The sequence below is a fragment of the Thunnus thynnus genome, chromosome 8, assembly GCF_963924715.1.
Source record: "Thunnus thynnus chromosome 8, fThuThy2.1, whole genome shotgun sequence".
Taxonomy (NCBI): domain Eukaryota; kingdom Metazoa; phylum Chordata; class Actinopteri; order Scombriformes; family Scombridae; genus Thunnus; species Thunnus thynnus.
The window spans coordinates 30343393-30413127 of record NC_089524.1 but is presented as its reverse complement, the minus strand read 5'-3'; the positions used below and the strand labels follow the sequence as shown (position 1 = coordinate 30413127).

General features: G+C 39.3%; 8 protein-coding genes across 10 annotated transcripts in view; 4 read left to right on the top strand and 4 right to left on the bottom strand.

The window, feature by feature from the left end:
- The window catches only part of podn (podocan), an 18742-nt gene extending 8341 nt beyond the window's left edge, over positions 1 to 10401 (bottom strand). Inside the window, exons 1-3 of the mRNA XM_067597927.1 lie at positions 10243 to 10401; positions 1935 to 2228; positions 1730 to 1823 (exon numbers count right to left, since the gene is read on the bottom strand). Of these exons, the coding sequence (XP_067454028.1) occupies positions 1730 to 1823; positions 1935 to 2210 (370 nt within the window). The 5' untranslated portion in view covers positions 2211 to 2228; positions 10243 to 10401. The remainder of the gene's footprint in view (positions 1 to 1729; positions 1824 to 1934; positions 2229 to 10242) is intronic.
- Positions 10402 to 15542: 5141 nt separating this feature from the next.
- scp2b (sterol carrier protein 2b) lies at positions 15543 to 27728 on the bottom strand. Of its 2 annotated transcripts, none has more exons than XM_067597925.1 (5): positions 27581 to 27728; positions 26765 to 26855; positions 23044 to 23173; positions 22347 to 22426; positions 15543 to 16650 (listed from the first exon to the last, which is right to left on the bottom strand). In XM_067597925.1, exons 1-5 carry the CDS (start codon positions 27601 to 27603, stop codon positions 16555 to 16557), a joined length of 420 nt encoding a protein of 139 aa, XP_067454026.1. In that variant the 5' UTR covers positions 27604 to 27728; the 3' UTR covers positions 15543 to 16554. The 2 variants fall into 2 exon arrangements, with proteins under 2 accessions (XP_067454026.1, XP_067454027.1); XM_067597926.1 differs by having other exon boundaries at positions 16567 to 21561.
- A 5085-nt stretch (positions 27729 to 32813) lies between these two features.
- On the top strand, positions 32814 to 37830 carry cpt2 (carnitine palmitoyltransferase 2). Its single transcript, XM_067597918.1, has 5 exons — positions 32814 to 33290; positions 33604 to 33684; positions 33785 to 33891; positions 34479 to 35783; positions 36960 to 37830. Exons 1-5 carry the CDS (start codon positions 33109 to 33111, stop codon positions 37286 to 37288), a joined length of 2004 nt encoding a protein of 667 aa, XP_067454019.1. The 5' UTR covers positions 32814 to 33108; the 3' UTR covers positions 37289 to 37830.
- Positions 37831 to 37978: 148 nt separating this feature from the next.
- Positions 37979 to 40972, bottom strand: magoh (mago homolog, exon junction complex subunit). Its single transcript, XM_067597924.1, has 5 exons — positions 40786 to 40972; positions 40403 to 40461; positions 38921 to 39031; positions 38297 to 38379; positions 37979 to 38202 (listed from the first exon to the last, which is right to left on the bottom strand). Exons 1-5 carry the CDS (start codon positions 40874 to 40876, stop codon positions 38103 to 38105), a joined length of 444 nt encoding a protein of 147 aa, XP_067454025.1. The 5' UTR covers positions 40877 to 40972; the 3' UTR covers positions 37979 to 38102.
- Positions 40973 to 41648: 676 nt separating this feature from the next.
- On the top strand, positions 41649 to 43710 carry aatf (apoptosis antagonizing transcription factor). The gene has a single exon (XM_067597920.1). The coding sequence runs from the start codon at positions 41702 to 41704 to the stop codon at positions 43349 to 43351; it is 1650 nt and encodes a 549-aa protein (XP_067454021.1). The 5' UTR covers positions 41649 to 41701; the 3' UTR covers positions 43352 to 43710.
- A 924-nt stretch (positions 43711 to 44634) lies between these two features.
- Positions 44635 to 53688, bottom strand: uck2a (uridine-cytidine kinase 2a). Of its 2 annotated transcripts, none has more exons than XM_067597922.1 (7): positions 53587 to 53688; positions 51766 to 51925; positions 51435 to 51531; positions 48000 to 48142; positions 47777 to 47874; positions 47617 to 47665; positions 44635 to 46135 (listed from the first exon to the last, which is right to left on the bottom strand). In XM_067597922.1, exons 1-7 carry the CDS (start codon positions 53671 to 53673, stop codon positions 45999 to 46001), a joined length of 771 nt encoding a protein of 256 aa, XP_067454023.1. In that variant the 5' UTR covers positions 53674 to 53688; the 3' UTR covers positions 44635 to 45998. The 2 variants fall into 2 exon arrangements, with proteins under 2 accessions (XP_067454023.1, XP_067454022.1); XM_067597921.1 differs by having other exon boundaries at positions 53510 to 53672.
- Positions 53689 to 54955: 1267 nt separating this feature from the next.
- Positions 54956 to 61263, top strand: tmco1 (transmembrane and coiled-coil domains 1). Its single transcript, XM_067597923.1, has 7 exons — positions 54956 to 55187; positions 56945 to 57022; positions 57133 to 57192; positions 57351 to 57397; positions 57599 to 57666; positions 57934 to 58078; positions 60768 to 61263. Exons 1-7 carry the CDS (start codon positions 55118 to 55120, stop codon positions 60864 to 60866), a joined length of 567 nt encoding a protein of 188 aa, XP_067454024.1. The 5' UTR covers positions 54956 to 55117; the 3' UTR covers positions 60867 to 61263.
- Positions 61264 to 63268: 2005 nt separating this feature from the next.
- On the top strand, positions 63269 to 69404 carry aldh9a1a.1 (aldehyde dehydrogenase 9 family, member A1a, tandem duplicate 1). Its single transcript, XM_067597917.1, has 12 exons — positions 63269 to 63417; positions 63594 to 63746; positions 64079 to 64224; positions 64581 to 64710; positions 64856 to 64990; positions 65144 to 65340; positions 65746 to 65886; positions 65994 to 66182; positions 66402 to 66489; positions 66634 to 66775; positions 68604 to 68716; positions 68882 to 69404. The coding sequence occupies exons 2-12, from the start codon at positions 63605 to 63607 to the stop codon at positions 68974 to 68976; spliced, it is 1518 nt and encodes a 505-aa protein (XP_067454018.1). The 5' UTR covers positions 63269 to 63417; positions 63594 to 63604; the 3' UTR covers positions 68977 to 69404.
- The last annotated feature ends 331 nt before the right edge of the window (positions 69405 to 69735 follow it).

The following is a 69735-nucleotide window of genomic DNA, read 5'->3' as shown; positions in this document are numbered from 1 at the left end:
GATTCACGATTCGGAACGGAGAAGAAATAAACATTAAAATTTTAGTATTTTTTTAAAGGCCACACAAATGTCTCTGAACAGCCCCCATGAACATTTGCCTACATGCAGCCAGTAGAGGCATGTTTCAGCTTTACAGCTAAGGCTTCACTAACCATAGTTCAGACTCAGAGATTCAGGCAAATGTGGGAATCAAAGAAAGCATTTTTCTACCTCTTAAGACATTAGTGAGGAACAAAACATTAACCAGAACTAGAACCATGGCAGGCTCAGAAATCAACCCATATATTGAACAAGAGGAGGCTGAAAAAAGAGGTTTTAGCTGATGAACAGTCAGCTGGACTAGAGCAAGGATTGACAAATTGGACACCTAAGACTGTTCCCAAGAGCAAAAAAATTAGGAAAATGTAAGTGTTAATATTGTTTGACAAGAAAGTTTTTTTCATACATACACTGTAGCTAGATACACTATCTAACTCTTTTCCCATGGGGATTGTGGCCTTATCTTGGTCTGTTAGAGATTCTATTACATAAAATGCTTGATACACTGTGATTTGGGAAACTGCAGTTAGAGATTTAGCAACAAAAACACAAGCAGTTGTCACAGCTGGCCAAGAGGACAATAATCCACTGAGCTATCCGTTCATCTTGGCAGCACCATTAGCCAGAATGGTAAAGACGAACTGGCATACCACACCACTAACAGAAACAATAAAGGAAACAATAATTGTGTCTGTCTGCACAATTAAAGGCTGTGAATTAAGCAGTGTGCTTCAGTCTCCTTTCTTCTCTGGAAGAAACAATAAAGGCTTAGCCAGTGGGTGCAAAAAGTTGTTCCCAGCAGGTTTGATGTGTGCCATTTGATGTTTATTTTGGATTCTGTTTTGAATGGTAATACATAACCATGACTGTGGCTTAAAACCGATGTCTTTAAACATGCAATATGTAATTTCTGCTACTGGGGGTCTCTCAATCAAAACAATAACAAAAGACGGAGTTTGTGAAGTAGCGTCATGGGAGTTGTTCATTGTTAAACAACCAGCTTCTCTTACTTCAGTGTTCATTGTTCAGGATATTTTAAACGGGAGACAAATTATTCGGCAGAGGTCTCCTCCCCTCCAAAACAAACAGACTGGTGATTAAAACAGGTAAAAACACTGAATAAAGCAGTTTCACCCAAAAAATCAATGTTTCTCCGATGCGGTTTGGCAGGCACAGGACATCCAGGAGGGGCTGCTGGCTGAGCTGCTGCTAACATTTGCTCAGCTTGTTTCTCTGATAATTTAAGATCCAGACATCCGATGACTAACTAAAACTTGCCCATCCTGTGAAAATTGATTCAGTTGTCCCTGTAGATTGTCCTCCATTCCCTGGACCTAACTACTGACTGAGAGCAAACACTGGGTGCTGGGAAGAGTTAAACTGGAAACTGCATTTCCGCTGCCACATTTGGATGTACTTGAAAAAATTTTGCTTCCATAAATACAAGTAATAAATAACCATAAAACACCCCGGCAGCAGAATAGCCACTGATCCAACTAACATTGCTCCAAACTGACCCAAAGGTTCAAGGCTCTGACAGAACCAGTCAACAAAGACCCACAGCTGAGCAAAACAAACAGAAATTCAACAGACCCAAACAGAACAACTTTGTATACAACAGGTCTGTAATATGCTCTCCCGCTGTGCGCCAGGTTCCTGCAGGAGATTTCTATTGTGTTGCTGTGTTTACCAGCTGTGGTGAGCCAGTTGTTCTGAAGGTTGAGAGTCTCAAGCTGATGCAGATGAGAAATGTGCCCCACTGTTACCTCCTCGATTTTGTTGTTCTGGCATCAGGACACAAAACACAGACATATATGTATATACATACATACTATACAGAGTTAAAAAAAATGCAGATGTGTATTACAGTCTCTGTGTGTATGTGTGTGCAAGACCTGCAGAGAGAGCTGGCGGATTTTGTCAGACAGATTGTCGGGAAACTCGGTGAGGTCGACCCCGGCACAGTCCACTGCCCCCTCTGTTGTACAGGTGCATTTTGGTGGACATTCGATCTGCTCACTTTTTGTCAGCACCGTTGTGATGTCGGCCTCCTTTACTCGCTCTTCCTCCTCCTCTTCCTCTGGTTCAAGAGGGGCCTGGCAACACACCAACACGCAGGCCAAGAGCAGCACACTCAGAGCCTTCAGGATGGAATGCTTGGGAAAGGCCATGTCCACTGCTGAGCTCTCCTGTTGCACAAGCACATTGACAGTAAAGTTAAAAAGACAGCTCTTGGAGTATTTTGTTCCTGGAAACAGGAACTTGTTAAAGCTGCAATTTGCTACTATTTAAGCAGTTTTGAGCAGGTTTTTGTACTTTGAGATGTTGGATTGTTTGTTGGGTGAGTTAGATGCCCCATGCTCCAAAAATCCCTTTCAAAAAAGTTTGTGTTGTGAGTAACATCATGTTGTCAATCATTATGGATGACCAAGGGTTGTGTTAACTGTTTTTTTATCTTATTAACATTGGGTGGATATTTGGGTTGTACATAGAATTGAGAATTGAGTTTATGGATGACTAGTTGAGAAAGGGGTAGGAATAAATAAGTGTATACTTCTTCCTACTCCTTTTCAGACATGTAATAATTATTTTTTGTCATTTATGACAATTTGTTTATTGAGTTGTTGTATAGGTTTATTCTTGTTTTGTTTTTATCTGTTTTTTTTTTTTATTTTCGCATGTTTGAAATAAAATTGACTGATTATTTTGCACTGCTTCATAGCTCCTAAGGTGTGAGGAGGTGTGCCTACTGCCTGTCAATCACACATGAACAGAAAAATCTAATGGGTCTGATGCTTTGTCTTTAGTTTATCTGCACTCTGTGTTTGCTGGAAGAAAATCATGTGGTCTCTTAAACCCTATTGACACTATACATCAGAGGTTTCATTTAAATTTGCTGATGTTTAAACCTGCAGTTACTTATTTTTTGGTCATTTGGGGACAGCAGAAACAAGCTGCAAACATAAGAGTGACATATTATCACCTTATAAGTAGATATGGTTAGCTTGTTAGCAAAGAGCAGACAAGGGACAGACATTCGCATTTAATGGGCCTCATCCAAGAACATTTTTGTATTTTTATCCTAAAACTCATGATTTTTTCTGTGAAGTTTGCTTGTACAAGTGTTCCAAGTCAGATTCAACAAACTCTCTTAACTGCCTGAACTTGTCATAAATCACTCCTTTCAACCTGATGAATGTCACCTGTTCATGAGTAGGTGCACTTTCATGAGATGTGATCATTAGCATAATTCATGCTCCTAAGGCCCCTACATGTTCCACTCCATTTGTTGGTGAGTTTTATTAAAAAAAAAAAGTTCCCAAAAAGTAAAAACACCGAACAGATTCAAGTCCTGCTTTCAGAAATCAGTAGACAGAAACATAACAAATTTAGGAATGTCAATATTAGAGGACCCAAAACAATAAAAAAAATATAAATCCAGCTGCCAGCAACGAATCATCAGATCAGATCAGCGCTGTACTGTCACAGAAATAAAGAGGGAACACTTTGACATGAAGTTAGATACCAAAAAAAAGCTCTAAAGCAAAGCGCTCTGTGACTAATATGAGAGGCGGTCATGTGACAGACAGAGATATTAGAGGAGAATCCTATAGTCTACAGGTGATGTTATACTGTCATCTGCAATAGAAGCTGATACTGGACAGAGACCTGCAGAGAGAGATACAGCAGCTAACGGAGTGAGAGAAGTTTCCTAGCAACTACTGAAATTAGAAGTTGCTGCCTCAAAATATGCCAATAAAAATGATAAAATCTAGATAACCTTTCAGCAAATTGGCAGCTATGATAACAATAATATGGTAAACATAATATTAATTTTGCATTAAGTTTGTTTCAGTTATATATTTGATTTTTGTTCATTTCAGTATCATATTTAAACTCCAAATTAATTCAGATTAGGACATTATAATTGTAAATGAAACAAGTGTGAACAAAGGCGGAGATGATCTATTACAACACATATGACAGGTCTGAACCACTCGTAAATTTTGTTTGTACCTAAGAGAAAACTGATGAGTGCCACAAATGTTCTTAAATCCCTCATACGTGCATCTTAAGAATGAATCTATTCGTATGAGTGGTTCTTGCATGAGGCCCATTATGTGGTGTAATTGGCCACCTGGCAAATGTAATTCCAATATTTACTATTGGAACAATTCCAATATTAGTTGCTACCTTTGTCTGTCTGATGTTGCTGGGCAGGAAGTGTACAGTGGGTTTGTGAAAACAGCTGCCTGCTGCAGCTAAAAACAACACTGAGAGCCGTGAGAGTCAACCAAAACAATGAAGTTGAGGGGCCTAAAACCAAAACAATGAGCTGAAAGAGGCTAAAACACTCCATAGAATTGAGGGGGATTTGCAGAGGCAGGTGATAATTTCCTGTGGGTTTGTTACTACGAGTGACACCTTTTACATACAGGTTCTCATGTAATCCATTGTCAATATACAGATAATAATAATAGCCACTATAAGGTGGTGAAATTCAGTATGTGTGCAGATTTCTAGAGTTCAGATTATTTTATTGATTTCAAAAAGTTCAAATCTTTTACTGTGTATTATCTCATGAAGGCAACACTCATAAATGAGACAAATGTCACTGTGGACTCTTAAACTGTGGCCAGTTACATGGGGTTCAAAACAATATTGGCATGTCCATTAATTACTGGTTTAACTGATGTATGTCATGTGGGATGAATGATTTTTGTTGATATTTTTCTTTGTACAGGGGACTCTGTACCGCCTCCCAGAAGGCAGGCACTGAAAGTGATGATTCAGGGGATGGCATGACAGGATTTTGTCAGATTTTGTCATTCGTTCAGCTGCTTTGCCTGATATTGCCTTGCCAAGTTTGACTATTCTGGAGAGTTTGGCATTGTTTTTGATGTTGTTGTTCATGCCAGAAGGACTGTTACCAACGAACTGATGAGGTCATTGTATTAAAGGAGACATGTCATGCACATTTCTAGGTCTATATTTATATTCTGGCACTCTACTGGAATATCTTTGCATGATTTACAGTTGAAAAAATTCCTTTAATTTAACTCTACTACTGACTCTTTATGCAGACCCTCACTTCAGCCTCTGTCTGAAACAAGCAGTTTTAGCTCCTTTCTCTTTTAAGGCCCCCCTCTCCTCAAGCTTTGGACCTGTGACCATATTTACCACAGACATCTGAGATCATAACAGTATAAAAATAACAGAAAATCCTAAAAAGCATGATATGTCCCCTCAGGTCCAATGTAGCATGCAGCTGTGTTTACTCCAGCCTGCTAAGTGACTGTCTGGCCGTGACACACAACATAAAACAAACCAAATACAGGACTGGTATAAACTATAAGCTACTTCCATATAATATAAACTATATGAAAGCAAATTATTTCTGTCAAGGCTCTAGAGAGTCAGAGATTCATCATGAGTCAAACCAGTTAGTAACTGAAGTTGTGTCGCTGAAGCTCTGCAACTGCCAAGTTTAAAAACATGATGTTGTTATAGCACCCAGTAGTGCCTCCAAACCACAGAATTTCCTCCCAGCTCACTGTTAATATTTTAAAATGGTTCACAGTTGTGGTTCAGAACATGAAAAAAAGGATATTTTGTGAGCAGAAGAAAAGCATTTTTCAGAACCGAGGTGAAAATATTACTCTTTTATTGTATATTCCTTGTGGTCATCACCTGCTGACTTTATGCATAATAGTTACCTCAGCCGTCAGCTAGAAACTGTTTCAGAGTAGACAGCTTGCCATGATGAGAGGCAAGTGTTTCGGCAGAAGGCAGACTGGTACTAAATGAAGGACTGGAGGGGAAGAAAACAAATCCTGTTTTAAGGTAAACAGTTGTATTTTACAATGTCACAATTCATGTAGACGCTTTTATCCAAAGTGACAAACATCTGAGAGTTGATACAATACAAGAGAGGATCTAGTCAGGAGAGAACAACACAACTAAGTGTCATAAAGCTAAGTTCAAGTTCAATAGGATGCCAAAAGGCAGCGCACAGAGGTAATGCATAGAATGCATAGGAGCAGATTTTTTTTCTCTCTTTGTCCATCAAGTGTGGAGTTGTTCGCGAAAGAGCTGGGTCTTTAGTCTTTTCTCAAAGACTGAGAGGGAGTCTGCAGATCAAACAGAGTTTGGTAACTTGTTCCACCACAGGGGAACTACAGAAGAGAAGAGTCTGGCTAGCGACTTAGGGCCCTGTTGTGGTGGTTGTACCAGGCGCCTTTCATTGGCAAAGCATAGTGAGCGGGAGGGAGCATAGACCTGAATGAGGGAGTTCAGGTAGGTGGGAACTGTTTTGCTTTTTTGTAACTGAGTGTCAGGGTTTTGAATTTGATGCAGGGAGCAACTGGGAGCCAGTTGAGGGATATGAACAGCGGGGTGACTATGCTGTTTTGGGCTGGTTGAAGACCAGCTGTGCCGCCAGTCGTGCTGTATGCTCAGACCGGTAGGGTCAGATCTTCTTGATGTTGTACAAGGCAAATCGACATGACCGACAATCGACATGGCAACTGAGGCCACGTGAACCTTACAGGTTGGTTGGTCGTCAATCATGACACCCAGGTTTCAGGCAGACTTTGCAGGTATGAGTTGGGTTGATTCAAGCTGGATACTGATCTGTTGTTGTATAGAGGGACTGGCTGGGATGACAAAGAGCTCGGTCTTAGAGAGGTTAAGTTGAAGATGGTGTTCTTTCATCCATGCTGATATATCAGCAAGGCATGACAAGATCCGAGCGGAGACTGTGTGGTCTTCTGGTGGGTACAATAGGAAGAGCTGAGTATTGTCAACATAGCAATGGTATGAGAAACAAGGGGAGTGGATGATTTCACCAAGTGAGGTGGTGTATATTGAGAAGAGAGGGGGGCTGAGGACTGACCATTGAGGAACCTCTGTGGATAAGCTGTGCAGTTTGGACACCTCTCCCCTCCAAGATATTCTGAAAGATCTCCCTGAGAGGTAGGACATGAACCAGCAGAGAGCAGATCCTGAGATACCAATCTCAGTCGCTATGGAGAGGAGGATTTGGTGGTTAACCATGTCAAAGGTAGATGACAGATCTAGCTGTAATAGAGCTGAGGACTGACCGGCAGTTCTTGCTGAACGCAGTGATTCCTTTACCAACAGGGGTGCAGTCTCAGTAGAATGCCCCCGCTGTGTGTGCAATTTTTGATAAGAAGGGCAGGAGTGAAACTGGTCTGTAGTTTTCAACCTGGGCTGGGTAGAGTGTAGGTTTTTTTTAGTAGTGGGGTGACTCGAGCTTGCTCAAATGTGGTGGGGAACACACCCGCTGTAAGCGAGGAGTTGATGATGTGTGTGACCGCGGGGTTAAGCGCGGGGGAACTGGTCTGTAGAGGGTTGGATGGTATCGGGTCCAGCAGACAGGTAGTGGAACAAGAGTCCTGCGGAAATTTGGAGACTTCCTCTTCGGTCAGACGGGATAATGAAGGGAGTTCAGCCCTGTTAGCTGGCAGCTGTAGACTGAGTTGGTCAAGCTCAGAGAACTGGTTATGGATGGCAGAGACCTTATCAGTAAAGAGGAGTGAGTTAAAAGCAGAGAACATCTTCCGAGCTTCTGTGGCACCACAGATCTTATTCTATTCTTATGCCATTTTCTCTCTGCTGCTCTGAGCTCCGCCCCTTGCTCTCTGACGACTTCAGTGACTTCAGGCTTGGATGTTAGAGGGCAGAGATTGTTAAGAGAGGAGGCTAGTGAGGACCAGAGCATGTCTGTAGCCTCATTGACAGGAAGTGAAAGGAATTCATTATGAGGAGGCATCGTAGCCAAGACATCATTGGAAAGTTGAGTCGGTGTGAGGGACTGGATGTTTTGGCGGAGGGAGACCAACTGCAGAGGAACATGAGGATGTTCCGGTACAGTGATCATAAATTGAATAAAGAAGTGGTCAGATTGATGTAGGGGGGTGACAGTCAGATTTGCTGTGGAACAGTTCCGAGTCAAAATCAGATCAAGAGTATTGCCCGCTTTGTGTGTGGAGGGGGTGGAGACCTGTTTGAAGTCAAATGAGGACAGAAGTGACAGGAAGTCAGCTGCTTGGGTTTTGCCAGTATGGGTATTCATGTCTCCCATGACAATCAGTGGTGTGATCGTCAGGAATGGCTGAGAGTAACATGTCTAGTTCGACTACAAAGTTCCCTAGTTGACACCCCGGTGGGCAGTATATGACAACCACAAACAGCTTAATAGGAGCAGAAACCCTGATTGCATCGTATTTAAAGAAGTTGATGTTAAAGGAGTTGTAGCTTAGTGGAGAAAGCTTAGTGAATTTCCAGTGTTTGGAAATGAGGAGCCCCGCACCACCTCTGCGCCCAACAGGGCGGGGTGTGTATGAGAAAGTGGAGTCAACAGAGAGTGCGGCCGATGTGGCAGTGTTTACTGGATGGATCCAGGTTTCAGTCAGGGCTAGTACCTGAATGTCTGACAGATTAGCAAGTGCTTGGATAAATTCTGTTTTGTTTACAGCTGAATGGCAATTCCATAGGCCAAGAGAAAAGGAGGAGTGAGTAGAAGAGGCTTTTCTGAGTGAATAGAGGTTCTCAGGGTTGCATTGTCTGCGACAGATGTAATTTTTTTGAAAGCCTTGGATGTCACCAAAGTCTTGTATCACATGGTGAGTGAGGCAGGAAACGTGAATAGATAGTAGAAAAGGAATAACCAGTCAGTGTCCTTGCTCGGAGGACTCGCACAGGTAGACTCACAGCTCTTTACTCAATTCCGTCTTCACACAATAAAGGCTGACACACAAGTTTAACAGAAAAGCTGCCTTATAAACTTCAGACAATGAGTTTGAAAGACATGAGCATTTACTTGGTAAGGAAGATGTAAGGAAAGACACTATTCAGTTGCATTATGGGAATTGAATGCTTCAATTTTGGAGACTGCAGGGAGTAAATGCGCCCACACAAAAACTTTCTTGAACATAAAACCCTGTAAGAGCCCCTGTATAATGTGTTACTTATTGAGATTTAGAGATGCTGGTAGGTGAATTTGTTACCTTTGACTGAGCCAGGCTAGCTGTTTCCCTCATTCTAAATGTTGAACTATTCCTTTAATATAATTTTCTGTTCTTCATGATTTCTTCAATTCATTTCAAATCGATTCAATCCAGTAAATTTGGTCTATTCCTTGAGGCCCATTTGTAACTGCTGTATAAAAAAATAGGTGAGCTTTCAGTATCATACATCTATGAATTCATTTCATTGAGGAATAGTTCACACTGTTTACACACCAGGCCATCAACAAAAGACAGCCGTCTCTCTGCCTCCTCTGTCTATTCTGCTTATCCCGTGTCTGAAGCTTAAATCCTCACCAGCTGCAAGGGCTAATTTGGAAGGAAAAAAGCATAAGCACCACCAAGGAAAGCTTTTTTGCTTTTCATAATCATGCACACACATTCAAAAAATCAACAATTTTGAAGGAGTCAAATTTTCAGCTATAGGTGGTATAAAATAATAAGAATCTAGCCTTTTGCAGCTGGCTGACAGGCTCAAGGACAGCAGTGTTTTGGTAAAGCCAGGAATAAGCCCTCTAATCATCTCCAATGTGGGTAGAAATATACCAAATGGGCACTCAAGGCAAACGTCTAAAAGCCAGCCATCGGAAGTCCCTTTTCTGCCTGTTGCACCACAACAACTACTAGAGGGACAGTGGCACATACACATACACACACACACACAACATACAAAAAGGAAAGCCACACACAAGCATGCATACACCCACAGCAAATGAAAAATAAGAGCCTGTGCACTTGCCTGCAATTATAGCACAATGTTGACCCTGGCTAGAATAAAAACATCACAGCACCCAGGAGTCAGAGAGGAGTTTAAAGCCTTCACTTTCAAGTCAACACTCTCTTGTTACATTATAATTTAGAGGCTTGAAGTGAGAATAATCTTTATTAGCAGCGATCCTGAGCATTTTAAAAGTCATCTTGTTTTCATGCTTTTCTGCTCTTTCTTGGTTGAGTAGAGGTCTTGAAGTGGCTCTACTGCACTGTTAAATAGTCAGGATTGTCTGGGATACACATGCCAGAACTGTCATGCACAGATGAATGACGCTGACACTTTAAGCTAAGTCTAAGGTCCATATAACAAAACAGCCACACATAAAACATGCAGCAGTAAGGTCTGAAAAAAAAACAACAACATTCTGGTCTACTACTTTACCCTTTCCGAACGTTTGCTGAAACGCACTGAAGTCTGACGTCCAGTCCAAACACAGGCTGTCCCATAGCAGGCGAGAAGTCGCACAGCCACACCAGATACCCTCCAGATGTGAGAGAGAGTGGGAGTGGGAGAGGGAAAGTTAAGAAAGGGAAAGGAAGGGAAACAGGCGAGAGTGAAAAGGAAGGGAGTGAGTAAGAGAGACAGCTCTGACCTGAATGAGAGCCAGAAACGCAAATTCTTTCTCTTTTTTCCTCATATTTTTTCCCCTTGCATCAATTTTTTTCCCACAAGGTCGCAGTTTTAGTGTTATAATATAATAAGTTCATCTTGATTTTGTTGAAACTGTAAATTTTTCCTCTGGATTCAACAAAAACTTTCCAATCCCAACTGAGATTATAATCACACAGTTGGGATAAGAACTACTTGGATGCACTCAAAGGCCCGTTCACTTCAAACAGACATCGTGGTTGTATCTTAGATATTCTTTCATTGTGCAATAAAACCAGAGATAGAAACCAAACCCTTTTTGTACGGGAGATTATTGATAAAAGATGTCTAAAAGTGGATTTGTTTCTCTCTAGCTGAAATCTGTGCCTGTATTTGTTTGACAGAAACATGTTCAGAGACAACTTTCATCTGGGGAGGAGACAGATTAGTTGCTCTAAATATCCCAATAATAAATTAAAAAGTGGGAGAGGTGTCTGCCAAAAAGGGGTGGCAGGATATGATCTAATGTCCCACATGTTTCTGGATTAGGCCTCTTTTTCAATAAGCCAACCTCCCGATAGGCACAGTGGGTGAACATCTGCTGCCATTACGACGCATTAGCACAGTTCATTGTTATTTCAGATTCACATGTTGAGTTTTGAGAGTTGATTCATCACCAGGTGTAGTCCAAAAATGCTTCACAAAGTAAATTAATTTGTTTTTTCTGTTTTTTAGTGTTACGCCTCATTTCTTACCTTCTGCTTCACATTAGGAACACTTTCAACAATCTGTGCGTGACTCACTATTAAATTCTTAGGTCTCATCTTCACTTGAGCTGATTTAGTTTTTTTTGTGTGGAAGGTGTTAGAATAAAACAGCTACCAAAATTCAGAGGATGTCCACACTGTTCTTCAAAGCCAAAACATATTACGTCAAAACTGGGTTAAAGGAATCATTAGATTGGAAATACGCTTATTTGCTTTTTACATGAGAGGACTCTAGGAAGTCTCTGTGTCTGACCAATAGATAGTCTCCAACCACAGTTTGTTATTTTTACACTTTGTTTTTTCGTAGGCCTATGAGTTTCTTTACCCCCTGGCTTCAGATTGGCTGATTCCCCCAGTCTTTGTGCTAAGCTAAGCTAACCAGCTGCTGATGGTAGCTTTGCCGTACAGACATGACAGTGGTATCAATGTCCTCAGCTAACTTTCACAAGAAAGCAGATAAGCACATTTCTCAAAATGTTGAACCATATTGCTTTTAGACCAAAGTTTTCAGCTGCTGTTTGTATAAAAATTGCTATGCCATTAAAATGTATAATATCTGTGAAAACAGTGTGTAAAATTTGCAGAAATTAGACAGCTAAAAACTGTGATGTATCAAGTTGACTAGCCTCAGGTAAAGGTTTTCGATTAACTGATATTTTGATAATTCAGATTCCACATCTTTAGCTGAGGCAGATGCTAAGTCAAATCATGATAGAGAGAAAAAAACAGCTAGGCTCCTGCTAAAGCTAACTAGCTCAGTAGAGTAGCAGTAACCACCATCACAGTTTTTCACTGTAGTTGAATTCCTGCGATATGGTGATGTTATGCTATCTTTACACCACATATTTAAATTCATTTAAATTTTAAATGAGTTTATTATATTGATTTCAACATAAGGTAGATGGATAGACACCAAGAAAAAAAGAGATATGATACCTTTCAATCTGATAAACTGACAAAAAAGCTGAAAGAACACATTTCGTTGGTGGATACTTGCATTTTCTACTCACATTCTGTGAAAATCCAAAAGCAAAGTCTAATATCTGCATTTTTAGGTATTATGTAGACTCCATGGATAAAATAATCACCCTCAAAAAGCCTAAAAATGAAAGCATTAAAATCTTTTTATCTTCATCAGCCAGATAAACCTCCATGTATTTTCTGTAAAGTAAAATATCCACATTTGAATTGAGGTAGAAAAATATCTTACAGGTGTCGAATTTTCCCTTTAATTCCCTGGAAAAATAATAATCCTAGACAGCTGCTGGTATTTATTTAAGTGTTAATCTTTATAATGTTTGCAGGAAAGAGGCCACGTAGTTATTTTACAAATTTTAAAGTCAGTTGCCAAAGTGTTTGGATGCTACAGTTGAAAAAAAAGCTGTTGCAAAATGATATTATAGAGAGGGAGGGATTCACTAAGATCACTTCAGGGATGTGTACACAATATATGCTCATTCACAGGTTATTCATGCATTTATCTGTCTAGCTTTAGAAGTCTTGAAACTGCACATTTGAACCTAAAAAAAATGTTATGAGTAAGTGCATCTGGACTTGATCAATACTGCACAAATGCAGTGGTCTCTATAATTCTGCCTAGAATATAAATCTCCCTCTTCAAGCTATTTGTGCTGGAACTGCAGCCACCGAGTGCAGACAGGAATGAAGACAGTGATGAATGCTTGGACTTGTGTGAAAGATACTGGGTCCCTGTGGTTAGTGAGTCTGATGGGGGTTTGGGAGTCTCACTTACTGATCACATGCCTGCTGAGCTGCTGCTTTCAAGCTGAGAGAGAGACACACACACACAGAGAGAGAGACCTCAGTTTGTAGCCTTGAATCCTCCCCTGAAATGGGAGAAAACACACTCTTGTCCATGCTCTTGTTCTTACTCTTCATATTTTTTGGCAGGCTGTTTTCCCCTCAGAGGGGCTTTGGTCACTGCTACATGTTTTTAATACGTTTCCATCATTTCAGGGGAATGTCTTCAGAGCACTTTCTCGAAGCATTAGCCACTCCAACAGATTCATTTTACAACTGTTTTGAACAGGCTGCACGCTCATAGATTTAAAGTCATTCTCCAGGACGCTGCACAGCACAGCAGGGATCATGAGTGCTATTATAAAGATCACTATATAATCTTGTGACCTCTGATCTCTATATTTTTCTATCTTTTCTTTTTGGAGAAAATTGAATCCAAACTTACACTGCTGCCTCTGCTGTGTTGAAGCATGGACACCAACAGTCAAACGGCCCCAGCATGATAATGTTTTGTTTTCACTTTCTATCACTCACAGCTGGGATATTGCCTGCTGTCTTTGCACACAGCTGAAACCCTGCCTGCATTTTTATAAACTAATCCTTTTCATCTTTAACTTTAAGAAAATATTTTCCACTGAGCGCAGCGCTTTAAAGGGCAGCTGCCTCATTGTTTCATGTAAGAGCAGACCAAGAAACAAAGCTTCGACCCACCCAGAGTTTGTTTGCAATGTGAAAAGTGTCTAATAAAGCTTCTCAGCTGCTGCTCTCTTAGTCACCAAGCTTAAACGAACCTTGGTAAATCCCCAAAGTGTGACATTTATTAAATTATGTAGCATTTACATTGTGTTGTCGGATATATTGTAATCCGAGAGGTGTTTTTTCCTGTTTTATTGCATTTTTTTCGAAGATTTTTTTATTGCTACTCCGCTGCTTGTTCCAAACAAGCCCTCACATTTCTGGAAACATACAACACAGCTCATCAGCAGGTAATTATTTCCCAGGATGGCAATGACCTGCATACAAGCTGAATCACTACTGTGTTACATAACTCATAGAAAGCAGACAAACATGTTATTTGGGTCAGGGTTATAGTGACACAGAGCAAGCAGAGACATCATGGAAGATCATTAAAGGCCTTAATGCAAGAGTATCACCGCACATTAAAGCCTACTTTACATCTTAGTGGTCTGAAAGGGGCACTCCACTGATTTATTGCTGATTTATTTCACAAAATGACATGCGAGGAAAACATTAAAAAGAGAAAATTGACACAGATGTGACTGAGACATCCTGGTTTTTAGGCTTTTAGTATGGGTCAAGCTCGGACAACGCTGGATCCTACACGTCCCATACAACGTAATACTGTCGTTTCTTAAACACCTCTTTCCTGTTAATGCCCAAGCTTGTAACTTTTTTTGTTCTAAATAGTTCTTAAGACATCTTCGTCCAGAGCCACAGAAGACATTATGAAACTGTTTTGACACGCTGAGTAGCGTCGTTCCCATATATGAGTAAACTGAACATCATGTGTTAAATCTGTTGAGTGCCCATTTTCGTGGTGGTCACGAAAAAACATCTGTAATTCTAAAATGTATTTCTTTCTTTTATCATCTTTTTTTTTTTTTTTTTTACGTTGGTTTGTTATTCACATGAGGATTAGAACATTTTGACATTATACTGCTCTATTAACCACATTTTAAATAAAGGTCTCTTATTTCTAATTAAAATTTGAATGTCCCATTGCGAAAAAACAGAGGAAAAAAAAATCAAATATTACGCTTGTGAAATCTCACACTAAAAGCAGTCATTGTTGGCCGTTGAAATAACCTGACTGTTACTACGGAGCGGGAACCAGAAGGCTACAAGGGTTGAGCCAAAGCTGCAGTGGAATCTGGGTCAGAGCTAGTTAACAGATTTGTTTTAGCCATGCTCTTCCATTTACAAAGGAAAAACTACAGCGTGGCAGTCTGGAACCAGGTCGCTGCAGTGTTGGAAAAGTGGAAGGGTCCTCCAAAAAGGGGGAACATACACAGGCCCAGCCAACATGACAGTGACATCCAAATACTGTCGCGCCTGAACAGTGGGTAATTATTGTGGAAGGTCGCACTAACTGACTCAGAAAACCTCAAACAAGGCCTCCTAAACTGTGCAGGAGGAGTTATTTTGGCAGACAAGAAAGTTAATATCTTGTGGAGCCACAGATGTGGCAAAGAGAGGGTATATCATGTGAATGTGCACACAGCATTGTTCACACTGAATAAACACTGAAGCTAACGTTAGGACATCTAGCCAATATTTCCATTTGCTCAACATTATCCATAAACTCACCATTACCATTTGGTCATAAAAGTCAGGAGGCCTCAATCTTTAAAAAAAAGTAAGAGCGCCAGCATGTTGTTAAGTCTAGTTTAATGTAGCATTCCACAGATAAATTGCTCTGGGCTTTTTGTTTATGTCAGCAAAATTATTAAAAACATAGAGTCAGTGGCAGACATTCAGACAAAGTTCCTAGATAATCGGGTGTGAGTACTATTACTGGCGAAGAAAAACAGACCTGAGTCAAGATACGCAATGGACCGATTTATTTATTAGAAATCTTTTTTGAGATTCATACCATAATGACAGCACAGCAGAACATTACAACCCTGTCTGTTTAAGGGTCAGTGTGTAAGATTTAGTGGCATCTAGTGGAATGAACTTGGCAGAAAATGGAATATAATATTCATATGCATGTTTTAATTAGTATATAATCACCTGAAAATAAGAATCGTTGTGTTTTCGTTACCTTAGAATGAGCCCTTAATATCTACATAGGGAGCGAGTCCTCTTCCACAGAGCCCCAGATGTTGTACCGCCATGTCTCTACAGTAGCCCAGAATGGACAAACAAAATGCTGGCTCTAGAGAGGGCCTTTCATATTTTTCGCTGCCACTGTAGGTTCTCCTACATGCTTGGAAGGAGACTGTGAGGGGAGGGGTATTCAATTGGTTGCAATCTGCAACCTCACCACTAGATGCCATTAAATTTTACACACTGGTCCTTTAAAACAGCAGGCAGCCACAGTGAAAAACATGTCTATGTTGTTGGCTAAAAACCTTTGAGCAAACTGCGAATCTGAGACAAGGAGGCACTTAGACTATTGTGTCCATGATTGTGGAAATGACGTCAATCTGCTCTATCCAAAACTTTTCTAGCCAAAACACAGTCAAAGAATTAGTTCATTGGTATTGGAAAATTACAGAAAAATGGACTTAAAACTGAATTAGTATCACAAAGTAGGGAGAACCTGTTTCTACTCTAGTGTACTCAGGGTATTATCATGAGAGGTCCTTTATTAGAGAATTAATTATCTACCCATCTATCTTTTTCTCCAGTTAGCTTGGCAGGGCTGCTGACTAATCCCCCGGCCGGTCAGTAGCAGGAAAAGTAGTTCAGTCCAGTGAGAGAAGGTTTAACAGACCTTTAACACTGATCTGAAATCAGACTTGCTGTTAAATTCGTTGTGGTTTTAATCTGCGATACAGAAACTATTCAGTGTTCAGAGGTGTAGTAGTTACAACTAGCTCCAATGTCTCCTCTACAGCTTGGCTTTGCCTGGCTGCAGCTGCAGGTTTTGAAGCTTCATGGCCAGTCCCATGTTCCCTGTGATCTTCAGCTTACCCTGGAAAAACGCCTGTGAATCAGAAAGAGTGATAAACGTCATCCAGACAGTCGTGAATCTGAAGTGCGGCTGAGTGTGTGTTGTGGACGACTACATGCTGCTATTAAGAGTTACCGTGAGAGATTAACCCAGGGAAAGTGGGGCAACAGCAACAACAGCTTATAAAATGTCATGAAACTGCATGGCACACAGGCACAGAGTGGGTAGAGTTGGAGCAATTAATGTTTGTGGACTGGAGTGCAAAAAGGAGGTTGAAAAGGTAAATCAGATGAGAATTTAATAATTTGACCACTCTGAGGGATCAGAAGTTCTTGGAACATTGACTCAGTTCTCAGAAGGAACATAAAAGCTTTTTCATGGGATTGTAAGACACAGAAACGGAAGAAAGAAATGAAATGATCAAGTTTGCCCTTGTATCAATACCATCCAATTACTGGTCCACATTTCCAAATGATTTTGGGGGGTGGGGGGTGGTGGTGGGGGGACTCTTGACCATGTTCTTGCAGCAGTGCGTGGACTACTTTTCTGACTCTGGGTACATGTAATCATTGTAAATGGCTATGGACTGTTGGAAACGAGGTGATTCATAAAATCACTTTTCCAGTACAAACGACCAGGGTGGTCCTCATGATTCACTTCTTTGCCCATACTAATTCAGAGTTGGAAAATATTTCTGCAAATAACATGAAAACAAGAGAGAGCTGAAAGGTGAGATGAAATGATTTGATTCATGCCTCCCTGAAAAATTCTGTATGTGAAATTCCAAACTTTAGATGGCAGCGGTGAAAACAAATGGACTGAGATCATAAGTTCATGATTAAAATTGCACTAATAACAGTGTTCTTGGCCCAGTGAAAACACAGCGACTAATCAACACCTTCCTCTTTCATAATTCATGATCATCATGTTTTCAACAAACTGTGGATGTCTATTTATTGACATTTTTGAGTGCAGCCCATCACTACTATTAAAGTTTTTATGTTGACCCTTGCCATGAGTATATGGGACTCATCTTGCAGGAAATACGTAGTATTATTTTAGATCTTTCTTAGTCAATACAGTAAATCCCATAAAAATACAAAAACTGACAATACGTTAGTCCATCTCTCAGTACTTTCCTCTCAGTCAAACAATACTAAGAGTCTACAGGCATGTTAGCAGTCATGGGCATATGATTAGTTTTGCAGGTATTTGGTCATGAACCAAAGTACTGGTCAAAGTAAAATTTTGTCCTGAGAATGAGGTGCTATATGAAAAGTCAGGGGATGACCAAAGTTATTACAATTCCTCCTGAATGTCTGTAACAAATTTGATGTCACTCCATCCAATAGTTGTCGAGTGAAAGTGAAAAGTCACAAGGGTTCATCCTCTGCATACAATACAACAGTTGTTAAGCTATTTCAGCAAAAGCCAAAAGAGCCAACCTGCTGGTGGTGCTAGAGAAAAAGCTAGGGGATCACCAAAGTCAGTAGGCTGTGTCTTCTCGGGACCTTGAATGACTACAGAATTTAATCGCAATCAGAGAGTATTTACAGCAGCAGGATAGCATATGTGATATTAAATCAAAATAAACTTCAGTGTATGTGTTCATGATGAAAGAACACGTCAACCAGTGTGGCTCATTGATGTGTTTTAATAGTTTTGGGCCAAGAGAGACAATACTTGTTTGTTTGATTGACCCTTTTCATAGGATGTGATGAAAATAAGAAATATATCATCTCATCTTCTGAAGGCCCTGAACATCCACACATCCACACATCCTGGCTGATTAGCATCTGGTCTCTATGCTGGGAATTATGACATATTATGTGATATCACCAAACTCTCTGAACTAAGAATGATCGTGAGGTAAGTTTACCCACCTTAACAGGCACAACTAACAGGAGAGTGAGGGAGATGTCAATCAAGGACAGTGAGTGCACACCCACACAGTCGTGAGCTTAATCGGTGAGTGGAAACAGCTGTGTGAGTGCTGTGTAGGCGCTTTAGGCACGGGTGTTTCTACTGACATGTTAGAGAATAGTGTTAGCAAATACTTACAACTGTCAATGTCAATCCCTCAGTATAACCTTTCTGTCGATGTTTATTATTTGGCTTTGACAATTAGACTGCAAGAGGCTGACACATTTGCCTTTTTTTCCCTTTTTTGCACACAAACCACATTTTGTGTTTCTTAGTCAGGCATGAAACAAATCTCCATTGTTTAATTCTCAGGTCTCTTTCGTAGGCTGAATGCAGGAAATCTGTATCATACTTTCACCCTACACAGCAACAACTTTCTGGCCTCTGGTCTGAGGGCGGGAAATTGGAACAATCAGCCAATAATGACACAGCACAGACTTTCCTCTTAGTTTCACACAAGCACTATCAAAATATCCTGTTGGTGCCACATCCAACTGGCAAGCAAATCTGTTTGGACAGGATACACAGGCTGAGGTGAAATGGAATGAACTGCAGAAAAATGCCAAGAGGATATGCAACTACATAATTCTGTCAGTGCCTGGACTATTATACTGATGCCATATAACAGAATTACCGTACAGTAGAGTACAACAGTGGGTATGTTAGTACAGACATAGGCCTTGTGTACACAATAAAAAACTTAAACCTCTAAATATTTTAAAGTCACTCTGTCTAAATATCAGTAAGTGTCGGAAACAATGACTTTCTATTGCAATATGTTACAATTATGCAATGCATTAAAGCTTTTAAGGTGTAAGGGATACTGTTACTATTAACAGTTAAACCAAACTGTTTTTAAGTGTCTACACAAATATTACACAGGAAAATAAATAATGAAGTCATTTTCAGTGCAACAGATTTTTTTTCCAACTCAACTTTATAGTCCAGGATGAAATTTGTCTTCACATATGGTGAGTACAAAACATTTTTAAAAATCTGTAAAATGTAAAGGTGTCATGACCTTACAAGATATGAACAGCATTCAGGACCATATATAAAAATAAATAATATTCTTTTTATTATTTCAACCAAGTAGACATACAATTATTATTATCATCTCATAATAAAAAAGCTCTTTCTATAATTGTTTTTCTTCCGTCTCCTTAAAATCAGGATTTTTCTGCTCTTTTCTTGTTTTTTTTTGGATGCAACTGTGCATGTAACCTTTTACTAATTAATCAATGCAAAATATCATAAATGAGGCCTCAGATATAAAGTGTAACCCCAGATGTCTACTGGATCCAGCTGCGTTGTGTTCATCATGGTTCTAATGTCCTCTGAAAGGGTTTCAGAAGTGGACTGTCTCTTCTTGAGCGGCTTCCTTTCCAGTACAGTTTCAACTTGTTTTTCACAAGCATATAAACAGCATGTTTGCACTTCATTTAGAAACGATACCAGCTGCCTATCTTGTTAGCAGCAAGTAAACCACTCCCCACCATCGCCAGCACATTGCTCTCCTTTTTTTTCTCTTTTGTTTCTTTTTTAAAGGGGACCTATTATGCTTTTCCTTATTTTCATTCATATATATATAATGTTAGAATGTCGGTTGTTCATATTAAAGTGGCCAAAGTGTCAAATAATGAGGTAAACGTACGTAGAGTTAATCCCTGTGAGAAAAAGAAGCTTTCAAGGTTTCAGACTGCTCTGAACGCTCGGTTTCCAACAGTTTTTTCTACTTTTGGCTCGTGACGGATTTCTTTATATGGTCATCTGCTCCACATACTGCGCACGTTGTTTATCGCTCCGCTACGCTACCATTATGGCATTTTTCCATTGTTCTGGCGGTACTCACGCCGAGCCATGACTCATGTCGAGCTGGCACGCTGCGAGTGTTTTTCCATTGCACAGCACGGCAAAGTAAAATAAATAGTTTCCCTTTTGGAGATGTGATGGTCATCTGTCATTAAACATCATCATCACTGTGGCTGTTTCTGCTTGTATTATTCCTGCCTGCATTATTTCTAACTGATCCGCTGAACAAATAGTTTTTAGGGTTTTTAGCCCCACTAATGAAGCTCTGCTAATTCAGTGAGGAACACGTTTCATTTCCTGTAAATTCTTCACAATAAAAGTCTTCTGTTATTTAGTCTGACTATCCTGCCATTAAAACTTTAAAAGGCACCCATATTACTCTGGGTCATACAAATACTTAGGAATTTACCTTAACAGCAGATTATCATTCAAGATTCATATTTAACATTTGACTCAGAAATGTAATAAAAATCAAACTAGTCTTCCTGTATAGAATCAAAGGATGTCTGTGTTCCTCCAACTGCAAAACTATTGTGCAGCCAACCTTCATGTCTGTCCTTGACTATGGAGATATTCTGTATTGTCATGCTGCCTCATCATCACTTCAGCAGTTAAACCCTGTGTATCATTGTGTGTTACACTTTATCCCAAATGACAAATTTCATACCCATCATTGTTCTCTGTATCACAAGGTTGGATGGATTTCTTCACAGTCGAGAAGAAATAACCATCTCATGTTATTCATCTATAAAGCTGTACTGTTGAAGCTTCCAAACTACCTCATATCTCTTCTCTCGTTTAAATCTAGTAACTACAGCACACGATCCAGTAACTACATAACTAAAGATATCCCTCATGTTCACACTAATGTTGGCAGAACTGGTTTCACGTACTTTGCACCTTTTAAATGCAAACTGCCCTCAAACTTGAGTCTAACATTCCTCTTGGAGATTTTAAAGCTTTATTATATGATGTTTTTATGATTCTTGTAACTGTTTTTTGAGAGACTGAGACTGCCAGACTAAATAAAGATTAAATAAAAAGAATGAAAATGGTGATTTAAAAGGTTTTAATATGAAGCAGTAAAGCAGGAAATGTTGGGTTTTCATCAGTAGTAACTTAGCACGGCAGGCTTCCAGAAAGCTGGCCAATCAGAACAGAGTGGGCTCATTGGGAGGTGGGCCTTAAAGAGACAGGAGCTGAGACTGCCTGTTAGAGACAGAGGCTGAACTGAGGGGCTGCTTAAAAGGACCAGTATAAGATAAGCAAGTTTTTTGAACTGTGAATCATCATAATAATCATAATAGGTCCACTTTAACTTCTATACTCTCTCTGCAAACAAGAAAGTGACTTTTGCTATATATTTGTTTCCTTTCTGTCCTAAAACAACATTTAAAACCCATATGAAGATTGAGATGATTTTTTGGTCGCTGTAATTGTTCTGTCCATCAATCCTTTCTGAACATGATTTCAATGTAAGAGATGGGGGACAAAATCCATAGTCCCCATTCAGTGTAAAATAATACATTCTAAAGTTAAGATGAAGCTTATATGAGGTTTCAGCAGTCTGACTTGAGATAAATCAGGTGGTTATCTTCCACAGCAGTGACCAGGGAAACACAAAGAGGGAATTTCCTACTAAGATGACTGTCACTGTGGAAGGTACCCACTCGATTTTTCGATCAAACTTCTGAAAACTGTGGAAGGAGCCAGAACACATCACAGTCACATCTAGTAGACATTGGAGTAAGACACATATAATTTAAATAGTCCCATACCAACCAAACACAAGCTGTAAGAGTATCTGCACATATCTTAATCCTTTCTGCTGCTGTGGGCTGGGAGGATCAGCATTTCTTTTTTTGTTTTTTTGTGTGTATGCAAATACACAAGAAAATGACAATAAACTAAATCTTAAATCTTAAAATCATCATCAGTAATAAATGCAAATGAGCTGTGAATAGAATCATGGCACATCATGGCTGAATACTCACAGTCTGTGGGTTCATCTTTCCTGTCATCAAGGCCAAAAGGTCTGTATCTGACATGCAGATGGTGCAATCTGCTTTCTTAGCTAAGGGGCAGAGAAACAGGAGCTAAGCTTAACACAAATATACAGACATACAGCTTAGGGATATTTGTTCAATGGCTTGCAGGCAGTTTTACTGTATCGAGAAGATGTCAACAAAATTTAAAATGTTTAAAAGGACCAGTGTGTAAGATTTAGCGGTGAGGTTGCAGATTGCAAACAACTGAATAGCCCTCCTCCCTGTAGGAGAACCTAGAGTCGCCACAAAACTTGTGAAAAAGGTGAAAGGCCCTCTCTAGAGCCAGTGTTTGGTTTGTCCGTTTTGAGCTGCTGTAGAAACATGGTGGTGCAACATGGCAGCCTCCTTGGAAGAGGACCTGCTCCCTATGTAGGTATAAAGGGCTCATTCTAAGGTACCAAAAACACAACAATTCTTAGTTTCATGGGATTATACACTAATTAAACCATACTTATGAATATTATATTCAATTTCTGCCAGGTCAGTTCTGATAGATGCCACTAAATTCTACACACTGGACCTTTATGTAATGTAAAATCACAGAAAGATAAGGCAGAAAAACAGCCTGTGTAGGCCTTGAACTTTAACCTGCATGTCACCGTATAGTTAAATATTAATTTTCACTATATTTGCGTTTCCTCACCTGTGTCATTGTGAACGCAGCCCTTGCCATTCTTCACATCCACCACCCAAGTTGCCTCCTGTCCATTTGGGCCGTCCTTCACTTTGAAGGCAAACACCCCCCCGATCTTTTTCACAAACTGCTCCCCTTCCTGTTCAAAGTACACAGAGAGTTTCCATACTTTAAACCCTTCAAAATCAACCCTGTGCAGGTTTCTTTCCCTTTATTTACAGGCTGACAGCGTACTCACTACATGTATGACATATTTCAGAATGAAAACTCAAGCAGATACTGAAAATTTGTAGCCTATACTTTTTAACACTACTTTTATAACTTTCAAGGCCAAAGAATTACAACTTCAACCAGTTTTACCAAAATTAACAATATAAAAACAACTACAGGATCTTAGTAAAAAGAAAAAAAAGTCCCAGTATTTTATCATATTACTATCAACAGAGCTCAGACAAACACATTCAATATTATTTAATATATTTTTATACTTCAGTGGAAACATTTTATCGTTCCAGACTTTCTATTTCCACTCTGGTTTTAAAACAGAGCCTCTAACAAACAGAGAGATTGTTTACGACACTGAACACATGATGATGATTATAGCTGCATTTTAATTGTTTAAATTTATTTCATCCCCGGAGTGAAGCTGACAGTGTGGAAGGTTTTATTCTCTGATTCCATCACTGCAGCTCAGAATAACATGAGACAACTGTGTGATGATAACTGGAAATAAAAACAAAATATTATCTTTTATTAGAAAAATAATCCACACTGTTAATTGGCTCCCATGATTATAAACGCAACATTTGGGTCAGACAGACCTCATCAGTCATTCACTAATATTCCTCTCTTTGCTTCAGTAGCAGAAACAGTTTTTTATGTGACATATTCAGAATCTTTTCTTCATCATCCAACTAAATAGCAAAAAAATACTCTCTCTATACTTCAGTCATATATAATAATACCTACATGTATTTTAATCCTTAGCTTACTTTTAATATGTGGAAATTATTTCTATTGTTTCTACATCTAATTCTCTTGTATGATTACAGACTATTGTTTATATTTCACGTACTCATACTTGGTATCAATGTTTCATCTCACATCATGAAGTACTTCATTCATCGTTTTGATGATGTCACTCGTAATTAACAACCCCGCCTCTTTCACATCAACATGTTCATAGCTGGTTGGAACCCCAGAGTTGACTGAGCTAGTTAATAGCCAGCTTTGTATTACTGGTTATCTGGACAGCCAGTGTTAGATTCAGTGAAGCCAGCTAATAAAAAGATATCCTGGGTATGTTGAACTTGCTTCATAATACAGGCCCCAGGAGAGCAATGATAGTAGTTGTGAGCTCGGGGATAACAGTCAGGCACTCCTTCTGATGCTGTGCAAGCTCAAAGCACGGTTTTCCTCGCAGGCTACAATATGGCCTGTGCGAGCAGAGATATTCTGCAAGCCAGTGCTATGAAAGCGCTCGCAAAAATAATATGGGTGTGCAGCTGTTTGAGTTGCATGTGCAGCACGTGGATCTCATTTGTGCTCAGGGATTGTGGCAGAGATATACCGTCATAACATGTCTCAGCTGGCCATTCCATATATTCTTATTTTCAGGATAAATTTGACTCCTAAACTTAAATACAATTCCAATTGCCTTTATATCCAAAGGTTTTCAACACATGGCAAAATGCTGTATCTGTATATGAATGGAGAACCATGTTGATGGGACATTCTATGACTAAGTACTGTCAAAAAATTACTAATAGTGTGAAATGATCAACAAAAAGTACATTTTCATGGATTTTGTCACAGTGTTTTTATCCTTCTTTCCTTTTGTGGTGAAAGTATTCTGTTTTGGAATTATAATAATTTCATTGCTGAAATGCAATCATCACTGGTAAGCTATTTACATTCTCTGTCAATGCTGTAGTTTATTGTGCATATGGGCACATATCTACAATGAATAAGATGATCGTTTGACCAAAGGATATATATATATATATATATATATATATATATATATATATATATATATATATATATATATATATATATATATATATATATATATATATATATATATATATTTATATATAATCTTGAAAGGAGTGGGTGTTGCTGCTGCTGTTATGTGAGGTTGTGATTACAGGCTGTAAGCCAATTGATTTTTTAGTGCTTGAGTGTTGTTTAAACATTAGGTTAAACTTCAGCGTGCACAGGGTACCATGCCCTCAATCAGGTGTAATGTTTTTTTTAGTTTATATGCAGTTGTGTGTGTAATTTTACTTAATTAACCAAATACCAGTGATTTCACAAATACAGTAAGAATTGCAAAGTTTTTTTCAAAAACAGTGTTTTTGGCCCACCTAATGACCTGATGATTTCTGGCTACTTTGAGGAATGTAAAATATGAAACATATTTTGGTTTGTTTAATACTTTTTTTGTTTACTATATAAGTCCATATGTGTTATTTCATAGTTTGGATGTCTTTAGTATTGTTCTACAATGTAGAAAATAGTAAAACTAACAAACTAACAAACATTTGAATGAGTAGGTGCCTCCAAACTTTTGACTGGTAGCGTATATGAGGCAACTTTTTAATATGATTTCTAATATGATATTTAGCCACAGTTGTCCACCATTAGAGAAACAAGTTGTGCTGATCTGCATAATTTTGGTGTCAGTTGGGTTCTAAGGGTTAATCTGGATTTGTGTATTACAAACTCGATGAACTGGGTACAATTGAGGCCACAAAATGGTAACTGCTTAAAAACACTGAGTTCTGGAGGAAACCATTTGTTTGATTGAGTCAACATACACTTGAAATTATTTTTATGCTATGAAAATGACAGTTGAAGTGATCCAAACGTCCTACCATGAGGTTAAAGGCCACATGAAGTGGTATGATGCAGACCTAGAAATACCTGTGACTGGATGGAATGACAGAGCCATGAAAGAACATATGTGTACTACTTCTAAAATAAAACCAAAACTAACTAAGTGTCCTTTTAAAAGAGCCACTGGAGGAAGACTCCCAGAGAATAAATGCCAGTAAAAGTGACAATACAATACTAAAGTGGCATTTAAGGACAGGTTCACAATTTTTCAAGTCTGTCTTAAAACAATTGTCAGCTGCACAAATGAACACTGAAACATGTTTTTCTTGCTGTAAACATTTCTCCTGTTCATACAATGGAAGTGATGGAGGACAGAATCCACAGTCCTCCATCTGTGCAAAAATGGATTAAAAAGTTTATCTGAAGCTTCAGTCGTCCAAATGAGTCAAAACAAGTAGATATCTTTCAACATTACAGTCTTTTTGGTGCTAAAGTCCCTCTTTTTGTTACTGTACTTCCACTGCAGCTCAACAGGAAACACAAAGAGAGAATATGATGCTAAGAAGACTGTAAATGTGGCAGATATCCACTTGATATGACTAACTCAGACTGCTGAAGCCTCATATAAGCTTCACATCAACTTTTAATTGCATTTTTGTACAAAATGACTGTGTGGACACACTGTGGATTTTGTCATCCATCACTTACATTGAAAGCACATTTGAAGGACATCTTTTAATAGCCAGTATGAACAGGAGGAATGATAACAGCGAGGAAAACCTCTTTCACTGTTCATATGGACACCTGACTGTTGTTTTAAGACAGGACTTGAAAAATTGTGAACCTGTCCTTTAACAATAATGTCTCCTATAGTGAGAGATGTTATCACCTCCTGAAGCTTTTTGTTGATTTCCTGGAACACAGCATGTGCTTTGAAGCCCTCCAGTCCATCACTGGCATTGGTGTTAACTGCTTGAATCCTGGACATGGTGAAGGAAAAGACAAGGAAATGAGAAAGTTAGCGATCATAACAAAGAGATAAAAACACACAGAGATACAATCTAATTCTTTTATATTGGCCTCAGCAAAGGTGCTCAGTGTGTGTTCACTCTCAGTCAATTTCATAGTATAGCAGGTGGATAGCACCATGCAATCACCAGCATTGAGGTGACACACCACACAAAATCAAATCAGTTGTCACTTCCACAAACTGGATGAGGATCCATCAACTAACACCTTCACTGCTTAATTCGCAGTCTTTGTACTTAAACATCAACACAGCCTCTTCCAGCTGCCACTATCTTTATACCTGTATACAGCTGCCAATCTTTATCTTTATACAGCTGCTACTATCTTTATATCTTTAAACTGCTGCCTGCTGGCTGAGGAGATGCTGCTGCTGTGCAACACAGTGGCAAACACTCCATGCTGCAGGTGTTGAGGGGGGTCATTTTTCAGGTTTACACAAACGGGGCCAACTATATAATTATGTACTAATTAATCAACGGGGGGTAACACCCCGTTGTAAAGGCTTGTAAGCTGGTAAATGTACGAATGAGCTGACTTAAACAAGCGTTAACGTTGCAGTTTGACATTTTGTAGCTAACTTGGTGTCATGTTAACAGGGACAACAAGGCTGACCTCGGTGAATTAATCAACATTCAAACCAAAAACAATGCAAACAAACAAAGTTCAGTATTCATACCTTAATGTCAGTACTTCAGGCATTTTTGCGAGAACGTTAGGTGAACAAACAGCCTCAAGCTCAACGAAGCCGCTGATGTAGCCTGTACTTGCCTGCTTTTGCTAACTGCACTTCCTTGTTTCTTCCTCCTCTCCCGGATCTTCAGACTCGACGTGTCGATGTCAGATAGCCCCGAGTGTAGCCTTTATGTGTTAAAAGATAGTCTTGCCACATTATAGTCCACTTTAGGCTCTACAACAGTAACATACGTTCTCAGTTTATTTTTAAAAAAAAAAATAGGAGTCAGACCAGCGGTTTGCATGTTTTAGCACATCTACTACAACGTAGCCCACATCACTACTAACTCTTCTGCAAACTATGCTGCTATTGAATGTATTGTTTTCTATCTTTTCAGGCAACTATCGACTATCATTCATCTCTGTATGGTCTGAAAATCATTCAGCAGAGTCTTGCTTGAGTTGTGTAAGTCATCTCAGTGAGGTCAAAGCCTGCTTTAACTTTTGTCAGTGACATTATATGCGGTAATACTGTGCACGCTGTTCAAATCAATCCTGCCCATAGTCGTAATGAAAAAAACATTAAAGTTACTCTCCACTAAAAAACATGTTTTTCTTCTTGTTACTTCAGTTGAAATGTTTGAGCTTCACTGTTCAGAATGAAGTATGTGCAGAGTTTGACATGTAAAGGGTGTTTTCACATTCATCTGCTGAAAGTAGAAAGTTCCTCTGTGCTTGTTGAAAATCTAATTTTAAGGGACAGGCCTATGAGGATGATTTGTGACATCACAACTAGTTTCAAAGCCAATACTGGTCCAATATTCAATTTACACAATTGTGATGTGGAAAGTTGACGCCTCCGGTGCACAAACACTGAGAATGGACTTTACAGTAAATCTTGTGTCCAGCAGTTAAACTTCTGAGATCAAATACATTCAAATATTCATAGATTCTGTGTTTTTTTTGATGAGGGAGAAGGAGTAGATATCATTTTAAGGAATTTCATGAGGTTATTATTGTTCCAAGCAGAGTATTTTTATATATCTTAGTACATGTCTGGAGGGGATCTTTAATAGATAAAAATATAGACTTGGATAGTAACATTGATGGATTACACAAGTGCTCATTGATTTTTTCTTGCAAACACACTGGTACCTAAAGAGACTTGAGAGGTACCAACTCCATTTTGGATATTGATTTCTGTGCTCATTTCACAGCCAAAAAGATGAACGTCAAGTTAAATTTTTGGGTAAAATGAAGCATAAAATACTTCCCATGCACACTAGTTTATGAACTGTATTATCCTAGCCTAGAGGACAAGTGGAAACTGGGGGGCGGGTTATTGTGTTGTCTGCCTTTCAGAAATGACATAACATAAGGTTTGCATGGCTATCCTTGCTTCCAAGGTTTTAAAGATATCCTATCACATAAATCTTGCACAACTGGTAAATACCCAATAAGATATACAAGAGAACATTAAATTATTACTATCGCAACCACAGAATCCTCAGTGGTCTTTGTCTGCCTTGGTTGTGGACAGAGGCTTGATGGTGTTTGTACAAGAGGATGTTTATTCCTGTTTCTCCATAATCCCGTTCCAAATACACACAGACAGATTGTCAGACTTCAACACTTAAGGCTTCTTGCCAAAGTCTGTGCAATTGCACCTTTGATTTCAACATGATAGGCGCTGAGAAATATGATGGTGTTATAGAGAGATAAGCTCACAGACAACATGTGCATAACATTTTTGCTTGTAGCCGATCAAAAGCCAAGATATAACATTTCTGATGTCAATTTGATACACAAGTCGAAGATATGGTGACAGGTGTGTTGGTGAGAGTACTTTTTTGATGTCATACAATCAGAGAACATTTCAATGTGCAGGATGCAAGTGTCTATATGCTGTAGGCTATTCAAAGAGGGCAGGTCAGCAAATGACACCGCATTTAATGTACACAGCATGAGAGGAGGCAAACATGAGAAAATCTCATCAGTCTAATGGAAGCGGTGAACTGTCACCCTCAATGCTTTTCTAGAGCAGTGAGGGGGGGTTCATCGGATAGTGGCAGGCAGAAGCTGGTGCGTGGGGGGAGGGCTCAAGACCAAGCACCCAAATCGCCCTCTCACTCATCACTATGATAGGCTGAACGCTTGCCAAGCCACGGGAAAGGCATGCTGTCATGCTATATGATTCAGTCTGGGCTTTTTTTTTTTTTTGTAGTCCATGTGTGGAGTTTGAGCTCACCACACAGCTTGGTGAACTTGACAGCCACTAATCAGGAGCACACTGCACTCTGCTGGCCTGAAAGCTAAATAATAACAGGTTGAAAATACTGTAGATAGTTCACAGTGTGCCATCAGCCAAAGTTCGCCTTTTTTCTACACAATGCATCGCAAAATGTTGGTAAATGTTAAGGTTTGAGCTTGGAAATGTGCTTTTTAAGTGTTATACAGTATGTTTCAGATTTTACATGTGCTATGTTAGCACATAGTCCTATTGGATACTGCCTGAACTTGAAGAATTATATAAAACAGCATTTGCAAAGTTATTGTAAAATAACTGGTGCAATAAATAGTCAGAAGTAACTAACTTAAACCTGACTTGTTAAACTTGAAACCTGTATGTGAAATAAGGTTCATAACAGGTGATTTATATGTAGTTCCGTCCCAGTAAGCCTTGCTTGAGGAGGTTGTGATGTAGTAGGCTAAACAATGACAGAAAGGTGAGTTGAATTATAATAATGGGACAATATTTATGGAGAAATTACCTACTCTTTTAGCTCACATCTGTGCAAAGGGAACCCCCTGCCTCTGTGAAATATTTCACACCTAAGGGGTAATCATGGTTGCATTTTGAATGAAAGTGAGTTATGAGTTAAATCAAGTTGAATTAGGCACCTTTTTACACTGCGATGATACACAAGGCAATGTTTCACATGTGATAAAAGGCATACGTTTCACCCATATAATGATGTTAACACAGATGTCATTTTATTTAGTCTGGGTCATGAATGCTTGAATGTGTGTTGTTTGTACTGTAAAGCCTGACCCATACTGGATTTTTTAGGCTGAATTATTAGATATATTAAAAGATATGTACTGAATGTGACAGTTGTCAGTCAAACTTGTAAGGGCTCTCTGGTGGACAGGCTATGTAATAGTAATACTGTTTATAAACCACCTCAAACATATCTTTGACATTTATGTATTGCAGTATCTTGCTACTTCAACCTACAGTTATGCCGAATCTGATATATCTGGAACAAGTCTATTTATTTTTCAGGTTCTGGTACTAGCTTCATTTCATTTTCGTTTATTTTATTGTGATGTATGTATTTTTTTTATTACAATTGTATATTCATTTTATTGTAGTTCTTTTACTACATTGTAATATTGATCCCTTGTGTCTGTGATATTAAAATGCATATTTTACTGTTAAAGTCTATGTTGTAGTAACATGTTTAAAAATTACAATAAAGATGAAAAACTGTTGTTTTGTCTTATCTCTCAAGACGTAGTTGAAAGACTGTCACCTCAGAGCAGTGCTGTATATAAATATATATTTATATAAATATATATATTGTATATGTATATAGGGGAGACAAGGGACAGTTGTAACACTTTTTGTGATTTTTCCCAATAAATCAAAAACCATTGGAAATGGAACAGTCCATTTGCTATATTATAAACTGCAATGTGTCAACTACTGAAACAATGTATTTAAGTGGTTTATGAAATATGTACAGGTTGCAAAATTGATTTAAATACAGTCACTCCACTGTTACAACTGTCTCTGTACACTGGGGCAGTTGTAACACATGCCAGGGATGGTTGTAACATGTCAAAAATATACATAATTAATCAATCATATACTCAAAATGAAAAAGATTATTTATTATTCATGTTACTGTAACTATTCATTTCTTTTTTTAAAAATTAATGAATACCCTTTTTCACACTACATGACAAAAAAGAGGGGAAGCCATCAAATTATAATGCAAGAAAGTTATTTAATGAGTAGAACACACATCCTCAGAAAGTTTAATCATGAAATCAAAATGGATTAGTTTGAGGACAACATTCAGTATAGGGTCACATGGCAAATGACGTATGATTTGGCCACTGCCCTGAATGATTTGCCCTGTTTAATGCTATCTGAAGCCGTCTCCAGCAAAGGAAGTGGGACTCCCCTGTCTGTCTTCCTCTTTCTGATATTTAGCATGCTGTAAGCAAACACATGTTTCCACTGACTATTAGCATGCAACTGATTATCATTAACATAGCATGTCATTTTATGACATTTTGCATTTAATTTGCTATCTATCTATCTATCTATCTATCTATCTATCTATCTAGTTTATGTAGACCTTTAGGTTTTTAAAATATTAATGAAATCTGATTCAGGGACAGTTGTAACAAGGTGTTACAACCATCCCAGTATCACCAGCCATGTTTTCACCTCATGTGAACTAGCTTGACTGCTACATGTTAGCCATTTTTATTTGTAGCTTACAAAACAGTGATTTTAATAATACTTGTTTGGATTCCTGGACATTTGATCTCAGGACAGTATCCAAAAAAATACATCTGATTGAAAAGTTACATTTTTACCTCAAAAAAACACTTTTGGTGGTAACTTTCTCCAGAAGTTTCAAATGTGGCTCCTTTTTTGCAAGCAAGAAGACAATCTAACTGAGCGTGTGCAGAGTGAGTGTAATCACTGTAGCTTGTTTCTGATTGGAGGAATTCAAGGTGTTACAACCGTCTTATGTTACAACTGTCCCTGGTCTCCCCTATATAGATATACAGTCTGTAGCTGTGGACTGATGCCGCGTTCACGTCTTATGACAGTTATCGTAATTACGAATACTAACTTATAAAAAGCGTTCCTCTCAACATAGAAGTCGTAATTGCGACAAGAAAGCCTCTAAAATTGTCCGAAATGTCCGACTTGTCGCTACATAATACGGAAGTGTTTGGAAATCACGTAAATAGGTACGCCTCACATCGGCAAAAGTCCGTTGTTGAAGGAAATCAAACCCACATTTACTGGATATGTGTTATATTGACCATGCACAGTATTTTTAACCCTCACTCGACCAACTCTGTAATTACAAAGCCTTCTTGAGCTGTGATGTGAACGCTCGCAGTCTGTAAACATCATGGATGTATTATGATGAACACAGGGACCTTCTCCACTTCTCCCATTCACACTATAAAACATGAATGCGGCATGTCACGTGGCCAGTATAGCCGGTTAGACTTCCTGTTGTCAATTCAGTGTATTCAAGTGTGTGTTTTTACTCTAACGGATATCTAACGTAACACTTCATTGTGTTTGCAACAAGTCAGAAGAGGGTTTTCTGTGTGAGTCACCTTTTTATCTCAAGAGAAACAGTTCGGAAACAAACAGGTCAGCTAGAAGGGCAATTTGACACTGACTATTTTTTGCATCACGGTAGCCTTAACTGTCCGGTGTGCTAAACGTCAGTACAGCTCCACCAGGTATCCAGTTTGCTTGCTAGTACCATGTCGAAACTGCTCTCAATGCAATGCGTCGCCTCTCTGAGGAAACCTGGAGCTCTGATTCATTTAAGAGCGACTGCTTTGGGGATCGATAAGCGGAACTACAGCAGCAAAACAGGCTCTTCATCCGAGTATTTGCACCGAAGCGTCGTTCCATCGATGCATTACCAGAAGAGTTTACCCAGGTAAGGAGATCATTCTGAATTTTGTCATGCTCATTTTGTCATGCACATTTTTTCGACATTACTCTAATATGATGTTTGAATTCATAACATTAAAGTGGTCTAATATGAATCTAAATGACATTTGAAGAGTTATATGATGTAGTAAGGTGTTTAATTTGAAGGAAGGTGACCCATCAAGCTTTTAGATGAATCTAGGTGAAAGTGCATTGTTTGTATTAGCTCGATGGCCACTAGGGGGCATCACGTGACTAACGTCATGTACTGGACAGCTGAAATACCTTCTCTCTGATTTTACATTTTGTGAATTGTTTAGGTTACCCGTACCAAAACTGGAGGATACTATCAGGAGGTATTTAGCTGCTCAGAGGCCGCTTTTGGATGATGAGCAGTTCAGGTAGGTTCATGACTAGGACCTTTTGATTTCATTATTTGGTCCTTTGCAACCAGAACTAACAGATTAAATCTTGCAACAATGTTTTTTTGTGTGCCCTCAGAACAACAGAGAAACTTGCAGAGGATTTCCAGAACGGTGTGGGGAAACAGCTGCATGAGGAACTGGTAGCTCAGGACAAAAACAATAAGCACACAAGCTACATCTCAGGTGAGTGTGCCATTATGTTAAAGTCCCCCTCCAGTCAAAAATGTTATTTTCTTCTTGTTCCTACAGTCAGATATTTGAGCTTCACTGTGCAGAATCATGTATGTGCAGTCTGTTTTCACATTCATCTGTTTGAAAGTGGAAAGTTTCTCTGTGCTTGTTAAAAAACCTAGTTTTTAGGGGCGGGTCTTTGAGCATGATTTGTGACATCACCACTAGTTTTGAAGCCAATTATGGTCCAATGTTCAACTTATATAAGTCTGATGTGGAAACATGAAGCCTTCAGTGCACAAAGACTGAGAATGGACCTTACAATGAAGTAGGAGACATCTTGTGTTCAGCAGTTAAACTTTAGATTAACAATATTTACATATTTATAGATTCTGGATTTTTTTAATGAGGGAGAATGAGTGATGTCATTTTAAGGATTTTACTTGGTAATTATACTTTTTTTTCTGTGAGAACCACATCATACACACACGATTGTTTTAATACATGTGAGGAGGGGATCTTTAAATTCTGCATCAACATGAAACTGAGCATCTTGAATGCATGCAGACACAAATGAATCTTGTCTTCTTTGCTTTCAGCGCCATGGTTTGATATGTATCTTTCTGCACGTGACTCTGTGGTGCTGAACTTCAACCCCTTCATGTCCTTCAACCCCGACCCTAAGACCGAGTACAATGACCAGCTTGTGCGGGCGACCAACATGGTGTGTTCAGCAGTGCGTTTCATGAAAACTCTGCGAGCTGGAGTACTGGAGCCAGAGGTTTTCCACCTTAACCCGGCAAAGAGCGACACAGACGGCTTCAAAAATCTCATCCGCTGGGTCCCGTCCTCGCTGTCTTGGTATGGAGCCTACATGGTGAATGCTTACCCCCTGGACATGTCTCAGTACTTTCGCCTCTTCAACTCAACTCGAATTCCCAAGCGCGGGCGAGATGAACTGTTCACCGATGAGAAAGGCCGACATCTCCTGGTTATGAGGAAAGGCAACATGTATGTGTTTGACATAGTGGACAGGGATGGGAATCTGGTGAAGCCTGCAGAGATCCAGTCCCACTTGAAGCACATTTTGTCCGACCCGACGCCAGCGCCTGCCTTCCCTCTCGGGGTGCTGACCAGTGAGAACAGGGATGTGTGGGCCGGGCTGAGGGACAAGCTGTTAGCGGCTGGAAACGCAGAGGATTTACGGATGGTGGACAGTGCACTTTTCTGTCTCTGCCTGGATGATGAGAACATGAAGGACCATATTCACATCTCCCACAACATGCTGCACGGCGACGGCTGCAACCGCTGGTACGACAAGTCCTTCAGCATCATTCTAGCTAAAGACGGACAGGCAGCCATCAATTTTGAGCACTCCTGGGGCGATGGTGTAGCTGTGCTCCGCTTTCAGAACGAGATCTTCAAAGACACAACCGAGCAACCGCTGGTACACCCGGGTTCTGCTCCAGCTGCTGTGGATTCAGCCTCTGCTGTGCGCAGACTGCAGTTCAACCTGGACGGCGAGCTGAAGAATGGCATCACAAAAGCCAAAGAGAACTTTGACTCAGCTATATCAAAACTGACCATTGATGCTATGGAGTTCAAGAAGGGTGGGAAAGAGCAGTTAAAGAAGAACAAGTTGAGTCCAGATGCTATAGTGCAACTGGCTTTTCAAATGGGCTTCCTGAGGCAGTATGGACAGACAGTAGCCACGTACGAGTCGTGTAGCACTGCAGCGTTCAGGCACGGCCGCACAGAGACCATCCGTCCAGCCACCATACACACTAAAGAGTGTTCACACGCCTTCGTCTGCCAGCCAGGGAAACACAGTGTGGAGCAACTGAAGGCCATGCTCCATCAATGCTCGAAATATCACGGGCAGCTCACCAAGGAGGCAGCTATGGGTGGGTATAAGACGTTTCTACATTTGGTTTTTAAAATCCCCTGAAATATTCAAAATACTGTCCAACTGAAAGACAATTGGAGCTTGTTTCTGAAAAGGCTCCATAAAGCCATTTTTCCTCTTGCACTCATTACACTGTAACATATTCCTGATGTCATTTTATGTACAAAGACAAGATGCTTTGGTGATTTATTAACAGGAATGACAGTCCAGGATTAACTATCTAAGTCAGCCATAGCTCCAGCGCCCAAACTAGATTTGTATGGAGTACAAGCTGAACTACTTGAGACATGGAAACCACTAATCATATTACATTTTCATCTTACTATCAATATTTTATAATTAAATCAAATAGTTGTGATTATTTAACATATTTGCACATTTATTCTGCATGTGCAGTGATTCTGGACACAGTTTTTTTTCTTTTCTTTTTGTTTGTGGGAAACTACTACAGCAAGGCTTTGTCTGATACATCAATTTTTGGTACATAAAGTGCCATATTTAAAGCCACTGAAAATTTGGCTTCAACATTGTTAGTATTACTCTATAATATAAAATGTTCATGACTTAATAAGAAAGAAAAAACTTGGGGGTACTGCAACCCTGTCACTCATAATAAACAGCTGATTAGGAAAATAAGTTTTCCATCTTTGATACTTGTACTGACTGCCAGCTGTTGGAAGCTTCACACCAACACTTCCTGGTACCTGCATTGAGCAACCTTTATTTTTGAAATCTAAGAGGTAAAATTGCACCAGTTAAGACATCAGCTGTGTCCCAAATCCATACTACATACTAACTGCACCTAATATACAAGAAATCAATAATCTTTACTGTTTAATATTAACAGGCAACATGCAATATATGCACCATATAAAGTCAATCAAACTGTAACTAGAATGACACTAACAATTAACTCTAAAGGAGAGGAATCAATTTTTTTTTCCCAAAAATGGAGTAGTTTTTTGCTCTGAAGTGTTCCTGGAGCTGTTTCACCACCATCCACTGTCTTTCCCAGCTGTGACAACCTCCTCCACAGTGTGAACCAACTGCACACTGGAAACCTGCTTAAAATTAGTTTGTAGTATGGATCAGGGACACAGCCATGGTCTCAACTCACTCACACACACACCCTTTGATCTGCTGCACTAACCACTTCCTTCATTTCTCTCACCAGGTCAAGGTTTTGACCGTCACCTGTTTGCCATGCGATACCTGGCCAACTCAAAGGGTCAGGCTCTGCACAGCCTGTACGCAGACCCTGCTTATTCTGCCATCAACCACAACATCCTCTCCACTAGCACTCTCACCAGTCCAGCTGTGAACCTTGGTGGCTTTGCCCCGGTGGTGCCAGATGGGTTTGGCGTTGGCTACGGTGTTCACGACGACTGGATCGGCTGTAATGTGTCCACCTACCCAGCTCGCAATGTCCACGAATTCCTGCAGTGTGTCCATAAGTCTTTAGAGGACATTTTTGCTGTCCTGGAAGGAAAACAACTCAGTTAAAAGACAAGCGTTTGTCATCACTGAAGAGAAAATGATAGTTTTACTATTTCATGAAGGTGAATGCAGTCATTCATAATTTAATACTTATGGGAAAAGATGCTTAAAGTGAGATAATATATTTTCTACACTAACACCAATAATGGGAAAATTGTCAGTTTTCATCTTAAACTGATTATATCTACGGACTTTCCAGGACACAAGTCTCTGAAGTTTGACTGAACTTTACAGCAAGTTCATTCTGACAGTGTGCAGTGAGCTGTAGCCTAATGTGAAATGTTAGCTGTCTTTTCAATTTCAGAGTAACAGAAGTTATACAGTGACAGCCCAGATTCAAGGTGCTGTTCACATAATTTATGCAGCTTTTTTCAGACTTAGAACTTTTCTGCAATAGTACGGAGACGGACGCTGTGCCTTATCAGACTGTTGCACGTCACACAGAGCATTTCTTATCATTACTGTAATAACTTTGATGCCATCATTCTCTATCATTAACCGCCTTATTCATGTGGTTGAATGTATTTTGAAATAAAACTTGAATTATATTTGCTACATTTTTCATATGTACCAGAAAATCCTCCCATTAAAATGCATTATTACTAAAACTATTCACTATACTACGTACTATACACTAGAACTACATTAGTCACTGAATGTTACCTGTGATGTCCTTCTTAGAATAGCTTAGACAAAGCATTGTGATTTTTTTTTTCACCCTTTATTTAAAATAAAAACAGTTCAACCAAAAGCAAATGTACAAATGCGGTAGTACAACAGAAACATCAGCTAAAGCACTTAGAATGACAAAATCCACATGTTAGATTGGCTTGATCTTGAAGTGTAGACCAATGAGACTGAAGACGAGACATTTCAGATCTTGCACCAGGTAGTAGAACACACGAAGACCCTCAGGATCCCTAAAACACAGTGCAGTTTTAAAAGTTAGAGTCGTTTTGGCCTTTTGTCAGTGATAAATATCTACTATCCCAAATGCTGGAGACAAGTACTCACTTTGACTGGTTGACGTCAATCAATGAGCCGATTTTGGAAGTTGTGAATGAAATGTGTTCGTCCCCAATGACAATCTCCAGCTCCTGTGAAACAACAGAAAAAGAAAAGTGGTTCCTAAGGCTTGAGTAATACCTTTTTTGGGCATGTTACAAAGTGTTTAACACAAAACAATAAAAACAAAGATACAGGAATAAAATCAAAATTACAGAAACGGTAAAAATGACTTGTGAACAAGTTAAAATGTCTAATAGGCTATAAATAAATAGTAGTTTTTTTAAGAAATTATTTAAATGAAGATGATGATTTAATGTTCTGTGTTTTCCTGGTTTTACACCTGTTAAAAAGACCATAGTAGCAGTGCAGTCATGAGGAAAAAAGGGCAACATCTGCATCTTTAAAATTTAGGTCAGAATAAAAGAAATTCAAAGTTTTCACTACGGGCTTGATGATGTAAGCAATGGCGACAAGATATGGCCTGATTTGTGCATGCAGGATTTCTGCTCCAATAATAAAGCCCTCTGTTACCTTCACAGCTCAGACTGATAGGAAATGACAGAAAGATTAAATGGGTCAACAGGCTAAATGAATCAGGTCAGTGATGCTGAATGGAGTCGGTGAACAAACCTGTCTTCCAACTCTGTCAGGAGGCGGCCACAGTGCATCATCTTCCTTGGTGATCTCGCTGTCATCGATGATCCTCTTCAGCTCCTCCATCACACTCTTGTGTACATAAGCCTGGGTTGGTGATCAGAAAACAAGAACTCAGTGACCTCTAGATGTGTTCAGTGTCACGACACACAGATCAACCAGATTAGAATAAACTAAACTAAAGAGGACCTATTATTTTCAGCTCTATAATTTATTCTGGGACTACAGTAGAATAACTCTGAATGATCACAGTCCAAAAAACTCCTTATTTATCGTACATTGTCCTTTATGCAGCCCATCAGTCCAGCCTCTGTCTCAAATAGGCAGTATTAGCTCCTGTTTCTTTAAGGCCCTCCTCCCAATGAGCCCACTCTGTTCTGATTGCCCAGCTTTATGTGTCAGAGTTGTGTAAATGTACCCCTGATGCAAACCAAACATTTTTTGCTTTACTGTTTCAAATTTAAAAAAGCTTTTAAACGACTAAATAACAGGAGACTTTTATTGTGAAGAATTTACAGGAAGTGAAACATGTTTCTCACTGAATTAGCAGAGCTTTGATAGTGGCGCTAAAAAAAAAAAAGGTCAAAACATATGGAGATATTTGAAGCTCTTTGTTCGGCGGATCAGTTAAAAATAATGCAGGGAGGAATAATGGAGAAATGCGCAGAAACAGCCACAGTAATGATGATGTTTGATGAAGAGCTGCAGATGACCAGCACACCTCCAACAGGTAAACTACTTATTTTACTTTGCTCTGCTGTGTAATGGAGTCATGGCTCGGTGTGACTACCCCCAAAACAATGGCAAGACATTGTAATGTTAATGGAGCAGAGCAGTGAACTTGCACACTGTGCGTGGAGCAGATGACCTTCTAAAGAAATCCGTCACAAATTGACATCAACTTGGGCTGAAAGTAGAAAAACTGTTTGAAACAGAGCATTCAGAGCAGTCTGAAGCCTGTGCTTTTTGCTAATAGGGATTACTTCTATATACGTTTACCTCATTATTTGACACTTTGACCGGATTTAATATGAGCATCCGACATTGTGACATTATTTATATGTCTGAAAACAAGGAAAAGCATAATTGGTCCCCTTTAGCTTATGCAGCTAACATATTTACTGATATATAGAAATCACTGAGAATAGGTGCCCTCTGTAACAGTGGTTATCATATCATTAAGATATATTCAATGTTTTCTCCTGCTTTAAGTGAAGAAGAGAGCCCTCTACTGGCTTAGTTATCCATCATGATGACGATAATGAATGAGCCAACAGTTATGTTTAAAATATAGTCACATTGTTGATATCTAAACATTAAATCAAAAACATTATGTGCTCATGTGGCATTACAGTGACTTTAAACATTAACGTTTGCCAGAAATATGGACTGCCAATGCTACAAAAGTTTGGGAACACAGATCCTCCAGGAAGTTTCGTGGTTGTAACCATATATTACCTCTTTTCTGATCATGACGTCGTTCTTGTAGTTGCTGTTGTTTGCATACCTCAGTTTACCTGCAAGAAAATAAACCGTATGAAGCAGAAACTTAAAAACAATGCATCTTTAACCAAAGACCCCTGAAGTTAGGAGTCCTGCAGGCCACATGGCGCTTATAATCTAATTTAACTGTACGTAAATAAGCACCACATTGAAAGTAAATTAGTTTTACGGACTATATTCAGCTTACATTTAACGTACTATATTTTTCACACAATGTAAACCAGCGAGAGAATTGGGCGGTTATCAACTCACTTTGGTCCGCTGCGGCCTAGTCACAGGCGATGTTAGCTTTCAAACAGGAAAAGCTAAAACATAAATTAACGACAAATTAAACTTACCGTCAGGTCTGAATTCAAATTCCAGGAATTCGTGCCCAAACTTGCCCTTATGCCCGACATAATATCTCAAATAGAAGTCGCTTGTTGACATTTTCAATTTCCAGAGAGTCTTGCCGGGGAAGTCGGCGGACAAAACTCAGCTAAAGAGAGTAGCCTCGCTAAACGTGTACGCATGCGTAGAGGCTCACAAGGAGCAATGAGATTTTGTTGCCCAAATATTTGTCTATCAGGTAGTTCTTACATTGTACTACATTGTAATACCTTTGCGATGAATTTAGATTCATCCAGAATTTTACACCCGAAATTTTCCCTACATGTTCTTTTAGCAAAAATAAATATGATCATTATAGCAACACTGAAATCAACAATTTGATATAAATTAATTTACTTTGGGCAAACATAACAACCTGATTTAGTGTTTTTCCAAATACAACCCTGCTTTGTGTTGAAAAAGCTTTTAAGACATTCTTTAAAAAAACATCGTGGATTGTCAAAGAATTGCTTAAGTTTATAATTTTGTGACTTGAGTCTATTGATTTAAATTTTTCAGTCGTAAAATTATTTACATTTTTTGAATTACATGTACTTAATTTATCATTAACTTACTTTTTAAAATAGTTATAGTTTCTATCTATATTTATTTTTACTGCTTTTTTCTGTTTGTTTTGTCTGTTTTTGCCAATAATCCCTATAAGTGTTTATGGTCTTGTAATGTAATAGTTCCTCTAACAAAGATTTAGTTCAGCAAGTTATTGCAAAAAAACACCAGAATTCATAGCAGCCATAGAAAATATTCTGCCTGGAAGATGTCGCGCAGGGAAAAACCAACAACATTGTCGCATTTTAATAACGTCATCATCTTCCGCACCGAGGATCGGATCAGAGCTCACCACATGTGTGGTTGTTAGAAACGTTTATGATGGCAGGCTCGTTTTCACAGGAGCTTGAGGAGTTGTTGAATCCTTTGCCTAAATTCGCTGATCCAGAGGATGATGGTGACGAGGCGACTAAAGCCAGAGTCACAGAGAGATCCCATGAGGACGACGACGACGATGATGATGATGTCGGCCTCAGTGCCCTGCGAAAGCACAACACAGCTCTGCTCACAGAGACAGACAGAAGGTACATGGGGAAGAAAATCTCTCGTAAACAGCTGCTGATGGATGATGAAGAATCTGGTGCAGAAGAAGAAGATGATGATGATGATGATGATGAGGCGGAGGACGAGGGTAGCATAGAAGAAGATGAGGAGGAGGATTCTATAGGGGATGAAGAGGCAGAAGATGATTTTGAAGATGAAGAGGACACTGATAAACTGGCATCTAAGATGAAGAGCGTTGACATCACGTTTCCTCAGGGAGTGGACTTTCACAAACTGACAGAGGGCATGGACGACCTTGGAGTGAGTGAGGAAGATGACGATGACAGTGGTGAGGAGGATGAAGGCAGCGATGAAGATGAAGGCACTGATGATGATGATGATGATGATGATGAGATGGAAGACGGTGAGGATGAGGGAGCCGTCCGCACGTTTTCTAAAGAGAAAGTGGACGAGGAGGTCGAGAAGGGGAAGGCTGTGAAGAACCAGCTGGCTCTGTGGGACCAACTGCTGGAGGGCCGAATCAGAATCCAGAAAGCTCTGATGACCACCAACCAGCTTCCACAGCCGCAGACGTTCCCTGAGTTCAAGAGGCAGGGTGGAGCTGAGATCACGGGGGCACTCAAGAACACCCACAAGGCTTTAAAGGCTCTGCAGAGATCCCTGCTGGAGCTGCACGATGAGCTGCTTTACCAGAACGCAGACACGAAGGCCATCGCCCTGGGGAAGCCCGAAGGAGCCCAGAGTGAAGACGAGGAGATAAACAGCGATGAGAGCGAAGAGGAGTCTGTGCAAGAGCGAGGACCGGCCAAGCGAAAACTGGAGATGGCTGAATACCCGGACTTCATGGCCAAACGCTCAGCTTCCTTCCAGCCGTACTGCAACGCCACACTGCAGAAGTGGCACGACAAAACCAGACTGACCATGGGCAAGAGCACCAAGGGTTTCGGGGCATTTGATAGGAACATATTAACCCAGGTGGAGCAGGTGCTGATGGACAATGAGAGGCTGGTGCGGCGCACTCAGACCAAACGCACAGAATACAGAGTGCTGGGGAAAAAAGAGGCCTCCGCTCTCACCTCCGAGAGCGTCTCCACAGAGGGCGAGGAGGTCGAGCAGCAGCAGCTGAAGGCAAACGCACATCTGAAAGACCTGGATGAGGACATATTTGACGACGACGATTTCTACCATCAGCTGCTGAGAGAGCTAATCGAGCGCAAGACGAGCGCAGCCGACCCCAATGACCAGGTGGCCATGGGGAAGCAGTGGCTGGCCATCCAGAAACTACGCAGCAAGATCAAGAAGAAGGTCGACACCAAGGCCAGCAAGGGACGCAAAGTCAGATTCCACATCCACAGTAAACTGGTCAATTTCATGGCTCCTGTTGACCACAGCTCAGTGAGCGACGAGGCACGCAGCGAACTGTATCGTGGCCTCTTTGGTCAGAACTCCACAGTCAGGGAGTGACACCAGGGAGGTGTTCATCATGTGGAGCAGATACCGGGATGTAAACTAAGTGCCTTCTTTACATACCTGACTGAGCGGGACAATTATGGTGCTCTGACTTGATGGGAATAAAATGGGTCGGAGGGCAAACACAGTCCTTAATAAATATCTTTTTATACTGAGTAATATTTTCAGTATGTCTTTGCCTACTGACCAATCTGTGGTCAAATGTAATATGTACGTAATTCCACTCAAAACCAAATGTGTACTGAGTGTTCAGTGGACTAGGAGGAAAGCAGTTCATGTATTGTACATTTTATACTGTATTGTTTGTCCTCTGTGACTAAGTCTCATGATTCAAGTAAAGTGTTAACGTTTAATTGTGTGGCCTTTTTTTAAACTGTAGTGGAGTGTCCTAACATTGACTTATGACATTACATATCAACCAGTTTTGATCACACACTTGAGAACAATTTAGAATGTTTTTATTTTTAATATACTGTAATGAAGGTCTAATTATTATTTCCCCACACTGCTTTTATAGTTAGCTGAAAAAAGGTCAAATTTAAATATATACTTTATTGAGTAAATATTGCCATTTTGAAGAGCACAGTTGTTACAGATAACATTAAGTGGTGCCATTCTACTCAAATGTCCCAGTAAGCCACGACAGTGACAGCCATCATTCATTTTATTTATATATATATATATCTATATATATATATATATGCATGCTTTCCACACTGTGACCATGTGCAAGTTTCTTAATTTAGAATATATAAACTCCCTGCAGGTTGCTATCAACCCTCAGTTTCCCAGAAAATATGTGACCTCAGTGTTTTCAAAGGTAGTTCCAGCTCTGGCTGTCACTACATTATTCACAGTATTTAACTTAAGAGACAGACTCAAGTTTTCTAGTCTGTCTTGAAACAACAGTCAGGAGCCCAAATAAACATTGAATCAGGTGTTTCTTGCTGTAATCATTCCTCCTGTTCATACTGACCTTTAGAGGATCTCTTCATAATATCTGAAGCTAATATGAAACTTCAGTGTCCAAATGAGTCAGTTCTAGTAGATATCTTTCAACGTTAGTCTTTTTAGTGCCAAAGTTCCTCTTTTTGTTACTATACTTCCACCGCAGCTCAACAGGGAAACACTGTCTGAGGAAACACAAAGAGGGAATTAGACTGTAAATGTGGCAGATATCCACTTGATATGACTAACTCAGACTGCCGAAGCCTCATATAAGCTTCAGATAAACTTTTGAATGCATTTTTGCACAAAATGACTGTGTGGACACACTGTGGATTTTGTCCCCCATCACTTTAATAGCCAGTATGAACAGGAGGAATGATTACAGTGAGGAAAACCTCTTTCAGTGTTCGTATGGGCACCTGACTGTTGTTTTAAGACATGCTTGAAAAATTGTGAACCTGTCCTTAAAAAGCATGTGAAATGTTTATCCTCTTCTGGGGAACTAGAATAGGACAAAGCAGCATGTGGCACTTTTCTCTTAATATGAAGATGAACAGAACACTTTCCTTAAAAAAACAGAACAGACTTAAACTAAGATGGAGTGGCATGAGATTATGAACACATGTCGTGTGTCAACTCAAAGACAGTACCTGAGAACTTTATAAGAAAATGTATACAAGAAGAAAACTGCTTAACACAGTACATTTACAGAAAACATTTACATTGGCTTTCATGTACTCAATGGCATTTTACAGCTCAATGCATTTAGAAGCAACTGAATTTTCAGCATCTAGGTTTACTGCTTTTGAATCAAACTTGCATATATGTGCATCTGAGGATTCAAGTTTAAGGGAACCAGAAAAAAAAAAAAAACTTTGTGGTAATTCCTTAACAACAGAATTAATTGTTATTTATGTGACCAAGTTGCACATTAGTTACAGTAATGTCAATACTACATTGCAAGAAAAATCATAAAACACAATTAGGCCGAAGACAGTACAGAACATTTTCTTTGGTGATGATGTACATGATGTACATTAAATGATTTGAGGTGGAAGTCGGTTGTTTAATCTGACTAATAACTAATTCACTTTGTTAGATTTACACAACACAAAGCAAGTGCTGCTTTTGAGCAACATGAAACAAAGTGTACAACGCCAGGAATTTCAACCCATCCATACATCATTTCAAAATTTATTTCCATGAGTCAAAATATGCTTTATATGGAGCTTGAAAAAGATGTCAAGTTGCATTGATAAAGGGAGTTAGTCAGGTCACACAGTGAAGCTTTAAGAGTAGTGAGGCCCTGCCATTAAGCAGCATGTTGCTACACTGCATTTAATCCTTTAAAGGCTGTCATGTGTTCGGAAATCTTTTTCAAACACAAAACTACATCTTAAGTTTCTCCATTTCAGTGCTGTGGTAAAGGCAAGCAGCAGTTTTAAATGAAATAAGTTCGTCCCTTTGTATTTCTCCTCCTTCAATCTCATACATCACACAAACTAAAAGAAAAAAAAACAACAAAAGACTGAATACATCTTCTTTAAACCAGCTCCGCAAAGGAATGGTTTCCCTTCTTCTCATATTTCCTCAGTCCAAACAGAATCATATCAAAGGCTGTTAGCCACATGAAGTGCTCAATCGGCACGTAAAGGCGAACCGTCCCTTTCGTCTCTTCGGGGGAGTGCTGTGCTCAGTGGGGCCGACTGCTGGAATCCATGTTTGCCTGCTTCTTCGTCATTCCATAACTGTTAAACCAGCCGTTCAGCCGTTTGGTCAAACCACCATTTAGAATATCCTGGATGTGCTGAACTATGAGATTTATGGCAACTGTATAGGAAAATAAAGAGATTGTGTGGTCAGGGGAGCCCCAGTTTGTACTTCTACATTTGAGTCACAGAGCTTAGTGTCTGATTTTCTGAAAAATACATTTCCTCATGTTCTTGGAGGAAAGAACTTGAAATCATCCAAAAACAAAGTGCAAATGAAACCATACTGTAGATACTCTGAATATGTTGAAGTAGTATACCTGCCCTGGCCAAGCCCCAGTTTACGCCTCTCATGTATTACTATTATATTCGAGACAAAGAGCTAAATATCAGACTTTGCCAAAAATACTGTATATACCTGGCAACTAGGAAGAACCCAGAACATCCTTTAACAAAACTTGCCACTGTTCTTAAAGGACAGGTTCACAATTTTTCAAGTCTGTCTTAAAAACAACAGTCAGGTGCCCACATGAACAGTGAAAGAGGTTTTCTTCACTGTACTCATTCCTCCTGTTCATACTGGCTATTAAAAGATCCCCTTTACATGTGCTTTCAATGTAAGTGATGGAGGCCAAAATCCAGTGTGTCCAGTCATTTTGTGCAAAAATGCATAAAATGCATGCATAAAAGATGATCTAAAGCTTATATGAGGCTTCAGCAGTCTGAGTTAGTCATATCAAGTGGATATCTGCCCCATTTACAGTCTTCTTAGCATCAAATTCCCTCTTTGTGTTTCCTCGGACAGTGTTTCCCTGTTGAGGTGGAAGTATAGTAACAAAAAGAGGAACTTTGGTTCAAAAAAAGACGATAACGTTGAAAGATATCTACTTGATTTGACTCATTAGGACGGCTGAAGATTCATATTAGCTTCAGATAAACTTTTAAATATTCAATCACTTACATTTGTCTCTTTGATGTTTTATATTTTCAAACGAAATAACATTCATATTGAACTTGTGTTACAAAAAGGCAAGAACATATGTAATTTTCAGCTAGTTACAGTTGCACTTGAGAAACATGTCAAAAATTAGAAATCATCCAGATGGTTAGAAGAGTCTTTTAGGATTCTGAAAATACCCTCAAAACAACAGCAAGTGTTGTTAAGCAATCTTCTGGGTTCTTCTAGTTGCCAGGTGTGTACAGTAGTTTGGGGAAATTCTGCTCCTTAGCTCTTTGTCTCGAATGTAACAGTAATACATGAGAGGCACAAACCGGAGCTCGGTCAGGGCAGGTATCCAGCATCAACACATTCAGAGTATCTACAGTATGGTTTCATTTGCAGTTGGTTTTGGATGTTTTCAAGTTCTTTGCTCAAATCAACAGACAAAGCTGTTTTGTCCTCCCAGCAGCAGAGTCTTTTGCTGCTGCTTTGTTTCAAGAGCACAATTCCCAGCTTAGAGGTCAATAATAAACACAGCTGTGTCCTTCATGATAACACTGTTGAGACTAGGGTCTCAAACATTTGGTTTCAATTGAATAACTATGATCCCTAATGTAGTCTACTGGGAGAATCTCCCAGAGTACAAAAACACATATACTCACCGAAGTTATCAGCTCCTCTCGGTATGATCACATCTGCATATTTCTTCGTCTAAATAGCGTCAATAAAAAGGGAAAAAAAAGTTTTGACCATGAGTCCATTTTCAGGGACACAACCATGCAAACTGGGTTAAGTAGTTTTACATGTAGAATATGCACTCACTGGCAGACAGAACTCCTCAAACGCAGGCTTAACAAAAGTAATGTACTGTGCTAGAATGCTTTCCAAGTCTCGACCACGTTCACTCATATCACGTAGCACTGAGGGACAAGGAGACCAGGAAAAAGTTACCTTTCAGAAGTAATAGTTGAGACACTTTGGGCAACATGCATATTAGTTTTCTAGAAATTTAAAGGATTCATTCAGTTGTGCTTGTATGTCTCACCTCTGCGTGATAGCCGCGTGTCTGCGTCAGTGTCCACAAATAGCTTCATTTGGAAAAGGTCTCGGATGTCTTGGGCGTAGAACATCAGGATGCCCTCAAACAGCACCACATCAGCAGGGTAGACTGTCACTGTCTCTTCCTTCCTGCCACACAAAGACATTAAATATAAAAAACACTTAAAGCATACCTGTGTGACATATGGTGAACGTCAGCCACTGTCACAAGTGACAATAATGGTCAATCTTCATACACAGAGCCACAAGTAGTAGGTGCTGGTTAGTGAGGGGCGAAAAAATATAAAAGGGCACCTGATACATTCAATGGGCCCCATCAGCAGAGAATAATTCATGTTTGGTAAAAAGTCTACATAGATTTTCAATGAAGATTAAAATTTTATAGGGTGACTGAATATAGGGAAAACAACTCTGTGTTAAAAATGATTTACTTTTTAAACATCTCTGTAATAAGATACAGGGAAAACATTTTATTTCTCAAACACATCTTTAGGAAAAACATGGAACTATTAACATTTTGAGAATTAGCTGTTTTGAGCATCTTGTCAGTGAAGTGAGAAGCAGGATTGGTGAAATAAAAAGGAGAATTCTTTTGGCCATGAGTTTGTAAATGTTAATGACCTCATTATGGTCAGTTGGGATGTCACTCTCAATGGACAACAGCAGAAGATCTATGATCCTTCCTCTCCACATCTGTTTCTAAACTGCGTCTTGATCACTTTCCGTTTAGAGAATGATTGACTTGACTGATGCAGTTGTCACTGGCAATGCAGCATTTATTTTGAGGAGTTTTGTCAGCTTTGGGAAGACTATGTCCTCATCATTTTCTTTAAGGCACGTAAGCATAGCTTGGATATTGCTGGTACGGAGGGCATAGCAAGAGTAAGTTCTGTAACTCAATACTTTCAACCTTAAGTTCAATACTCTCTTCCTCCAGGTCATAGAATTGGCAAGGATCCTTGAAAGATGGGGTAGCTGTCATTTGTCATGCCTTTCCAGTTCATTGGGATGGTAAGGCATTGACATACAGCGCTAGAACTGCACTAGCCCTCTTGCCTTTGTCATGTATGTTTTTACCCCATACGGAGAAAGTGATGTTTCCACTCCTCTCCATTTGTTTCTCAGTTAGCAGGGTTACTCAAAGGGTTCTCTTCCAGATTTCATTACAGGATACATTTTCAAACTTTTCAACATGCCTAGGCAGAGGTTTAAGGGTCGTTAACGCATTTTGAATAAAGAATACTCTAATGATTTCCTTAAAGACACAAGATTGATTTCCAATTTGTACCAAAAATTTAGTATAGAGATGGCTGAGTATGTATCTAGCTAGCTAGCTACTATCCATCTAGCATATTGTTTAGCATTTCATAGAGCTTTGGACAGACCTACATATAAAACCAACTTAGAAAATACAGTCTACATACATCAGTAATGTATCCTTAATAATATTTAATCCAGACACTTGTTTTAATTGCAGAAAAGCCTTGCTATGTGACCTATGTCAGGATCAGGACTGCACTGACCTAAACAATCTGAAGAGGTGTGACTGAACAAATTAGAGAGTAGCAATGTACCAAAATCAACTGAATGGAATAATGTCATCTAAAACAACTACAACATGTTTTTAAGGGTGCTTTATTTTCCTAATAATCAGCCTACACAAAGGATACATTCATTTCTACCAAAAGTATCTCATGTTCTCCATTGGAAGGGCACTTCACAGGGTTTTTACACCCCATACAGTGCACCTTGTAGGGCATTTTTTTCTCATTAAAAGTGCACCAAATTTTGCACTTCAGTATGTTAGATTTAGGGGAACCCTGAATTGCTTTTTTTGATTCACTAGAAGGGCATCCTTACAGAACCTCCAACTCACCCTATTATGACGGTAGCTCATAGGGCACTGCATTACATCCTCTTCATTTAAAAAGGCACATCATGTTTTCTCGCTTTTGGGGGTTCTTTACAGGGCACTATCACATTTTCTTCCACTGAAAGGGCACGAGTGAGGGCACTACATTCCAGATTGTAACATATCGGGGCCCTCTGTAAGGCATTTCATCCTGATTTACACATAATTAAGACAGTCATTACAGAACTTTGGTATGTTTTCTCCTTTGCACTGGCACTTCAGAAGGCGCTTTATCATACTGTGAAGGCACCTTAGAGGGCATTTTATCATACTGTGAAGGCACCTTAGAAGGCATTTTATCATACTGTGGGGGCACCTTAGAGGGCATTTTATCATACTGTGGGGGCACCTTAGTGGGCATTTTATCACACTGTGGGGGCACCTTAGTGGGCATTTTATCATACTGTGGGGGCACCTTAGTGGGCATTTTATCGCACTGTGGGGGCACCTTAGTGGGCATTTTATCATACTGTGAAGGCACCTTAGAGGGCATTTTATCATACTGTGAAGGCACCTTAGAGGGCATTTTATCATACTGTGGGGGCACCTTAGAGGGCATTTTATCATACTGTGGGGGCACCTTAGTGGGCATTTTATCATACTGTGGGGGCACCTTAGTGGGCATTTTATCGCACTGTGGGGGCACCTTAGTGGGCATTTTATCGCACTGTGGGGGCACCTTAGTGGGCATTTTATCATACTGTGGGGGCACCTTAGTGGGCATTTTATCACACTGTGGGGGCACCTTATTGGGCATTTTATCGCACTGTGAGGGCACCTTAGTGGGCATTTTACCATACTGTGGGGGCACCTAAGAGGGCATTTTATCATACTGTGGGGGCACGTAAGAGGGCATATTATCATACTGTGGGGGCCCCCTAGAGGGAATTTTATCATACTGTGGGGGCACTTTAGAGGGCATTTTTATCATACTGCGGGCCAGTGCAAGTAGTAGAGTAATAAACTCAGCAAGCTGACTCAGTGATGTCAATTATTCAAGAATATTTAACCTGATGTTTGCTAACATTACATAACATTGGCTACCATAAGCTTCTGGTAAGACCAATTAAAGCTGTAGCAGCAAAACCCTAGAGTGTATTGAAATGAGTAATGTTGGGTTTCATTGCTTGTGAATTTAACTTTTCCATTGCATAAGGAAGAATGTGTCATTTCCTCTTTAAAAAGTTATATAATCTCAGTTTAAAGCTACAATGAAAGGCTTTAAAAATTTAATTCTAAGAGAAAAAAAAGAGTTAAAACTGGATTATACCAGAGTTTTTGCATGTTTTATCCTATTTAATAGAATTTACATATATTTTGCATTACTGATGACTATTCTTGATTCATTATGCTATGAAAATCAATTGGTGTAAAAGGTAGATTATTTAACAGTGGACATCATGTCCGCTTTTATTGTTAATGTTGGTGCTGCATTATGATGCATTGGAGACATCGATTATAGGACATGGGTTGAAACATGTAAATACACTCCTTAAAAGACTCATTCACCTGGAATGGGTAACAAAGTCATAAACAGGGATGTGCACTGTTTTGCCCTCCTTGATGTCCCATAGAGTCGCAATTATGAGATCGTTGTCAAATGCATCTGTAGGGAAAGAGCACAAAGCAGCAGGATGAAATATTACTAGACACTGGATGAAACGAAACCTCACACCAAGAACCTGAGTCACATGCAGATTAATTGCTGGAATCATTGTAGGCGACACACAACTATTTCAGGCCAACAGACTTCCATCTTTGATTATCCTGCCACCAGAGGATACATGAATGCAATGAGGTGTGTTGTTGGCAAGATAAATAATACAGAGTGCTGACATACCTGGGTGATCGAAGTTGAACTGGCCCTTGAGGGCTTTAGCCTTCTGTTCTGGGGTGAGGACCCTGTAGAAGCTATCCTGGCTGAGGATGGCCACTTGCCGCTGGTGGTGGTCAATCTCGTTCTGCCCCAGCAGCTCCATGATCTTGCTGCATACCGACGACTGGCCACAAAAGCACAACGAAAACAAGTAGTATGACAAAATACTGGCCCTTGTTATCTGATTTTCCACATCCTTCTGTTTTTGGAACTTGCAGTGGTTATCTGTACAAACCAAACCAAAGTGTAAGCCTTCATTAACACTTTGTTTACTTTACTTGTGTGTTTGTGGAGATATTATATTAGAAACCAATCTAAAGCTGCAAATGTGGATTCGTGATATCATGGCTACATTAGGATGGTGTCTAAAAAGAAGACTCCAAGTCACTTATATCAGTCAGATCCTAACTGGAGTGCCGACCTCTTTTCTCAGTGTTAATTTTGTCTGAACTCAGTAGACAGAGACGCACTCAAAGATAGATTCATACAGAAAACAAAAGACTGCAGTCGACTCCCCACTAAAGTAACGTGCATGGGAGAACAGGTGGTATCATATCAGGAAGTCAAAGCCACAAACAACTGTCTGCTGAGCCACAACTTATCTTTTGTTGATAATCAAGTTACTGTATTATCACAATTTTGGCTTGTTCGTATTTGTCAAGCCAAGGAATAGGTAGAGTGTTGCTGGATAATTCAACTGCCTTTCAAGTTAACACTGCGTGTCCGAAACGTCACACACTGCAGCGTGGAGGACTGCTGGACTGCAACTCTGTTGCTTTACTACATCTCTGGTATCATTCAAATGACCAAATTCGTCACACATTATGAAGACTAATGCATCTTTTCTGATGCAACAGAATAACAATTATTGCCAACACTTCACAGTCTTTGAAATACTGCACAAGGTTGGATACAGGATGGGGAATTATAATGCAGATTTTTAGTCTCTCATGGCACTGAAGAATCGTTGTAATGCCAAATGAGGGGGCCTGCGATGCACAAAATGAAACAGAGGATGCATCAGTATTACAAAAGAAGAAAATTAAGACTTTTCAGGATGAGATCAGCACATCCACCAGAAACAATACAGATGAGGATAGTAAAAATAAACCTTCCTCAGACTACCACATCTTAAACTGGATATGGCCCGCAGACAACATGACACCATGAAATAATAATAATCGGATTGTGCTTAGTTATGCAAAGATTTGGGGTTAATGTGGCTTTCAGGGTCTTTTAATGTTTTTTTTTTTAGTCTCTAATTTCCATGAGCTTACAGGCAGAAGAACCTACACAGCTGATGCTAATTAAGTGAAATCGCACTTTTTATTGTGGCCCTTGCCACCCTTTATATCCCTTGAAGTTGAGAAATGTGAAGATATAATGGCTACATATGAGAGCCCTTAATTTTCATCTATCACACTGCTTTATTAACCATCCCAGCAAAAGGCACATTATAGACAATAGACATGTAGAGTTCTTATCCTAGTTTGACATGCGGCCTACACCCCTGTCAGTACTAATCAGTCTACACAATCAGTTTAATTGATCTAACAGAAACACAATAAATTGCCCAGGATTTTTTACCCCGCAAAAAAAAAAATGTTGCGCGTCATCAATATCCTAAATTATATCAACCCCGCTGTGTCAGCCTGATATAAAACCCTAATAAATACCGAGAAATAAAAAGTGTGAAATAAACGCCAACCTTGCCGCTGGCTGTCCCTCCAGCCACACCAATGAGGAAAGGCTGCCGATTATTGTGCTCATTTTCGGCTTGGTCACCTGGCTTTGTCTCGCTGTCGCCTGCCATGCTTCATCTGCAGCGCTATGCGGCCCTCTGACACACGGGGGTGTCTGCGCTCCTCCCATTTCATGATGCTGCCGGTGATGATAATGATGAGGCTGACGATAATCGGCACGATGATGATGATGATGATGTGCTGGTTATTAAAATGTTGTGGTGAGTAGCTTGTATAGCCTAGTGATGTTGATGATGATGAAATAAGAGTTGGGCAGTTATATTAAAAATGTTGGTCAATTATTATCATGCACTTTAGGCTATACTTTCATTTATAAGATACTTTAAAATTCTATACCACTGAATATTGAGTCAACGGATTGAAATGAATTACAAAAAATAAAATACATTTTCATCGTAGTTGTAGGGTTTTTTCTTAAAAAAAAACAAAGAACAAAAAACAAAAAACAATGTGCTTCTTTTTCATATGGAGAGGAACCGCCTTTGTAAAGGTTTTTTTTTTTTTTTTTTTTTTTGCCATTGTCGTTACTGCGTCAAAAAAGGTGCTGATTAAACCATGACACCTCATTTATAGGCCTAAATGCTAAAAAAAAAAAAAAAATCAATGTAAAGCAATCAAATACAACGCCTTAATATATATATATATATAACACAACTGAGTGGACACTTCTGACTCTGTGTCAACTTTAGTTAAAAATGGGCATTATTTATCACAGAACTGTGTCAAGTGTTTCTCTTCAGTGTAGAAAAGCATGATCAAGTTTTTAAAAGAAACTGATTTAGTTAAAACAATCTAGGGGTTTTCTTATTTGAGAAGATTGAGTAGAGGAAGAACAAGAAGAAGATGTTTCTTTAACTTTATTAACAACACATTAATATTACAATACAATTATTTGTACAGGGAGTATTAGTGACAAAATAAAATAATCACAAAAACACAAGCAGACATACTATTGTACAATGTAAAAAGATACATAATACAGAAATTAAGATAGAAAAATAAATAAATATAACTTATTAACTAACTAACTTATTAACTAACTAAAAAGTGAATAAGCAATATTGCAAACCAACTTCAACCATCTAGCAATGTTGTCCACAATGTTTTTCAAGACATGAGATGTCTTTACAGCTTTTTTGTCTTTAGATAATTTACTGAAAGAATCATAGAATTGAAGAAGAAGAAGAAGAAGAAGAAGAAGAAGAAGAAGAAGAAGAAGAAGATTGTTTTGATGGTAATTACATCCATGGGTAATTCTTTGTTTGGTAGAAATATTAGAGAGGGCATATCTTTATTTCACAATCCAGATCAGTGGGTGGCGGTAATGCATCGGAAAGCTGTTTGCCAACCACCGATGAAAGCAAAAGAAGAAGAAGAAAAGCCGCTGAACCGGACGTACTTTACAAACGTGACCTTTCCGCTAGTGCTGACCCAGCTCTATTAAACTGAAATACACAGATAAGCCTAATGTGCTCAGGGAATATTTTCTAACAAACAAAATACAATATTTGTCAGCGGTCTGATAAACGGGCAGTAAACGGCACACTAGCGCCATGAGTACGATGTTTGCAGACACGATTCTGATCGTTTTCATCTCCGTGTGCACAGCGCTTTTAGCAGAAGGTGAGTGAATGTAGGCAGCTTACTGTCGTCCAAGAAACTCAGGGAAACATGACGTTTTCACATTATTCTGGGTAACACAGATTGACATAAGACTGCCAACGTAATTACTATTGATAAATAGTTATTTTGGGATCTTACAATGTCCTGCAGTTCAGTATTTAGCCAACAAAGCTAATCGCAAATGCCGTGCGTTAGTGTCGAGGCAGACAGCGCAACAAACATAATTTCCGGATCAACTGTCACAGTAACCGTCTGATGACAAGAAAGTCGAGGTGTGAATGATGAAATGACTCCTCTGCTTCCATCCTAATTTATGAGAATAGAAATAAATTAAGAATATACCTTCAAATTAAAATGTGTACTAAAACAAGCACTTAAGTTGTTCTTACAGGTTGATATGACTCTGATAGTGTGCTTTTATTTTCCTGTTCTCACTGAATACTTCCATAAATTGTTTTTTGTCAAAGTGTTTTTGTAAATGTTTTTTTCAACCTCTTCTTTCTTGGCATGGCAAGTGCTGTTGGAAACTACAACATCTTAAATTCAGCTGTCTAATAGCAAATGTTTATTGCTGAAAAATAAAATGTTCACATTATCCCTTTAATGATATTTATATTCTACTCATTGTTTTGTGGGTTTAATTTAATTTGATTTAAAGTACTCAGATCCTTTACGTAAGTAAAAGTACCAATACAGTATAAAAATACTCCATTACAAGTAAAAGTCCTGCATGAAAAATCCTACCTAGTAAAAGTACATAAGTAAGAGACTGTGTCTTCTTGTTAAGTACTTGTTCAGTGACAGTAGAGTTGAATCTAATCTAATAAGTATTATCAGCTTGATGTAGTTAAAGTATTGCAGTAAAAGTAGTGGTTTGGTCCCTCTGACTGATATATTATTATATATGACATCATTAGATTATTAATAGTGAAGCATCAGTGTTAGAGCAGCATGTTACTGTTGTAGCTGCTGGAGGTGGAGCTAGTTTCCACTACTTTATATACAGTTAGCTAGTTAAGTCCAGTGGTTCCCAACCTAGGGGTCGGGCCCCTCCAAAGGGTCACCAGATAAATCTGAGGGGTCGTGAAATGATTAAAGGGAGAGGAAAGAAGAAAAAAGTTCTGATACACAAATCTGTTTTCAGTTTGTGGACTTTTTCTCTTATCTTTGATTTTTGGTGAAATATTGGATCATTTGAACATTTATTGAAATGAAACTATGTGAGAAGTTTAGAGGGAAAAATCACTATTTGGTGGAGCTGTTAACAACTCAGACATGTGAAATGTGACCCCGACTACACACTGCTTTCTGTAAGACATCACAAGCCAAAAATGTTGGAAACCACTAGTTTCATCTTTAACAATGTGTTGTATTTTAAAAGCTTGTTATATTATCCATTGTGTCAAATTCATCTGAAAAGTAACTAAAGCTGTCAAATAAATGTAGTCAAGTAGAAAGTACAATATTTCCCTCTGAAATGTAATGGAGTAGAAGTATAAAGTAGCATCAAATGGAAATACTCAAGTAAAGTACAAGTACAGTATTTGAGTAAATGTTCTTTCCACCACTGTCTGACTCCAACAAATAAATAAAATAAGGCTGCAGAATGTTCTCTGGTTAATAATTGGTGTCAATCAAGTTGATCTGAACTCCTTACTGGCAGGAGTGAAGCCAGACAGGTTCTGTATTTTATATAGTGATATCATCATGAAATAGTACATTTTCACTAACAATTCTCTTATCGATTTTCTTCTCAGGAATTACCTGGGTTTTAGTGTATCGTACCGAAAAGTACAAGAGGCTAAAGGCTGAGGTAGAAAAACAAAGCAAAAAGCGTAAGTGAATCATACTTGTCCCTTATGCAATGCTACTATTAGTATTTATATAATATATTGATTTCCTCTGGACTGTTAATATTTATTCACTGTTGTCTGTTTGGTATTAGTTGAGAAGAAAAAGGAAACCATCACAGAATCTGCAGGACGTCAACAGAAGAAGAAAATTGGTAAGAGTCTTTTAAATGATAAGAAATATGTATGTTTTAGCAGAAATTAATAGATTGAACAGGAAAACCTCAACATATGTTTTTTTTTATGAATAGCCTCTTTCCTCACAGCGATGGTGTTCTAAATAAAAAGATCTATGCTTCTTAATGTATTACAGAAAGACAAGAGGAGAAGCTGAAGAACAACAACAGAGACCTGTCCATGGTGAGAGATAGAGACATACATTGAATATATGATTTTTAGATGTTGAGCTTGTAGATATATTATAATTTCAGTATTGTCTGTGATTTTGACTTCTGGTATGAGAGAACAGTTGTACGTTATCGTTATTAACAATGAATGTGTGTTCTAGTTCAATCCAATCTGCATTCTAAACAACTGTTTGTAATCTTTGTTTGTTTATAGGTGCGCATGAAGTCCATGTTTGCCATCGGCTTCTGCTTCACAGCTTTGATGGGCATGTTCAACTCCATGTAAGTGTTACGCATTGTTACACCAGGTTAAACCACTATTTATTTATATTATTTTAAAAAGAAAATAAGATAAAAGTCAAAATGTTGACAACTGTAAGCTACTGCTTCTCACTGAGTGCACAGGAATATTGTGTTCAAATGACAAAAGTAATAAATAAGTAATTATTATGTTCTGCAAACAGCAAACATGATCTGATTTAAATTCTCTAGACCACCTCTTAAAATGTGCAGTCAAACTCTCACCGCTGTCTGTTCCTGTTTCTTCAGTTTTGATGGAAGAGTAGTGGCCAAATTGCCGTTTGTGCCGCTGTCTTACATCCAGGGACTGTCTCATCGCAACCTGCTGGGCGAGGATTACACTGACTGCTCCTTCATCTTCCTCTACATCCTCTGCACCATGTCCATCAGACAGGTAACTTCTACACTTACAGTGACTGTAGACCCAGGTTGGGGTCAATGCCTTTCACTGTATGTGACTGGGCAAATATGGATTTCATGTTTTGTATCATATTAGAAGAAATCTTACGTTTTTGCAGAGAAAACACTACATTCTCTGAGCAGCAATATTATTATATTCTTTGAGATGTATCATCTAGTTTTCAATGGGAGCCTACATACAGCTGATGTGATTTAGGCAGCAACATGTTCTGTCCTCTGGTGCCACCCTCAGGCCAAGTTTTACACTGTTTGTCCCACAAAGGAATTCAGTTTAGCAAAGTTGTCATCATCAGCGAATTTGTTTTCTGGTGTGTAATGAACACTACAGCCTCAGGAGGCTGCTAGTGCAGCTGTAGACTTCAGCTTTGTTGACATTTTGAAGACCAAACAATTAAGCAGCTGTTTGAACAATATTCAATATTTGTTATAATTGCATGAATGCCCCACCAGTGGAAAGCACAGATTAGAAGGTAACTTTTATAAGATCAGCAGTTGAGACATAATCTTATCAAACTCCCATTAATAAAACCAGTACATTACAGCCATTATCTGCTTTGGGACAGGACTATCATATTTCTAGCATCTTCAATGGGATAAGGCTGGCCTTATTCTATATATTTCTCATTGTCAACAAATCCCATGAAAAACCCCAAACTATCAATGTATTAGTCTGTCTCTTCATACTTTCTGACTGTTGTGGCACTCAGCTCCAAGCCCAGTGGTTCCCACTGAAGATTTACATCTTTGAAAATGGACAACAAAAGCATAAAACATTCTTACATAACTGGGCACTGTAGTTTAAAGCAAAAATTAGAGTATAATACACATTTGGTGTTCTAGTTAGTATTTCTGACAGCAGGACGATGTGTGTGTGTGTTTGTGAGCGACTGAGTCAAAATAAACTACAATGTCCAGTCATCATAAGAAAGGAACATGTTACCCAGTGCAACAGTGTGGCTCACTGATGTGTTTTTGGACAATAATGTAATGCACTACAGCTATTGCTGTATTGCACAGAGTACTATGTCAGGCTTTGAAACACAGACAGTATTTGTTAGTAGGATTAATTCATTGTTGGTTTTGTCTTTTCATGGGATTTGTAGCCTGGGAACCAGATGAATCTGCCGAGCTCATGTTTTATTTGCGTCTGGCCCCCCCCTTCCACTCAGACTGGTTTCCACCAAGTGGCAAACTCTGGGGCTGAAAAATGAAGCCAATGCAGAAGTGCCAAAAACTGCAGTTCCTTGAATGGCCACTTGAGGCCCCAAAAGCGAGTCAATCCTCATAGACCCCCATGTTAAAATGTCCAACTTTACAGCAGAAATAAACATGTTTACAGCCTGGTACAAACAACGCTTTAGGTCTCTATAGCTAATTTCCCCTTTCATGACAACTGTATGGGAGGTGAATTTTTTTATAACTCACTCGTTTCAATTTTAATAAGCCTTGAAGTTATGCATAATGAAGGACATGGCTGCTTTGAGTGACAGGTCTGCCAGCTGCTAGGTGGCTTGTTTCAGCCATTCGACACGCCTCTTTGCCCATTTTTGATTGGCTGGAAGTGAGGCAGAGTCACGCACTGCCAAGATGGCGACGGCCATAAGAATGAAGATTCTGTTACTGCATTGCCTATTTCCCGCCTCTGATGTTTTCAGAAACATATTTTAGTGTACTGTTTAGCTGTAACATAGGAAAGTTTGTGACCAGGCCGCCATTTTTTTCCTTCTTCAAAATGGTCGAAGCGCCACCATGTATGTATAATAAGAGTTAATACGAAACTGAAAATAGTGCCTATTCAGTCAAGTAAGAATTGCTTGGCTGGAACATACACTAACAAAAATTTCCAGCTTTTGTGTTTGCTTCCCTGTTGTGCTGCCCACTGAATATGTGCAGTAGTGTTTCCCCTGCCCTGCCCGCGAGTTCATGCTCAGCCCTTAGACATTACATTGTGATGACATCATGGATTTTTAAATCACTTTTCTAGGCTCGGGCTCGGCTCGAGAAAGGTTTTACAAATATAAAATCTCCATGGATTAAAAATTCATAATAGAAAGAGTCATAATTGACCTTGTTTGCAGTTGGAGGTGTCCTGTCAACAGTACAGACGTCTCTTTTACAATGGTGGTCTATGGGGAAAACGCTTTTTGGGCTGCAGGGGGATCTTTTGCTGCAATACTGCAAGTGACCACTGGGAAAAATTGGCTGCAAGGCTGAGCAGTGGAGCCCTATCCAGATATTATAATACATCCATGAGCACCACCCAACTTGCATGTGTCGCTCAGTGCTAGGTCATATGTTTTGTTGCTCTGATTGGTTGTAGGTCTATCCAGTTGTGTCCAGAGGCATTTTGGTCTGCACCCATTCATAACACCCCTTGGAGATCAAAAATTGATTGAGAGGTTCCACACTAATATGCATTTGCGAATTAGTCAGACAATACTATACAATTTGGGTACAACGGGAAAAACAGAAAACATTGCTTTGCAGTTACACAGTAATGATGCCCTTGCCTAAGGTTAGGGATGGATGAGTGTTTACTCCTCTATTTCGATAGTTTATTGTGCCATATAAACCTTTATCACATGAACCTCAGATAGAAAATCTATTTCCTTGTGTTTTCCTGTTTCTGAAAGAAGTTTTTGTGCACTTTGTCTTTTCTCCAGAACATTCAGAAGATGCTGGGTCTTGCGCCTTCCAGAGCTGCAACAAAACAGGCTGGAGGCTTCCTGGGACCTCCCCCCCAAGCAGCTAAGTTTTCTTAATCATCGGACAGGTTCAAGAGTGCTGTTCCATCACTGCGACTGTGTGCAGTCATGGCTTCCTCATCTGACAACAGACACGACTGTTTCAAGCTGTGCCGGAGCAAACATATTCTCTATTGTAGCTACTGTATCACTACCCTCTGTTTGACTTCTAATACACTTGTTGTTTATTTAACTTTCAGATTGTCTTATGTAGAAATTAGAAAAAAAGTTGTTCTTAATTATATTGATTACCAAAGGATACAAATGTCTACCTTGTATTCTGTGCAACCGTATGTTGTTTTTGGAATTTTAATTATTAATTGGCACAATAAACATCTGATCCATTTGTCAGTATTATTGTATGTCATTGTCTGTCACTTCTTGCAAATTAATAAAGTTTTATAATCATGTTTAAGTAGTGTTTTTTTAATTTCTGATTTTTTTTTTCTGATGATTTCTTTTTTTTCTCTGCCGTCTCGTGTCATTATCAGCTAAAATGTTCACACCCTTGTGAGACCTCCATGACATGGAATTATCCCCCATTTCCACCCTCCATTATTCAAGCATCCTGACCAAACAGTTGGAGTCACTAGTGCAGCAACACAGTTTAGAACTTTAACAGGCTTCCCACTTGCAAACACAGAAAAGCCAGAGGTACCTTAAAGGTGCCCTGTGGAGTTTTTCTGTCAACAAAGTTTCTGTTTACATTCAGTGTTACTCACCAAAACACACTGTGTATCCTTGAGCTTTAACAAATGTGTTCAATGTGTTTCCTTCCTCCAAACATTTTCATTTAGCAATTTGTCTTAAAATTTTGAAACCTGCATTATTTACATCCATGCTCACTAGCTAGCAGTACTCTTCCCTGCCTTTCCTGTTGAATTGCTGCGTTTCTTGGTGTGTTACTGCCACCTGTTGATGAATGTAATAGGGTGGAACCATTGACTGGAAGGAGTGCAGGACAAGAAACAAAACCACAACCCAAATCTAAAAACATTGCTCCAGAGTGCTGCTAGTTGTCAAGAACTCTACAGGTCACCTTTTATTGGGTTTCAAACCCTGGGTTTCATTTCACAACAAACACTTGTGATGGTAGGAAAAACACAGGTGTTACTAATAACATTAACAACAGCTCATTCTATTCTAATAGCCCCAATGAGCCAGTGTGCCAGTGAGCCAGCATGCACAATACCAGCACCCTGAAACTAAAACAGCTAAATGGAATTCAGTCATCACTCATTTTATTATTTATGGAAAAAAGCTTGTTCTCTCTTTAATTATTGTGCTCTTCACAATTTTTCAAGCGTGTCTTAAAACAGGTGTCCATATGAACAGTGAAAGAGGTTTTCTTTGCTGTAATCATTCCTCCTGTTCATACTGGATATTAAAAGATCTCCTTCAAATGTGCTTTCAATGTAAGTGATGGAGGCCACACAATCATTTTGTGTAAAAATGTGTTTAAAAGATGATCTGAAGCTTTTATGAGACTTCAGCATTCTGAGTTAGTCATATCAAGTGGATATCTGCCACATTTACAGTGTTTCCCTGTTGAGCTGTGGTGGAAGTATAGTAACAAAAAGAGGGACTTTGGCACTAAAAAGACTAACGTTGAAAGATATCTACTTGATTTGATTCATTTGGATGACTGAAGCTTCATATTAGCTTCAGATAAACAGGAATGATTACAGCAAACATATTTCAGTGTTCATTTGTCACCTGACTATTGTTTTAAGACAGACTTGAAAATAGTGTCCTTTAAGGCTAATTTCAGTGTTAAATAGAGCAGTCAAGGCCCTCTTCCAGCAGAAACAACTGTCTATCCCGTATGTTTTGTGTATTTTTACTGGAGCCGCTTTATCACTTTGTTGGAAAAATATATGACTCTTACAAAACAGATGATTTGACCAATAATAAAATAAAGAAGTGTAAAACTTTAAATGAAAACATAGATTTTATCATGCCAGTCACTAAGGATTTTTCAAGACAATAGACTGTTTTGTGGAGAACATGCTTTTGAGGTGGCTTTAGAGGATTTGATTTAGTACAACAGGATTTTTTTTAGTGCTATTTCAAATAAATCCTAATAATATAAATAATAAATAAATGAATAGTCTTTTTTTTTTTTTTTTTTTTTACCACTAAAGCAGAAATGATAGCTAATTTCATGGCAAAATTCAATATCCTTGAATATTTTTTCCTTCCTTCCTTTATTTATATTTATTTTATTTTTCTGTATACTATTAACTTACTTATTATAACTTGTCTATGTTGAGACAACTACACATGGGTCCTCTCAACTAACTTGGGAAAGTAAAAAGTAACACGTTCTCTATCGGGACAGGACGAGCTGCAACCCAAGGATAAAATAAACAGAAATGAGACGCACCCAGAGGATACAATAAACAGAAATGAGACGCACCCAGGGGACAAGACAAACAGAAATGAGACTACCCAGAGGCAGTACTCCATGTTGGACGATAGAGGCGTGTACTGTCTGCTGAAGGGGATTAATGTTCATATGTGTACGGGTGTCGAGTGAACGCCTAGTCCGTCTACGGAAGCGCCAACGGTGAGTCTACACCACACTTTCTCTGTGTCACTGTCATTAACGTCTAATTCCTGTTAGCTTAAGTGCTTAGCTGAGCTAACAGTTAGAGCATAAAGATATACAGCGTGAATTTGCATGTTGTCCTAAATATTCTGCACAATATGTGTATGTAAGTAATTTTGCTGTAACTGTTGCAGGTCCTCTCACAATGGCCCAGTCAATCCTTGACATCATGCCCGGAGCCTCGACAGGGACTGTGCAGGTCACTGAGCCTCTGAACTTCTGGGCTGGAAAACGAGTGAAACCCAGACAGGAGAAAAACGCAGAGCCTGTGTTTGAACCTGCGACTGGTAAATACAGCACAATAAAGTCTGGTTTCTCATTTAATGCTGCTTTTAATAAGGCGAAGGATCAATAAAGACATTTGGGGATAAATATATCGTCACTATGAGGACACCCTGTTATATAACTGGTACCCTCCCATTTTCCCTACGGGCAAGAGTGGAGTAACCAACCTAATTCAAAAGGAAAAACTGAATTATGAAGAAAAACTTTTTCCTTTTGCTTTTGTTAAATTGCTCTTAATATCAATATATAAATAAATAAATATTTCACTGAATTCTCTCATTCTTATGTTTGTTTTTTGAGCGTTCCCAGACTGTTACTATGCTTGTTTCTGCAGGCCGGGTCTTGTGTCAGATGGTACCCTGTGGGCAGGAGGAGGTGGACGAGGCCATTAAGAGTGCCCATGCTGCCTACCTGAAATGGAGCAAGATGGCAGGCATGGAGAGAGCTCGGGTGATGCTAGAAGCTGCCCGCATAATCAGGGTGAGACGGTCAAACTGTTGAGTCATTCCCACATGCTGAATGAGAGACTGGCCATTCAGATTTCAGTGTTGCGCAACATAAATTGAGGCTGACTGTTGCCAGCATGCAATAAGACTAGTTATTCATTAAAAACACAAACTTTGCCCCCTCCCTCCTCTACTGGCCTACATTTGTAAAAAATAGACCTTTTGTATGGCTGTGTCACCTCCTTTTTTATGTCATGCTGGTGAGGATTCCAACGCTAATTTGTCATTGCATAATCCTAAAGCTGTACACATGAAATAACACTGCATTTCCACAAGGTGTCATTTCAAATAGTTCAGCCAAAATTCTTTGTTATTCCAAAAAAAAAATAGGAACGAAGGGAAAAGATTGCAAAGCTGGAAGTGATCAACAATGGCAAGACCATCACTGAAGCACTGGTGGACATTGATATTGCCTGGCAGTGCATTGAATACTATGCTGGCATGGCTGGTACACTTGCAGGTGGGTGCACCAACGCTCTAGTTTTTGTCAAATGAGCATGATCCATCTTCACCTAAACTTCATCTGTACCATTAGATCCTTTATACTCTGTTATATTTGCTCCAAAATTGAACTTACTGTTGTGTTGTGTTTGTATTTTCTTCAGGCCAGCACGTCCAGCTTCCCGGTGGATCATTTGCTTACACCAGGAGGGAGGCCCTTGGTGTGTGTGTGGGAATCGGTGCCTGGAATTACCCCTTCCAGATAGCATCATGGAAGTCTGCTCCTGCTCTGGCATGTGGTGAGTTTGTAACAGTGTTTCTAACACATTGTTGTAAGGTTTGAGGCCATTTTTTCTGCTTGAGTGTCCAGCATCATGTGTCTCTTGTGTCTAAGAATCCTGCTGTGTGGACCGTAACCTGCAGTGTTTTAAATGTGTTTTTTGTTTCTTTAGGTAATGCTATGGTATTCAAGCCTTCTCCAATGACTCCTGTGACTGCCGTCATACTGGCTGAGATCTACAAAGAGGCAGGAGTACCTGACGGGCTCTTCTGTGTGGTGCAAGGTGGAGCAGAGACTGGCACCTTGCTCTGCCATCACCCGATGGTCGCCAAAGTCTCGTTCACCGGCAGCGTGCCGACAGGCAAAAAGGTACACTGACAGAATATAACAAATATAACATAGTTCTGTGAAATTTAACAGAAAAGAACAAAGCAGTGTGAACATCATGTCTACTTTTATAAGTAGACAAGTAGTATATTGCCAGAATCCCATTATATTGTGTTAGATGCAAGTTTAGCTTGATTGGGAATGTTTGCACTGTAACAACAAGATAACGTTGATCACAACTGGAACAGATTTAGTGGTCATTATGATTGATTACTTAAAACTTTCAAGACATTTCAGTATCTTTATACCATGGTGAAATGACTTGGATGCCTACAGTCATGAACAAATCATAGTATGAGGAAAATGTGGATCAGCAGTGTAGATTATATGTGCTTTGTCAGAACTCTGTTAAAAAACACTAATACACTTTGTTCTCCTTGTACTCAGGTCATGGAAATGTCTTCAAAGGGGGTGAAGCAGGTGACTCTGGAGCTTGGAGGGAAATCTCCCCTCATCATCTTCAAAGACTGTGACCTGGAGAACGCAGTGAAGGGAGCACTCATGGCAAACTTCCTCACACAGGGACAAGTGAGTTTACAGGGGTTTTTTTATTTTAAGCTGTTGTATCATTTACTTATTCTATTCGATGCACTTCACCCCACAGGTTAAACAAAAATCAATCTGCTTTTGTAAAGGTTTGCTGCAATGGGACCAGAGTGTATGTTCAAAGAGAGATCATGCCGCAGTTCCTGGCAGATGTGGTCAAGAGGACCCAGGCCATCCCTTTGGGTGACCCCTTGCTGGATGGCACTCGGATGGGGGCACTGATCAGTAAGCCACAGCTGGAGAAGGTGCTGGGATTTGTCAGTCAAGCCAAGAAAGAGGTACATAAAAATGATGAAAGCATTATTACTTTGATCATTAGATTAGACAAAGTTGTCACAATTCCTACAGATGAATTGAGCAATCATGGAGAAGCCTTTATCAGGGAATTAATCAGCTGTGATAGCACCTCAAGAATACTCACCCAGCTATAAAGCAATTTAAATTGTTTTCAGTTTTTAGTTCTCATGGATATTTTACTAATATGTTTGTTTCTCCAGGGAGCCAAGGTGCTTTGTGGAGGGGAGCCTTTTGTACCCAGTGATCCCAAACTGAAAGGAGGCTATTTCATGGCACCCTGCGTACTTGGTATATCTGTTTGTATATTCTCCAATATATATCTTTTTTTTGGTGCCCCCGCCAGCTACTGATGATACAGCTTCAGAGATTATTCCATCTGCATGTGTTGTGTCCTTGTATATGTTACACCCAGCTCTCTCTCCCCCGGCACAGACAACTGCAGAGATGACATGACCTGTGTGAAGGAGGAGATTTTTGGCCCAGTCATGTCTGTCTTGCCTTTCGACACAGAGGAGGAAGTTCTCCGGCGGGCCAACAATACCACTTTTGGACTGGCCTCTGGAGTCTTCACCAGGTCAGCTGAGGAAAGAATGCGCGCACACACACACACACACACACACACACGCACATCTGAGTTTGTCATTATTCAGAAGTCTGTTGCAACTGCTGATAAACAATGCTGATGGTTTACACTTGACGATAAGGAGGTTATTTCATTCCATTGGCAGTGACCCTGGGTTTCCACCAAATGGCCAATAAAACTTTCACAACTAACGTGGAACTCATTGTGCAACTAGAAAATGCAGTTTCTGTAGAAATTGCGTGTGATTACTGAAAGCGAATTTAGATAGCATAACTGGAAGCTGAACACTATTGAAAAATCTACCAAGATTAAAATCAGCAATGGATGTTTGTAAGACAGACATGCTATGCACTGAGCTAACATGTCACACAGTAATGTCAGGCCAGATTCTGGTGTTTAGCCTGTCACTTGCATGAAATTGACAAAAAAGCAGCTCAGCTCATCAAGCAGATTGACATCACCTGGACTCCTTCATCTCTACTGAGTTCTGCCCTAATCAGGGCTCAAACTCACAACCTTTGGATCTAAAAGGAGTTCAGAAATGACATGAGCTTAAACCACTGGACTACTCAGACATGCCATGTAGCACAGGAGAAGATGTCTTTAACAAGCATATCAGTCCACATTTTAGGTAGTAATGTTAAGGTAAGCTAGAGTGGAATTGAATTATGGTACAGGATAAAGACGTGAGGCAACTTTGTACATGAGAGCAATATTATGAGGAGCACTGCAATGAGCAGATACTGAACACACAACCTTGTCATCTAAGGTGAAGCTGATCAGAGAACAGCGTTCTAAACCACTGAGCCAACAGATATTCCCAGTAATGAGAGGAAAAAATCTCCATTTTGATGATGAAAATGTATTTGTCTCAAACTAGAGCTTGAAGCCCAGAGATTAGTACATCATTAGTGAAAGCAAGACTAGTTTAACATGAGAATGAATGATATGTGTAAAAAGTGTTTGAAGGAAGAGAGAATCTGTAAGTTTAAGAAACTGGAGTGAGAGGAGACACACATCCTGCAGACTGTATTGCAGTCAATGAGAACATGACAGCGACTCTCTATCAATTAAGGTTCAGATCTCAAAACCTATAAGTCCCATGTGAAATGTTTACATTGTGAGAGAGAGGAGGCTTGTGGCAACATACTGAGACAAGATATGTGCTTGAGGAGTTAAAATTGTGGAAGTGATAGCTGTTCAGAAAAAAAATTCTGGTCTAAAAATACCTGTGCTCTCCACTGTGCCTGATCACATGACACACTGGTGAGACCTGACAAAGTCTGAAAAACCTCTGACTTTTGGCTTAAATTGCTGAAAAATTATAAAAGATATCACTAAACAATCTGATAACTTTGAAAGTTCAAAGTTTTGTGAACATTTTAAAGTTTGAATGGTGTCTGTATGATAAGGGACTTCCAAGCAGTTGAGTGTCAAAGTGACCAAGGTTCCAACTTGGTTGGATGGTTCGTCCCATAGACTGCCATTATAAATTTTAATGTTTTAAAAAATTATATAAAATCGCTGAAACATGTTACATTTCAGAAAAATACAAGCACACATCTGCTGAATGAGTTGCACAGATTGATGTTTGAATGGTTTTTATAGCACAAAGTATGCAGCAGTTGAAACGCAGCAAAAAATGTACAGAAGACGGAATAAGAATAAAGAGCTTTTAGCAATCACACAATAATAGTCTTTGCATCTGGATGGCAGATGAGGCAGCATTTTTACCTGCGTGGTCAAGTTGTATTTAGACAACTGAGTGTTATTTTTGTGCTGAAAATCCCAAAATCTGTCCTTTTTCCCCTGCCTGCAGGGACATTTCACGAGCCCATCGTGTGGCTGAGAACCTGGAGGCAGGAACCTGCTTCATCAACAACTACAACGTTAGCCCTGTGGAAGTGCCATTTGGCGGATACAAGATGTCAGGTAGGATGTTGTAAAGTTAAAATGGTCAGAATTACCACTTCTGTCAATGTAGACGCAAAGTGTCTTCAACGTAGAAGCATGTGATCATAGTATTACATGTTATTGCAGTAGGTGACCTGAATTAATCTCACTGAATCATCTATGATGTCTACTGTGCTTTGCCAGGCTTTGGCAGAGAGAACGGCCAGGTGACAATCGAGTACTACTCCCAGCTGAAGACTGTGGTCGTAGAAATGGGCGATGTCGAGAGCCTCTTCTGAAACTCCTCACCAAGTTTACACTGCTGTGACCAGAAATTTAATAAAACTCTTCTCCCTTTAGTCATGATCACTACACCAGACATGAGGACCTATAGCACTCTCCTCTTTTGCACTGTTTGTATTTTACCTGTGTACTTAGAGAAACATGCCTGAAAAAATCACATGTAAGAACTGAATATGTGGACTATTATAGCTTCTTACCTGTTCACAGTCTTCATTTTCATTAGCTAACAAGTTAACCTGCTTTAGCATTTAGCAAGTAAATCAGTGCGCTGCTAATCAAATAAAAAAACCTGCCTTAAGTAGAAACTGAGAAGGAAACGGCATTAGAAGAAAGGCAGCTGGTGTCAGATTCTGTGAATTTCAGTGAACTTCTGTCGGACAGCTACTACCTTTTTATAACGAAATAAATTCCATTCAGACACAAACTCTTTGTTCCTGGTTACTTGCTGCTTCAGAGGAGAGGAGAGGAAATGACAAGGAGACAAAATAAAACTAAGGATGAATGATATAGATTTTATTTATTTATTTATTTTACAGATATGGAACAGCCAATATTCTTCATATTTGCCAGTACAAATACTGACTCAGATATGTGACATCTTAATGTGATACCACATTTACACCCTCAACTACTGTAATACACCTGTTGTATTACAAGTACACTAGTTTGCTCAGCTTATCACTATTGAGCAATTCTTGCTTAATCATTTATGAGACCTCATTTGTTTTTAACACCGCTTTGTTTTATTACTTAAT

What these genes read in the sequence shown, in the direction of transcription:
- scp2b (XM_067597925.1), bottom strand. Translation starts at nt 27,603, where the DNA reads ATGCCTGAAGTACTGACATTAAG. An exon ending in CTGCGTTCACAATGACACAG is followed by an intron (nt 22,427 to 23,043) that starts GTGAGGAAACGC and finishes TCTGCCCCTTAG; the next exon opens with CTAAGAAAGCAGATTGCACC. An exon ending in GAAAGATGAACCCACAGACT is followed by an intron (nt 16,651 to 22,346) that starts GTGAGTATTCAG and finishes TCTGATTCACAG; the next exon opens with GCGTTTTTCCAGGGTAAGCT.
- cpt2 (XM_067597918.1), top strand. Translation starts at nt 33,109, where the DNA reads ATGTCGAAACTGCTCTCAATGCAATGCGTCGCCTCTCTGAGGAAACCT. An exon ending in TTGGATGATGAGCAGTTCAG is followed by an intron (nt 33,685 to 33,784) that starts GTAGGTTCATGA and finishes GTGTGCCCTCAG; the next exon opens with AACAACAGAGAAACTTGCAG. An exon ending in GCACACAAGCTACATCTCAG is followed by an intron (nt 33,892 to 34,478) that starts GTGAGTGTGCCA and finishes CTTTGCTTTCAG; the next exon opens with CGCCATGGTTTGATATGTAT.
- magoh (XM_067597924.1), bottom strand. Translation starts at nt 40,876, where the DNA reads ATGTCAACAAGCGACTTCTATTTGAGATATTATGTCGGGCATAAGGGC. An exon ending in ATTTGAATTCAGACCTGACG is followed by an intron (nt 40,462 to 40,785) that starts GTAAGTTTAATT and finishes ATTTTCTTGCAG; the next exon opens with GTAAACTGAGGTATGCAAAC. An exon ending in CTGACAGAGTTGGAAGACAG is followed by an intron (nt 38,380 to 38,920) that starts GTTTGTTCACCG and finishes GTTGTTTCACAG; the next exon opens with GAGCTGGAGATTGTCATTGG.
- aatf (XM_067597920.1), top strand. Translation starts at nt 41,702, where the DNA reads ATGATGGCAGGCTCGTTTTCACAGGAGCTTGAGGAGTTGTTGAATCCT.
- uck2a (XM_067597921.1), bottom strand. Translation starts at nt 53,614, where the DNA reads ATGGCAGGCGACAGCGAGACAAAGCCAGGTGACCAAGCCGAAAATGAG. An exon ending in CACGCGGCTATCACGCAGAG is followed by an intron (nt 47,875 to 47,999) that starts GTGAGACATACA and finishes CTTGTCCCTCAG; the next exon opens with TGCTACGTGATATGAGTGAA. An exon ending in TTGAGGAGTTCTGTCTGCCA is followed by an intron (nt 47,666 to 47,776) that starts GTGAGTGCATAT and finishes GACGCTATTTAG; the next exon opens with ACGAAGAAATATGCAGATGT.
- tmco1 (XM_067597923.1), top strand. Translation starts at nt 55,118, where the DNA reads ATGAGTACGATGTTTGCAGACACGATTCTGATCGTTTTCATCTCCGTG. An exon ending in ACAACAGAGACCTGTCCATG is followed by an intron (nt 57,398 to 57,598) that starts GTGAGAGATAGA and finishes GTTTGTTTATAG; the next exon opens with GTGCGCATGAAGTCCATGTT. An exon ending in ATGGGCATGTTCAACTCCAT is followed by an intron (nt 57,667 to 57,933) that starts GTAAGTGTTACG and finishes CTGTTTCTTCAG; the next exon opens with TTTTGATGGAAGAGTAGTGG.
- aldh9a1a.1 (XM_067597917.1), top strand. Translation starts at nt 63,605, where the DNA reads ATGGCCCAGTCAATCCTTGACATCATGCCCGGAGCCTCGACAGGGACT. An exon ending in TGCTCCTGCTCTGGCATGTG is followed by an intron (nt 64,991 to 65,143) that starts GTGAGTTTGTAA and finishes TTGTTTCTTTAG; the next exon opens with GTAATGCTATGGTATTCAAG. An exon ending in TGGCGGATACAAGATGTCAG is followed by an intron (nt 68,717 to 68,881) that starts GTAGGATGTTGT and finishes GTGCTTTGCCAG; the next exon opens with GCTTTGGCAGAGAGAACGGC.